The sequence below is a fragment of the Cherax quadricarinatus genome, chromosome 52, assembly GCF_038502225.1.
Source record: "Cherax quadricarinatus isolate ZL_2023a chromosome 52, ASM3850222v1, whole genome shotgun sequence".
NCBI lineage: Eukaryota > Metazoa > Arthropoda > Malacostraca > Decapoda > Parastacidae > Cherax > Cherax quadricarinatus.
The window spans coordinates 10,398,360-10,470,448 of NC_091343.1; positions in this window are offsets into that span (position 1 = coordinate 10,398,360).

Below are 72,089 nucleotides of genomic sequence, written 5' to 3' on the forward strand. Positions count from 1 at the left end.
TATCGTAAAGATAATTTCATGTTGAGAGAAAAAGCTGATGTGAGGATAGTCGGTGGATTTATGTGAGAACAGTCTTTGTGCATGCACATGCTCTTGCGCTACCGTCGAAGGTAAGGATATGAGATGCACAGTAAACTAACTGTTTCGACTGTAGAATCTCAGATGTAAACGGTAGCACTAGAGCTGATGAAGGGGAAAATGAGTATGGAGAACTGCCTCATGTGAGCGAATTAATGCGGAAAGATGGGAAAAAATAGCAATGTGTAGAGGAACAATCTGATTGTGTAAGAAAATATTAGGAATGTTCTGATTGAGAAAATCTGAGGAATAATTTGATTTCTTAAGAGGATTTAGGAGTGGTCAAGTGGGTAGAAAATTATAAGGCGTGATTGTAATGAAGAGGTATAGTAATGAAGAGGGATTATGATGAAGAGGATTTATTATGAAGAAGGCTTATTATGAAGAGGGCTCATAATGAAGGATTGCATTGAAGAGGGATTATAATGAAGAGGATTTATTATGAAGAAGGCTTATTATGAAGAGGGCTCATAATGAAGGATTGTATTGAAGAGGGATTATAATGAAGAGGTATGGTAATGATTATAATGAAGAGAGCTTTCTGTTTTTATATCCTTATCTCATACACATTGATAATACACGATAGTCTATAATAATTCTTACTCTTCATAGACGTAGATAGTTCCCAGCCTAAGTGTGGACTTACAAGTCCTTTCCTGTCTTTCCTATATATACTGTGATTAACTTAGAGAGAAAGAGAGAGGGAGAGAGAGAGAGAAGGAGAGAGTGAGTGAGTGAGTTACCAGTGATCTGATTGCTTGAGGGAATGCTAAGTTGCCATGAAGGTGGCAGAGTAATAATTCACTCTGATGTGACTGCCCACTTACCTCAATTGCAGATGATGATCCCTGAGACTACAGTCTGTCTCTGTTTCTGTTTCTCTGTTTCTCTTTCCGTTTCTCTGCTTCTCTTTTTGTCTCTGTCTGTCTGTCTGTCTGTCTGTCTGTCTGTCTGTCTGTCTCTCTCTCTCTCTCTCTCTCTCTCTCTCTCTCTCTCTCTCTCTCTCTCTCTCTGTTTCCTTTTCTTTCTCTCTCCCCCTTACACTTCGAAGGCAAAACTGTAATCATCAACGCAACAACGGAGATTATCAACGCCGATTATCAAAGCTGATTATCAAGAGCAAATTATACACACGGTGAAACTTGACTTCATTAGGATAGTGATTAGCGGTAATAATCCCGTAAGGGATTACTCGTGAAAAACACAAGGGAGATTAATGACCAGAGGTTGTGATAAGGACGACGCAGTTATCCCTCGCCTGTGATAAATGGTTCTAAAAGTTACTTAAGATAATATATGGCGTCTCGAAGGGCGCTTTACGGCTATCAGATTTTGATAACGTTTGAATACAAATTGCATCTTCCGACGATAGTGAAGAAAGGACAATCATTGTAAAACAACATTTTATTCCGGCAACTTTCTTGCTCTTGTGTTGAGGTTCATCACTAATGATGAAGTTCTACACTGAGAGAACTGTTCTCCCAAGATCTTGTTCGGTGATGCGTGTCTTCTCTTCACTTTTGTAACGTTTGTGTCAGGCAAGACTCGTCAGGAAACAGGCCAAAAGCCCCTTGGCGCGGATCTTGGTCATTTGATGGAGTTTTTGGCCGTCTGACCGAGGCCTTCAGGTGGCCTATAGCTGAATGATTCAAGGGTTTCCGGTGGCTTCCAAACACTCCCGGGCTTTTAATTTCCATAGAAGGTTTACCAGACGTTTTTAAGATACAAAATATCACAATTTATTGTACAGTGTTTTTCGGCTTAAGGCGTTCTTAAGAACTCTATTATTTTGCCGTCGATGCGGCTACTTAACTGTTCACTCAATATCCATCTTGTAGACGGAAGAACAAAGATACATGGATATATGAAGGTTGAGGAACTAGGTCCGGAGAGCTTAACAAGGAAACACTTTAGAAAATATTTTCATAAGTTAGTTATTCAATACAGTTTTATTTGCTGCACGTAGATTCTGAATAAATACTTAGAATTACTTGTATTTTAATTTGATAACTAAGATACATTAATATATGTTGTGGGTTTATGTTTTAATCCTACAAATCAGTAAATGAAGAATCAACCACATTATTCTAGAAGGGTTTATAAGACTGACTTCGCTCTTCATATTTAGTTTCATCTTCGTATATATGCGAATTTGTCAAATGTGGATTAATTAGGTTCAACTTCTTTTTCAATAACTGTTAAAATTCCAACTAGTTATTTGCAAGTTAGCTTGGAAGTGAAGACTCCTAAATATCTAATGTAGAGAGAGACATTAAGAGCAAGATGGGGATGCTAGTCAGGCAAGGCCATCCAATTTGCAGCAAGATAACCAGTTTGAAATTTAATTATGTTAATGTTGTAGAGTCCTTACGAATGGTTAATTAAGGGTTGTCATTAATGAGTCTAATTGTATCTTGACCACTGTGTCCTACAGATGAGAAGGATTTTGATCGGAGCCAGAGTGACGGCATGGTGCTGGTCGACACTGACACACCGAGTTTCGGAGTGGTGCTGGTCGACACTGACACACCGAGTTTCGGAGTGGTGCTGGTCGACACTGACACACCGAGTTTCGGAGTGGTGCTGGTCGACACTGACACACCGAGTTTCGGAGTGGTGCTGGTCGACACTGACACACCGAGTTTCGGAGTGGTGCTGGTCGACACTGACACACCGAGTTTCGGAGTGGTGCTGGTCGACACTGACACTCGAGAAACATGGCCAGGATGAGGGGAATGCAGGACTATCAGACTTCGACGTTCGAAAGTGGTGCAGAGAACTTTCATTGACGCGTCTGTTTAAAACCTCTAAATTAATAAGAAGTCTTAAAATCTTTCACCTGTGCCTTCTGGATCATACTATGACAAGAAATATACCAAGTATTATAATTTACTGGTGGGAAAGGGTTTAAATATTTGCACTGAAATGAATAACCAGACACTTCAAAGTATTCCCAGTGAAAAGGTGCAATAAGTAGAAAACAGAGGTAATTCGGTAATTAAGGTAATTTAAGATTATTTAACACGCTCTTATGTAATATACGGGAAAGTTATCAACAGACTTCTAACTGTCTTTAAGAGGAAACTTGTTATTTTTCTCTTCAGTGCATCTTATGAACAGGTCCGTGACACTCACGATGGACTGTGATCTTCATAAGAGTTTGGCTGATCAAGCAATCGACCAGGAGGCCTGGTCAGAGACTGGACTGTGAGGCTTTTGAGCCTAGGAAGTACATTGAGGTGGATATACCACCTTGGTGAATCAATCACACATGCAACTCTTAGGTATTTTTTGTGGAAATGTTTCAGCAACTAGTGGATTTATCAGTCTAATACAGAGAAAAATGGTGGAAGATGTGAAGAGGGAGAGGGAATGTTGGAAAATCAGTCCCTTAACAAGATGATGATGTTCATTCTATCAGCTTTGATAGAATACAAAGCTAATGCAAAATTATATACTCCTGCATGAAATACATCATTGTGTGAACAAGTGTATTGATGTAATGGAACTATTCAGTTGAAGCCTCATTCTAACAATGTACTGGGACTCAGAGATGATGGGTCCAATTTATTTGATGTTGCTGACAAAATTGTGAAATCTTCAGATATAAGAGGATAGTTCTTCAAATGACAGAGATCCCTGACTGTAGAGTTAAATTGGTTTAGATAAGGGTTAGGCCAATACTGACCACTCTACCGATATGCTCTGAGATGAGGCGATGAAAGTTAAGTGAAGTACTCTCCATATGACCTCAGGTGACGAGGTCATATGGAGGATAATAAATTAATATGTTTGCCAGGAATTTGGTATTTCTGTTTTCGTCTGAAGACTCTGGAAGTGCATCTTGTACATACCTTGCACACTGTAAGATATAACTTGTAGGCATGATCCCACTTCATCTGCTTTTTCTCTTATTCACAATTACGAGTCTTTCCATTTCTGTGATATAAGAACATAAGAACATAAGAACGAAGGAACACTGCAGAAGGCCTACTGGCCCATGCAAGGCAGGTCCAAGTCTCCTACCGGCTTAAGCCAATGCACCCAACCTAGTCAGGTCAGGTCACATTGACTTAAGGGAGGAACACGGCAACCGACCTGGTAGCACAAGCTATCAGGTCTAACTCACACCCACCCACATCCACTCATGTATTTATCCAACCTATTTTTAAAGCTACACAACGTTCTTGCCTCTATAACGGTACTTGGGAGTTTGTTCCACTCATCCACAACTCTATTACCAAACCAGTACTTTCCTATATCCTTCCTGAATCTGAATTTTTCCAACTTAAAACCATTGCTGCGAGTCCTGTGTAGGCTAGATATTTTCAGCACACTATTTACATCCCCTTTATTTATTCCTGTCTTCCATTTATACACCTCAATCATATCCCCCCTAATTCTACGTCTTTCTAGAGAGTGCAGTTTCAGGGCCCTTAGTCTATCCTCATAGGGAAGGTTTCTGATACATGGGATCAACTTTGTCATCCTCCTTTGTACATTTTCCAGAGAATTTATATCCATTCTGTAATACGGTGACCAAAACTGTGCAGCATAATCTAAATGAGGCCTAACCAAGGATGTATAGAGTTGAAGAACAACCTGAGGACTCCTATTATTTATGCTTCTTGATATGAAGCCAAGGATTCTATTAGCTTTATTGCGAACACTTATGCACTGTTGTCTTGGTTTCAGATTACTGCTAGCCAGAACTCCTAAATCTTTTTCGCAATCCGTAATATTAAGATCTACATTATTTAGTTTATATGTGGCATGGTTATTGTCCTGTCCAACATTTAGAACTTTGCATTTGTCTATATTAAACTGCATCTGCCACTTCTCCGACCACTGCATCAGTCTATTCAAATCTTCCTGGAGTACTCGAATGTCCTCGTCAGAATGAATTCGACGGCCTATTTTGGTGTCATCGGCAAACTTGCCGATGTCGCTCTTTATGCCCTCATCTATGTCGTTTATGTAGATTGTGAACAGCAGGGGGCCCAACACTGACCCCTGTGGAACACCGCTCGTGACGCTTCCCCACTCTGATTTCTCCCCATTTATGCAAACTCTCTGCTGCCTATTTGTCAACCATGCCTCTATCCAGGAAAAAATTTCTCCTCCTATTCCATGTGCTTTAATTTTCCTCAATAGTCTCTGATGTGGGACCCTGTCAAAAGCCTTACTGAAGTCCATATACACAATATCATATTCATTACCATGATCTACCTCAAATACCTTAGTGAAAAAAGTTAATAAATTCGTAAGGCAGGAACGCCCCTTTGTAAAACCATGCTGAGATTCGTTGATTAATTTATGCTTTTCAAGGTGGCTACGAACTGCCTCGGCAATTATTGATTCCATAAATTTTCCCACTATGGAGGTTAGGCTTATTGGTCTATAGTTCGAAGCTAAGGACCTGTCACCTGTTTTGAAAATAGGTATCACATTTGCCATTTTCCACTTATCTGGCACCATGCCAGTTTGTAGTGATATGTTGAAAAGATTAGCCAAAGATGTGCTAAGCTCCTCTTTACATTCCTTTAGAACCCTTGCATACAGTTCATCAGGGCCTGGGGATTTGTTAGGTTTTAATTTATCTATTTGCCTAAGGACCATGTCACTTGTGACCCTAATAGTGCACAGTTTATTATCGTCCTGTTCTACATAATTTATCATTACTGGAATATCGCTGGTATCCTCCTGTGTAAAAACTGAGAGGAAGTATGTGTTAAAAATTCTACACATTTCCTTATCACTGTCAGTGAGCTGACCCGAGGAACTTTTGAGTGGGCCTATCTTGTCCCTGATCTTACTTCTGTATACCTGAAAGAATCCTTTTGGGTTAGTCTTCGATTCTCTTGCAACTTTAACCTCATAATCTCTTTTTGCTTTTCTAATTCCCTTTATTTCTCTCTTTAACTGAATATATCGATTTCTTAATTGCCCCTCTCCTCTTTTGATTTGCCTATATATGCCTCTCTTTTGACCAATCAGATATTTTAATCTATTGTTCATCCATTTAGGATCATTTTTGTTTGATCTGATTTCCCTATTTGGAACATAATTTGACTGAGCAGCTAGAACTATGCCCTGGAAAGCATCATATCGCCAACCATCATCACCTACCTGACCCTTAGTCAGGTCATTCCAGTTCAGCCCACCTAAGTAATTTTTCAGTCCTATGAAATCAGCCAAGCGAAAGTCAGGGACGGAGACTTGATTGCCGTTATTAGGGGAATTCCATGATATATTAAAACTGAGTGATTTGTGATCACTTTCCCCAAGCTCATCATTAACCTCAAGATTATTAATTAGTGTTTCCCTACTGGCAAGAACCAAGTCAAGGAGGTTATTTCCCCTAGTTGGCTCTGTCACAAACTGTTTTAAAAAACAATCCTGGATCGTATCAAGAAAGTCACCTGACTCTAAATTTCCTGTCAAATTGCTCCAGTCAATCTGTCTATAGTTGAAATCTCCCATTAGCACAACATTTTCGTATGTAGATGCCTTACGAATTTCGTCCCATAGAAGTTTACTGCACTCCCTATCAAGATTTGGGACCCTGTAAATCACACCCAAAATTAGTTTTTCTCGGCCCTCGAGAAGCTGTAACCAAACAGATTCAGTGGCTGACGCTTCTAATTTAATATCTTGTCTAACACAACAATTTAAATTGTCTCTGACATACATCGCTACTCCACCACCTTTCCTGTTGACCCTATCAGTGTGGAATAATTTATAGCCTTGTATGTGGCATTCAGAGGGCATCTCTCTATCTTTCAGATTGAGCCAGGTCTCTGTTATAGCAATAATATCTATGTTTCCTGCACTTGCAATTAATCTTAGCTCATCTATCTTATTTCTTACACTCCTGCTATTAGTATAGTAAACCTTAAGGGAGCTAGTCCCTTGCTGCCCTCTGCTGTCCCCCTTTGTTTGCTGACCTGATCTATTGTCTTTATTTAAAACTTCATGCTGAATGCCTTTTATACATTTACTGTTTCCAACCCAAGTGTTGCAACCTGCTTGTTTCCCACACACACCCATACCTCTATCTTCCATCGGTTTAAAATCATAGGCATTTCACCAATGGCCTTCTCAATCGAGTCTGCAAGTGCTACCACCCCAGCCCCAGAGAGATGTACCCCATCCCTTGCATACATATCATGTTTGCCATAAAAGTTGTTCCAGTTGTCAATGAATGGGATTGCAAGTTCCTTGCAGTATCTGTCTAGCCAGCAATTTACACCAATTGCCCTAGACAACCATTCATTTCCTACTCCCCTTCTTGGCAAGATGCTACATATGATTGGGATCCCTCCCTTAGACTTAATGAAATCTATAGCTGACCTGTACTTATCTAGCAGCTCTTCTCTCCTACTCTTCCCAATATCATTTCCACCAGCACTGAGACAGATAATGGGCTTGTTCCCATTACCTGACATGATATTATCCAGCCTGTTGACAATGTCCCCAACACCAGCTCCAGGGAAGCACACACTATCTCTCATCTTCTTATTCCTATTACAAAAAGCATGGTCAATATATCTTACCTGAGAGTCACCAACCACAAGAATGCGCTTACCTCCATTAGCAGGGGCAGTAGTACCCTTACCTTCACTGGCCACTGAAGTACATTCATCCTGAAGAACAGAGAAGCGATTTCCTACCTTCAGATCTTCACTCTTAACTTTCCTTACTCTGATGCGCCTTCCATTACTGTGAACCACTCGCCACTTGTAGCAGGTGCTGGACTGCACCTCACTGCTGGTAGCCGTTGCTACCTCCCCAACTACAGCCTCCTCACAGCGAGAGACATACTGCACCTCACTGCTAGAAGCCTCATTCCCCACAACTTCAGCCACCTCACACTCTCTCCCAGACCCATTGAGGTGGACCTTCAGCCTCCTAATCTCCTCCTGGAGAAGCAAGACCTCCTCCTTCAACTCTCCAACCTCAATTTTTAAAACACTGCAGAAGCAAGCAAGCCGTGAATACGGATAAGATGCACGTCTGTCTTGCGCTCAGACGGAGGATCAAGCCTCCACCACGTCTTGCACGGGTTTAGCGCTTAAAAATAATTATTTGCTTTTGCTCACTAGCTTAGATTCGTAAGCCACTTTAATATTCTTTATCATTTCTTTTTACTTGATAACAGCAGAGATGGTTGAATGTAGAAAATCATACTCATGGACCAATTCACTAGTTGTTGTTTGATCTTCAGTGAGGTGGCCGTGATGACTTGTGAATGCGAAAGATAATTATAACACAGATGCAGTTATGAAGGGTAAATAATCCAAAATTAGTTCGTGAACACTATTAATACCTTCAAACTGTGAAGAGAGAATAAACTGCAGTGTTATTGGCTTAGATGGATGTTACCTTGGAGATGTCGTGCCGAATAGGTAGAACTGGTCACATAGCAAGAACTCGTTTAAAATTAAGTCCTTTCTAAAATTTTCTCTTATAAGTTTAAAGATATATGTTTTTCATTTATGTTAATGTAAAATTTAATAATTTTGTACCAAAAGAATCTTAGAAAATTTGCCTAACCTTATTATAATAGCAATTTAATTTAGCCTAATCCAATTAAATATGTTTTATAAAAGTTTACAATAATTTAATAATAAACAAATACAATGAAATATATATTTTTCGTTACGTTCAGAATAATTTTTGCGATATTATTGCATACACAAATTTTTGCTTGCCTTGTTCGGCAAGAAGAGCGTTGCTACTCAAGCCAAAATATATATATATATATATATATATATATATATATATATATATATATATATATATATATATATATATATATATATATATATATATATATATATATATATATATATATATAATGCGTGAGGCATTACGTAGAATGAAAGGGGGTAAAGCAGCTGGAACTAACGGGATCATGACAGGAATGTTAAAAGCAGGGGGAGATATAGTGTTGGAGTGGTTGGTATTTTTATTTAATAAATGTATGAAAGAGGGGAAGGTACCTAGGGATTGGCGGAGAGCATGTATAGCCCCTTTATATAAAGGGAAGGGGACAAAAGAGATTGTAAAAATTATAGAGGAATAAGGTTACTCTAGGCTAAATTAGCCTAGAGTCATCCACACCATCGTGTGTCCTTGGGTAGGGAGTACAACATCCAGTTCCGCTGGATGCCCTACTTGTAAGGATCGTATGGTCCAGTGGATTAGGGCGTCATGCGTTTTCGCCCACCATGAGGCAGGCCAAAGCAACATAGGTTAGAGTCCTTGGCTAGTGCAGTGTTGTTATTGATCAATACCACTCGTTCGTGGTCACAATAATATAATATAATTATATATATATATATATGCCGTGCCGAATAGGCAGAACTTGCGATCTTGGCTTAAATAGCAACGCTCATCTTGCCATATAGGACAAGTGAAAATTTGTGTATGCAATAATTTCGCCAAAATCATTCTGAACCTAACGAAAAAAATATATTTCACTGTGTTTGCTTAGTATTAAATTATTGTAAACAAATCTAAAATATATTTAGCTAGGTTAGGCTAAAATAAATTGTTGTTATTATAATAAGGTTAAGTAAGTTTTCTAAGATTCTTTTGGTGCAAAATTAAAAATTTTTACATTAACATTAATGAAAAAAATATATCTTTAAATGTATAAGAGAAAATTTTATAAAGGACTTAATTTTAAATGAGTTCTTGCTAATTGACCAGTTTTACATATTCGGCACGACATTTATATATATATATATATATATATATATATATATATATATATATATATATATATATATATATATATATATATATATATATATATATATATATATATATATATATATATATATATATACACACACACACACACACTGCAGAAGATTCATTTTAAGTTATATTATCAGTCCCATGCGTAAGATAATTATAAAGAAAAATTACTAAATGAAAGGCTATTAGTTTTTTTGGTAGTTGTATGAAAATAACTGTGAACCTGAATATCTGCAATTTGCAAGTAATTCATTTTTATAATTGTATCTTTGCAGGTAAGTACCAGCCAGGGCCTGGCGTCATGACCTGAACCTGCCGAGATCTTCAGAGGTAAATATAAAAAGGAGAAAGCAGTTGACATGAGCGAATTATTATGCTTCATTTCCGTTACCTTCTCCAATCATCATCACTGAGGTTAGCCAATCGCAGTGTCTTTTTCTGTCATCTTCACTCGTCATCGTTGAAGTGAGTCAGTACTTCATACACTCTAGGCTATCTTCGTGGTGAGAGTGGACAGTCTCATCGTTGTGTACAATTAACTTAATCACAGTGCTTCATTACAATGACTTCTCATAGTGCTCCAGTACCTGTTATGTACCTGCTGATGATCCTAGGGATTATAGCTCCAGGCTTCAGCGGCCCGAACTTAGACTTGACCTCATAGTTGACGGGATGGTTAATCGGTTGATCACATCTGATTTAAGGACCAGCATTACTGCCTGCTCGTAATTGTAACCAGTATCACGTAATTCTTTCGAGGGTTGCTGGAGGGTTGAGGCTGTCTCCGATTCGGGTTTACTCGTCTTTATTGAGAACGACGAAAGACACACGTTGCAGAATAAGCATTTAAATTTAAATCTGTCCCAATAAGAGTTTTTCCAACATTACTTTTGATTCACTAATTTCGGCAGTACACATTCTGAACGAAGTCTTTGGAAATGCCATGGTAGTAGATGTGGACCGCTAGCGAGACCTAACCGTTTGAAAGCAGTGTTAGGCTGTATCCGTGAGTGGAGAGGCCGTACTGTTGGCTTATCCCAGGTTAAATCTACACAGTTGTTTACGTTAAGTATAGCCATAAGATCTTTATGCACCAAGAACCATATAAATTTACAGTTCGGTGTGCAAAACTATTTGTAGATTTTCGTAAACAACTCTCAACCGAGAAGCCATCAGCCTCGGGTGTTGCAGGGTAGATGTGACCTTATTGGAGTAGATTGATTGGAAGAGCATAAGAAATAAGTGAACTTTGATTTCTGTTAAAACATCATGCGTACATCACATTCATTGTAAACCCGACACTTTCAGTTAATACAAAAATCCAATCATATAGCGCCTGTCAAAGTATGCCATATAACCAACTTGAAACTTGAGACCAGAATGCATTTAACACTCATTGCTCACTGAAGATGTGCTGTTCGCAATTGAACCCTGGATGCACACCAGATAAATACTTGAAAACTTAGTGTAACTCCTCGTTAGTGAGTGATGCTAGAAAGTTACACTTGTAGTTGTAGTAAAAATCAGTAGGCCTGTTGCAGTGTTCCTTTATGTTCTTATTAAAATAGTGTCCTGGCGTCACAAGACAGGTGTGTAGCAGAAATCACTGACCGTAGAGCACATGTCACGAGGTATATGGAAGACTAGTGCAGTTATACCGTCATTTCCAGCATCCTCCCACCGTTCACACTGTGACATCCGCTACAACTTTTGAGATCTGCTGGAGGACTGAAACTTTTATTACAAGACGTTTTCTTAGGTATAAAAGCCCATCGAGAAAAACAATGTGCATATACCCTGTCTCTCTCCAAAGTTGGTTTATTTGCCTTTATTGATGACAGTGCAGCCAAATCAGACCGCCTTTACCACAGCTATCATTTCACTGTTGTCAAGAGTTGGACAGCGGAAAATATATCCATGACCAGTGTAACTACTTAATTACCGTACATACATAGCCGACTAATATATCACGATAACAGTAGTCTACTACTGTGCTAAATACAGTTGTTGTGGCCAAATTATTGCTGTCATTGTAGTAATAACTCATCGTTGCTTCTCCATCAAAGAAACTAGACGACGCCAGTGAGAGGTGAGGTTAGCTTAGCCCTTGGGCGGTTTAGTCATGCTGAGTGAAGACAATCTTTCTGGCTAACCTTCATCAGCAGCTTACCATCACAGTGATACAGTCGTCTCGGGTAATCATTTCAGGAGGATGTAAAACGGTGCTGTAAGCCAGTGATACTTTTAGCGTGCTTTCTGAATGTAAACTAAGCAGGTGTTCACTCCACCGAACACGTACTGCAGGCGTTCGCTCCACCGAACACGTACCGCAGGCGTTCACTCCACCGAACACGTACCGCAGGTGTTCACTCCACCGAACACGTACCGCAGGTGTTCACTCCACCGAACACGTACCGCAGGTGTTCACTCCGAACACGTACCGCAGGTGTTCACTCCGAACACGTACCGCAGGTGTTCACTCCGAACACGTACCGCAGGTGTTCACTCCGAACACGTACCGCAGGTGTTCACTCCACCGAACACGTACCGCAGGTGTTCACTCCACCGAACACGTACTGCAGGTGTTTACTTCTCTGAGCACCTAATGCAGGTGTTTACTTCTCTGAGCACCTAATGCAGGTGTTTACTTCATGGAGCATCTAGTGCAGGTGTTGCCGTTTGACGGCTTTATGCACACAAAATAATACATTTACTGCGTCAGTGGTTAAGGGTTTCTGTTGTAAAATGTCTTTGTTCTCCCCTCACGCTCTTTCCCTGCCCACGCTCTTTCCCTGCCCACGCTCTTTCCCTGCCCACGCTCTTTCTCTGCCCACGCTCTTTCCCTGCCCACGCTCTTTCTCTGCCCACGCTCTTTCCCTGCCCACGCTCTTTCCCTGCCCACGCTCTTTCCCTGCCCACGCTCTTTCCCTGCCCACGCTCTTTCCCTGCCCACGCTCTTTCTCTTCCCACGCTCTTTCTCTGCCCACGCTCTTTCTCTGCCCACGCTCTTTCCCTGCCCACGCTCTTTCTCTGCCCACGCTCTTTCCCTGCCCACGCTCTTTCTCTGCCCACGCTCTTTCTCTGCCCACGCTCTTTCTCTGCCCACGCTCTTTCCCTGCCCACGCTCTTTCTCTGCCCACGCTCTTTCTCTGCCCACGCTCTTTCGCTGCCCACGCTCTTTCTCTGCCCACGCTCTTTCTCTGCCCACGCTCTTTCCCTGCCCACGCTCTTTCCCTGCCCACGCTCTTTCCCTGCCCACGCTCTTTCTCTGCCCACGCTCTTTCTCTGCCCACGCTCTTTCTCTGCCCACGCTCTTTCTCTGCCCACGCTCTTTCTCTGCCCACGCTCTTTCTCTGCCCACGCTCTTTCTCTGCCCACGCTCTTTCCCTGCCCACGCTCTTTCTCTGCCCACGCTCTTTCCCTGCCCACGCTCTTTCCCTGCCCACGCTCTTTCCTTGCCCACGCTCTTTCCCTGCCCACGCTCTTTCCCTGCCCACGCTCTTTCCCTGCCCACGCTCTTTCCCTGCTCACGCTCTTTCCCTGCCCACGCTCTTTCCCTGCCCACGCTCTTTCTCTGCCCACGCTCTTTCCCTGCCCACGCTCTTTCCCTGCCCACGCTCTTTCCCTGCCCACGCTCTTTCCCTGCCCACGCTCTTTCCCTGCCCACGCTCTTTCCCTGCCCACGCTCTTTCCCTGCCCACGCTCTGTCCCGGCCCACGCTTTCTCTGCCCACGCTCTTTCCCTGCCCACGCTCTTTCCCTGCCCACGCTCTTTCCCTGCCCACGCTCTTTCCCTGCCCACGCTCTTTCCCTGCCCACGCTCTTTCCCTGCCCACGCTCTTTCCCTGCCCACGGTCTTTCCCTGCCCACGCTCTTTCCCTGCCCACGCTCTTTCCCTGCCCACGCTCTTTCTCTGCCCACGCTCTTTCTCTGCCCACGCTCTTTCCCTGCCCACGCTCTTTCCCTGCCCACGCTCTTTCCCTGCCCACGCTCTTTCCCTGCCCACGCTCTTTCCCTGCCCACGCTCTTTCCCTGCCCACGCTCTTTCTCTGCCCACGCTCTTTCCCTGCCCACGCTCTTTCCCTGCCCACGCTCTTTCCCTGCCCACGCTCTTTCCCTGTCCACGCTCTTTCCCTGTCCACGCTCTTTCTCTGCCCACGCTCTTTCCCTGCCCAAGCTCTTTCCCTGCCCACGCTCTTTCCTTGCCCACGCTCTTTCCCTGTCCACGCTCTTTCTCTGCCCACGCTCTTTCTCTGCCCACGCTCTTTCCCTGCCCACGCTCTTTCCCTGTCCACGCTCTTTCCCTGTCCACGCTCTTTCACTGCCCACGCTCTTTCCCTGCCCACGCTCTTTCCCTGCCCACGCTCTTTCCCTGCCCACGCTCTTTCCCTGTCCACGCTCTTTCCCTGTCCACGCTCTTTCCCTGCCCACGCTCTTTCCCTGCCCACGCTCTTTCCCTGCCCACGCTCTTTCCCTGCCCACGCTCTTTCCCTGTCCACGCTCTTTCTCTGCCCACGCTCTTTCCCTGCCCACGCTCTTTCCCTGCCCACGCTCTTTCCCTGTCCACGCTCTTTCCCTGTCCACGCTCTTTCTCTGCCCACGCTCTTTCTCTGCCCACGCTCTTTCCCTGCCCACGCTCTTTCCCTGCCCACGCTCTTTCCCTGCCCACGCTCTTTCCCTGCCCACGCTCTTTCCCTGCCCACACGCCTCTGCGTTCGAGGCGAGGGAGAAAGAGCGAAGACTCGTTTGCATTTGAGTATAATCATCTAATTAACTCTTGTAAGGGTGTTCATATGTTGATGTTGGACGGCTCTTGATCCAAGAAATGCGAACCATCCTCGCTTTCCTTGGATCAAACCTAATTATACCTCGCCACGAATACAATAATTATCTTCACGATGAAGCCCAAGATAGTCGTCGTGATGAAGGATTGTCATTTAATAAAAGAATGGACGGGGACTCGAACCTTGTTGGAGTCTCCGTTCTTTCTGTTTATTCATATTCATTTATGTATATTTGAAAGTGATGGTTCACAAATAGCCTGGTTGACCAGACGGTTAACAAGGCCGGGATGAGAGGGTAAAAGTGCCCTCGAAACTTGTCTCGGGTGCGTCACAGGTAATGAGTGAACACTGTACTGTAAGTCTCGTTCACATATTTACCAACGGTTCAGCGTTTACTGTATTTTGAAACTAAAAGTTTGTTTTATATGTGAAAAGACTCGGGTATCTTCAACCCAGAGCGAATTAATTGCCTTTAAAGTGGCCATAGAAGTTGTATAAAACAAAAAGACTATTTTTTTCGGACTCAATATGAGTGTTGTTCACCTCTTGTTCTCCCCTACAGTCCTCGGCTTTGCTTGCTCGACTGGTAGGGCCTCACCGTAAGTCTTGTCTCCTTTTCCGTTGGGCTCTTCGTTTAATAGGGAGGAACTTGCGTCAGATGTCAGGTCTCCTCTGTGTGTGTGTACTTACCTATTTGTGGTTGCAGGGATCGAGTCACAGCTCCTGGCCCCGCCTCTTCGCTGATTGCTACTAGGTCCTCTCTCTCCCTGCCCCATGAGCTCTATCATACCTCGCCTTAAAACTATGTATGGTTCCCGCCTCCACTACGTCACTTTCTAGGCTATTCCACGGCCTGACTACTCTATGACTGAAGAAATACTTCCTAACATCCCTTTGATTCATCTGAGTCTTCATCTTCCAATTGTGACCTCTTGTGTCTGTGTCCCTTCTCTGGAACATCCTGTCTCTGTCCACCTTGTCTATTCCGCGCAGTATTGTATATGTCGTTATCATGTCTCCCCTGACCCTCCTGTCCTCCAGTGTCGTCAGGCCGATTTCCCTCAACCTTTCTTCGTAGGACAATCCCCGTAGCTCTGGGACTAGTCTTGTTGCAAACCTTTGCACTTTCTCTAATTTCTTGACGTGCTTGACTAGGTGTGGATTCCAAACTGGTGCTGCATACTCCAGTATGGGCCTGACGTAAATGGTATACAGAGTCTTAAACGAATCCTTACTGAGGTATCGGAACGCTATCCCTAGGTTTGCCAGGCGCCCGTATGCTGCAGCAGTTATCTGATTGATGTGTGCCTCAGGAGATATGCTCGGTGTTATACTCACCCCCAGATCTTTTTCCTTGAGTGAGGTTTGCAGTCTTTGGCCATCTAAACTATATTGTGTCTGCGGTCTTCTTTGCCCTTCCCCAATCTTTATGACTTTGCATTTGGCAGGGTTAAATTCAAGGAGCAAGTTGCTGGACCAGGCTTGTAGCCTGTCCAGGTCTCTTTGTAGTCCTGCCTGATCCTCATCCGATTTGATTCTTCTCATTAACTTCGCATCATCTGCAAACAAGGACACTTCTGAGTCTATCCCTTCCGTTATGTCGTTCACATATACCAAGAATAGCACAGGTCCTAGGACTGACCCCTGTGGAACCCCACTTGTCACAGGCACCCACTCTGACACCTCGTCGCGTACCATGACTCGTTGTTGCCTCCCTGTCAGATATTCTCTGATCCATTGCAGTGCTTTTCCTGTTATGTGTGCCTGGTCCTCTAGCTTTTGCAGTAACCTCTTGTGAGGAACTGTGTCGAAGGCCCTCTTGCAGTCCAAAAATATGCAGTCGATCCACCCCTCTCTCTCTCGTCTTACTTCTGTCACCTTGTCATAAAACTCTAGAAGGTTTGTGACACAGGATTTTCCTTCCCTGAAACCGTGCTGGTTGTCAATTATACACTTGTTTCTTTCCAGGTGCCCCACCACTCTCCTCCTGATGATCTTTTCCATGACCTTGCATACTATACACGTTAGTGATACAGGTCTGTGTGTGTGTGTGTGTGTGTGTGTGGTGGGAGGGAGGGAGAGAGAGGAGGGAGGGAAAAAGGGATAGAGGGAGAGGAGAGAGATAGGAATAGAGGGATAGAGAGATAGAGAGAGAGAGAGAGAGAGAGGAGGCCGTGGGGAGTTTGGCGGAAGATGGCAGACCGTGTGAATAATCTGCAGCAACTAGTGCTCGTAGCATTTGCATGTCGAGGGCCGTAAAGCTTCTTGCTCGGAGAAATGTCGCCTGCGTCGTATTCCTGCGTAAGGGTGCAAATGGCTTGCATCCGTAACTTACTACCCTGCAAGTCTCATCGACTCGCTAGAGAATCCTCAATGAAATTCTAACAGCGCTTAACGCAAGTCATTGTCGCTGAATGTACAAGTAAGATGATGGCGAAGAAGGTCTCGTAATGTATTCGTATACACTGCCGAGGCCGGAGATAGCACAGTGCACGTGCCAGCTATTCTAATGTGTGAGGCAGCGAGCCGATCATGACCTTAGAACAAGTCCCTGACACCCCGAACTTTAATACAGTCTCAGATATGGGCTAGTAGTGCTGATGTGTAATAGTGGCTGAAGAGGCATTTCCTTTTCTAAATAGCTTCATTAAAAAAAAACATTTTCTCGGGAAGCGCTGAGCAAGAGCTCAGTGTCAGGAATATTCATAGATACGCATATTCGAGATTACATGGTCAATTAAATTTGGGCCATATTACATAATTTGCATATATGAACTAGACTAAATGTGTTACATTGAGGAATACGTCTGAATGTTAGACTCGTTTATTTACACGAGAGTTTATTTCCTCAAATATGGTAGAGGTACTAAGCCTGAAAGTTGAAAATAAAACCTAAACTTTTATCCTCGTGTTCAAACCATCTTGGGACTGCGTGTTGCTAGCACCAAGAGTCAGAATGTTAGATAAAAGGATATATGTGCAACCAATGAGGCATTTTATTGTGGCAGTGTTTCGCTGTCCAGGAGCTTTGTCAAAGCTTTGACAAAGCTCCTAGAGAGTGACACATCTCATTAGTTGCATATGTGTTCTTTTATCTAACATATTCTCGGTAATATTACCAACATTAATACACGAGTCAGAGTGATGGTAGGTCTGAGGACGGGGCCGCAGGGACGATGACACCAGGTAGGCAGATAGAAAACAATTGCTAGGGAATTCACTAAACTCTTGAGGAATATTGAAAACTACCTGGAGCGGTGGAAATCCTAACCCATTCTCTTCCATGGAGATTTCAACCTACTAGAGAAATATTTGATTGCATAGTCACCAGAACACGCTCGTCTTGGTGCTTAATCATATACTTTTTGAATTACATTCCTTAAACATTCTTATAAATTGAAATACTTTGCCCAATCATAGGAAAATGATAGTTGGAATAAACCTTTATCTATTCTGATTAGAGCCTTCTGGATATACCTTGAAACATTTTGTTGGTTTAGCCGGAGATCAAGGTTAAAGGGGTCAAAGTTCATTCTGCCAGAGTTCAGCTCTTGCTCTTAAACTTGCGGTTAAGGTTGTGGTTTTACGTTGAAGTCTTTTGCCTGGAAACAGCCTTTAATTTTTATTGATCTTACACGTCTCTTGTATACCTTAGCTAAGAGAAACATCTTAATGTTGCTCCTAGTGTTTGTCTCAATTATGTCCCAAGTACGTGAAGGGTATGCCCTGGAGCTAACATTTTTCTCCTGTTTGTCTGTCGCATGCCTCAGGTAAAGTCTTTGTCTCAGTCATGCCTCACATTGGGAGAGGAATGTCTCGCCCACTGGCGGTAGCAGTTCTTCACCTGCTGCCGAAGGTAAACGTCGTCTCATTCACAAGGGTAATGACACACTGTTCTGAGGAACCCAATGAGGTACAGTGAATCAGCGACTATGGTATTGCCTGCAGGCGGGCTTGAGGCTTATCGTAGAGGAGAGGGCGGATTTGCAGCCAACTCTTGCTGATTAGAGGAGGATGTCGTGTTTCCTGGTGGAGACATTAATGCAGAAGGCACGCAGGCCAGGTCTTGTCCATAATACATTGTTTTTATTAAAGAATTCCTGACTTGGGTGAAGATTATTTGAAGACGATTCCGGGGGGTCACCACTTTTGCAGCCTGGTCTTAGACCAGGCCTTCTGGCTGATGGTGTGATCGACCAGGAGGCCAACTGAATCAGAAACTAGTTTCAGAAACCTCAAAGTAAAGTGGGATTAGGGTTCTTCAAAGTAAAGTGGGGATACAGTTATTTTGGAAACTTGAGAGAGTGCCGCATTTTGGGTCTCATTCACGAAAATTTCATTTGAACTCGGTCTTTAATCTGATTAAGAGCTCACTGAACATAGTTATATTGAGACTTCAGTAGTTCGTTCTTTAAGAAAGGATTAATTTCGTTAATCTTTTTGCTCTTGTCTCTCCTTGACACTGGTGCATTTCAGTTATTTTGTAACTAGCATCTTTTCTATTTTTCTTTAGGTTATGAGTTAAGTGCCTTTGAGCTCATCATCATTGTTCTGATTGCAAATGTAATAGAAGGTACACGAATTTCAGGGAAAGACGTATCTGCAAGGTGTAAAGCTAAAATGTAATTAATAGTTATCATTAATATAAGGAGAGTAATATAAATTTGCGCTTTGGGATGGTTTAGGGAGAATTGAAGTACAAGTTTCTTTGCCTCAAGGGTGATTCGTTTAGTATGGAGAGATTATCTCCTGTCTTGTTGGCGTTGCCCTCTACTGCTCCAGAGAAGGAAAGTCTATTTCGACATAATGCGGCAACTTCCTCTTGCCTCCCTGTATGTTTATGTACAATAGGTTGGTAGAGAGGTAGTGCAATATTTAACAATCCACGCCGTGTGTTGACTCCTTCACGACTCTTACACAGCAACGGACCACACTGTGTGCAGTACCTCCTTCACAACACTCTTACACAACAACAGTCCATATCATGTGTTGTGATTTTCCTTCACGACTATGGACTTAGCATAACACCACACACAGCACCAAGAGGTAGTTCTGTACACTGTGTGGAACTTTTGCCACCAGACAAGAATGCTCAGGGCCGGGCTGCAAGAGTAGAATTCTCGAAATCTTTCAAAGGTATATCAAACGTATACCTGGAGCATTGCTGTTGTCAGAACAAATTAATAACAGAAATTAGAACATAATTGAGAAACACTGCAGCAGGCCAACTAGTCCATACAAGGCACGTCTTTCTTAAAACCAACTATTCCCACCCACCTATTTGCTTAACCTTTTCCCAAAGCTACCCAGGAATTTGCTTCAGTACCTCAAACTTATTTATTTACCTGGTAAAATGTCATGTGCAATGCCAGTCTTGATATACAGGTAATATGTCAACTACAGCGACACTGACAGTAATTTATCAGGGAAAAAGTCACTAGAGTACATTACCACACTGGCAGACCTGATAATGTATCTAGTGTAGCGCCCCTCTGACACCTCACATTATGTAAGGTAGAGTGGCAGCAGGACAGGAAGACACAGTGAAGTCCGACCTCACTAGTCCGTGGTGATTACTGTGGTCACCAGTGTGTGAGAGTGGTGGTAATGGCGCGGGACTAGAGGCCAGGTAATTGCTTGCCTTCAACAGGTGCCTCGTGCTGGGATAATAGTTAGTATGTGTCTCCTTGGACACGACCTCGATTACTGACCCTGGAGGTAGATAGCGGAGGCACCCTGGGTACGATTCACGTCTCACCTATTTGTACGCGCCTATTTGTGGGAATAGAGGATGAGTCTCAGGTCCTGGCTCTGCCTCTGAAACTGACCGCTATTTGGTTCACCTTTTCTTGCTTCAAATATCAATGGTAGAATATAAGAAATATGTTATTAAGACACAATGTAAGGTTTATGATACATTATTGAGACGACGTTTCGCCCATCAGGGACTTTATAATTCTCACGATGAGAATTGATTAAGACCCGTTGGACGTAGCATCTTTTCAGAAAGATGTCATAAACCACATATTGTGTCATTAATATTTCCTGGTTTTGTAAGCTCTATCATGCCTGTTCTTGAAATTGTGTACAGATCCTGCCTTTACCACTACGTTGCCTTTCATTCTACTTCCTGACCATATGAGGCTGAAGAAATTTTTTCCCGACTCCCTGCAGCGTTTTGCGCCTCGTTTATAGAGAACTCATTTGGGTTACCAGTCTGTAAACTGAATAATTGTTCACTGAACACTAAATTGTATTGGGATTTGAGTATTTGGCTTATTTCTCTGTTGTCGTCGTGTATGTTCCATCTCTTTCAATCAAAGGTTCTAGATTAGAGGTTATTTTTGCCCTGCATTTTGTATATGAGAAGTATTTTGAATATCTTTCAATTTTATTTAGTGTTTTTTGCTCCCTCTGGTTCTCCTAGACTCAGTATGACATTTGACATACATATAATACCGTGAATGACTCTCGAGATTATTGAAAGCTAATTTTAGATCTGTCATGCGTGCATATGATACAGAAGTCATCCAATTGATGAGTGCCTCAGGCGATATACTATACCTTTCAAAGAATATGGCTGGTACTATACTTTCTTCTAGGTTATCCCTGAGTGAGGTTTATACCCTTTGTCCTAGAGTTGTACTTCGTTTCTGGTCTTCTTGCCCTTCTATGATTTTCATAGCCTTGCACTTACTTGGGTGTAATTCCAATAATCATTTGTCAGATCAATCTTTCAGCTTGTCTAGGCCATTTTATACCCTTTTATTATTCCCTCCTGACTTTTATATTCTCATCATTAAATTAGCATCCCCTGCAAACAGGTTTGGAAAGGATAAATACAGACAGTGAGGAAGGAAAGATGGTTGTGTTAGTGAATTTGTTTATAATTTTTCTTGCAGATGTTTTGGTAAAACTATTGTGTTTCTTCTGACATATTTACCTCCTCAGAATTTTATATCCATCTACTTCTGTGTGGTATGATTTCATTGCGTAATTTGTCAGTGATGACTACGTGGGTCAGTGGGCCGCCAGCAGCAACAGCCTCGTTGAGCAGACAATGTCTGGAAAAATTCAGGCCCCAAGCGTAGAAAAACCTCTTGAAACCAGTAACAGGTATGTCACTGGTATTAAAGGCTTCCTTTACTAAGTCCTTATTTTACCCTAACTAGGCTAGCATAATCTATTGTCATATACAAGATCAGTATTCTATGACAACCTCTTTGACCCGAGAAACAAGATCAGTAGTCTATGACAACCTCTTTGACCCGAGAAACAAGATCAGTAGTCTATGACAACCTCTTTGACCCGAGAAACAAGATCAGTAGTCTATGACAACCTCTTTGACCCGAGAAACAAGATCAGTAGTCTATGACAACCTCTTTGACCCGAGAAACAAGATCAGTAGTCTATGACAACCTCTTTGACCCGAGAAACAAGATCAGTAGTCTATGACAACCTCTTTGACCCGAGAAACAAGATCAGTAGTCTATGACAACCTCTTTGACCCGAGAAACAAGATCAGTAGTCTATGACAACCTCTTTGACCCGAGAAAAATTGTACGAAAATTCATATACATTACTGGACTCAAATGGACTCTAATCCTTAACTGGCTTCATTCAATAGTAAAACTAATTAAAATTCCACATTTAATTACGTACGTATCATGTTAAGCCACCAATCTTATCTACAATGACAAGGATACAAATGTGAAACGTTATATCATTGACAGCCGCCTTCACTCGTCTCTCACCCCAGGCTAACAGATTTCATCACTTGATGTATACATCCCATCCTGTGTAATGGAATATGACAGTGAACACTTAGCTAGTGTTTGTTCCCACTGTGTAACTATCATACACCAAAACTGGTAGCACACTGCAAATGTATTCAACTTTAATAAAAACAAAAAAACTATCTACCCAAAGATGACCCACTGACACTCGCCCTCCTCACTCGCTCTCCTCACTCGCCTTCCTCAGTCGCTCTCCTCACTCGCCTTCCTCACTCGCTCTCCTCACTCGCCTTCCTCACTCGCTCTCCTCACACGCCTTCCTCAGTCGCTCTCCTCACTCGCCTTCCTCACTCGCTCTCCTCACTCGCTCTCCTCACTCGCTCTCCTCACTCGCCCTCCTCACTCGCCCTCCTCACTCGCTCTCCTCACTCGCCCTCCTCACTCGCCCTCCTCACTCGCCTTCCTCACTCGCTCTCCTCACTCGCCCTTCTCACTCGCCCTTCTCACTCGCCCTTCTCACTCGCCCTTCTCACTCGCCCTTCTCACTCGCCCTTCTCACTCGCCCTTCTCACTCGCCCTTCTCACTCGCCCTCCTCACTCGCTCTCCTCACTCGCCCTCCTCACTCGCCCTCCTCACTCGCTCTCCTCACTCGCCCTCCTCACTCGCCCTTCTCACTCGCTCTCCTCACTCGCCCTCCTCACTCGCCCTCCTCACTCGCCCTCCTCACTCGCCCTTCTCACTCGCCCTTCTCACTCGCCCTCCTCACTCGCTCTCCTCACTCGCCCTCCTCACTCGCTCTCCTCACTCGCCCTCCTCACTCGCCCTTCTCACTCGCTCTCCTCACTCGCCCTCCTCACTCGCCCTCCTCACTCGCCCTCCTCACTCGCCCTCCTCACCCACAGACGAGAGTAAAACCATTTCATCATCTCCTCGGGCTTTTATAATTGCTATACAAACATCACATTTATTACGCACCAGCTACGTGACAAACATATATAAAAAATGCAGTTCAAGGAATGGTTATGCCTAGCTAACCGGCACATTTTCGTGAGCCAGCTCTATGTTCGTGAGCTGGTGCTATGTTCGTGAGCCGGTTCTGTGTTCGTGAGCTGGCTGTATATGTAGTTTAATTGATCCTCCCAATTATCCGCTATCCATTGGACTCGCGTGAGAGTAATTACATCCTCCTTTCTTCGTCGTGATGGTAAGGAGAATTCAAGTGTTATTTAATTAAGAAGCGCTAAACCCGTAGAGAGGCAACCAGGGTTGATCCAAGGAAAGGGAAGCTGCAGTTTATTGGTTTAGGAGCCCTTCAGCATCAAAGCACATCTTCTTAAGGTAGGAGGCCGTTGTTCTGAGGGTTGACTCTCGGACTTCATCCTGATGGGGGGAGTGACCGGCTGACTGGGTCATTACCTGTGACCTGTGACCCAGGGAGCTGGTGTCTCAGCGAAGCTGTGTACTGTTGTGGTCACCTTAGAGGTTATATCATTGTTTTGGTCACGGCTTGTTGTATGTTTTGTGTCCGACAGGTGTTTGGTTCCTGGCAGGTGTAAGACGAGGTAAGAGGGAAAGGGTGACACTTTAAATGGTATTTAATCTTTGGTATTGGTACTGTAACAGCTGTTGTTACTGCGAGTGCTGTTTTTGTTGTTGGTACTACCTTTGATGCAATTTCTGCTATTGGTAATTCTGCTTGCTGTCATTGTTACTGCTGTTGCTGCTACTGCTGTTGCTGCACTAATGCTGCTTCTGATGTTGGTGTTAGTTATTGCTGAGGATGTTACTTGTGTTGCGGCTTGTGGCGCTGTCGGTGCTGCTGCTGTTCCTTTTTTGTTGCGAATGCTGCTGCTGCAGTCAATTCTGCAGCTGCTGCCGCTGCTGCTGCAGCAACATCAGCAGCGGCAGCTGCATCTTTCGCCGCAAAGTCACTGGAAAAAACAAAAACACATGATAAAAGTTGCTTCCTTACCGTGTCCCAGTAAAAAAACATTGAGTGTAGAATTGTTTACAACAAACATGTTAGGTATGTGATTACTGACTCTGCTCACGTCCCTAGCATCTTAAAGGTTGGTGGCGGGTTTGGTGGTGGTGGTTGTAGTCACGCGTACAGGTTGTTGGTGGTTTTTATGGTGGTAGTGACGCGGGCAAGCTGCTGGAGAGTGGTAGGGGTGGGGGGGGGGGGTAAGGTTTCCAGGCTGCCTGGGCAGGCGCCTTTTTTCTTTTCACGAGTCCTAGGGTCATCCCACTTCCAGGTTCTCCCTACACCCAGGGTCTCCCTACACCCAGGTTTTCCCAACCCCAAATTGTCCCAATCCCAAATTCTCCCCATCCCTAGGTTCTCCCAACCCCCAGGTTCTTCCCATCCCAAGTGCTCCCCACCCTAGGTTACCGCTTGGACAATTTGCTAAACGTGAACTGACAGGCATACTAATGCTAACACTTCTCTGGCTTCAGCTCGAAGCTTAATTTGCTACTCTTTACAAATGACTCTGCCAGTTATGGTAGACATTTTTTTTCTTTGCAAATATAAGATCAACTAATCAGCTTTAATATTAAAGAAGTATATATTAGACAAAATAATATACATTATAAATTGCATTGAAAAGGAAGAGAGATTTAAAGGCTTGAACTATTAGGTAATGTTTGTAGGTGTGTAGCAAAGACTACGTATGTGTCTGCTCAGATATTATTCATGCTTATATTGTCCCCCGAAATCTAAAGTAATATCCTTAGAGATCGGATCATAATGACAACGTTTCTAAAGAATATCCATGGATTACCCTGGCCAAATTTCTGGGTAAACGGGACCACGCTGCTCAATGTAGGTACTGAGATGTTAAGCTAATCATTACACAAAAGTTTTATTATGGACGAGACCCCGAACTCCTATTAAGATGTCACACGAACTCCACTGTATTTAATAGAAGGCATTTGCAAGATGTACGTGCACTATACCCCTGGTCTGAACCTCTGGACTTTTTTCCTCATAAAAAATGCTCAAAACACTAGCCTAGTATCTGAGAAACTGTGAATTAATGTCCTCACTATAATATATCAAGTATTTAAATGCGTGCCAAGAATTAAGCTCGTAAAATGAACATAATTCTAACATTTACATATCCCTGTGCAACGAGAAAGTAGAGCAGGATGTTCGGGCCTCTCGCAGCTGCTGGATAACCCCTTTCAAGGATAGTGCCTTGATGTCGGTAATGCAAAGAATTGTAAGTATCTTCCACTTGCTTAGACCAGATCTTATTGCCTCCCATTTCCCATGCACTGTTTGACCCAAGCGGGTGAAGAATTTCTCTGATATAATTATACTATACTAATGTAATGTGGTTTGGTATTTAGTAGATAAAAGACCAGAAACATGTCAGAGTAATGTGTAGTACACAGACTTTACAAATGCTTATGACAAATGCTACCACGAAGATCGCGGGTTCTAATCCCACCCATGGTATAGTTTGTTTGCAATCGTGTCATTACGATTTCGTGAGTCGAGTTAAGAGAACAATGAATGCTAACAAAAGTCATTATTAGAAAAGCAGGAGAAGTATCAAAACCTTGTTACTGAAGCCTAATAATATAAGAGTAACTAAATAAAATCAGACTCCTACACAGTGGCAGGAGCCTCCCCAGGCGCAGTAATCACCCTGGTACTCTCTCTCTCTCTCTCTCTCTCTCTCTCTCTCTCTCTCTCTCTCTCTCTCTCTCTCTCTCTCTCTCTCTCTCTCTCTCTCTCTCTCTCTCTCTCTCCCTCATCAAAACTGCAGCATCTGATATAGTTAAAAAGTAATTAATTGCTCAGCATCCTTCGCGGACGACACTAGACAATATGAAAGTAATATTCTCGATGACACAGTAAACCTCCAAGCCGATGTAAACCAACTTTTTCAGTTGCCTGCAAAAAAAATGTTGCTGTTCAGTTAAGGAAAATGCAGCTCTTTCATTATGAAAAATAACTAAATATAAAATTTGGAACAATGCAAAATAGAGTAAAGCTACATTATATAGTGACATTTTACTGTGAACATAATAATGAGGAGTAATACATGCTTGAACCATCGACCCTCTGGACGAGGGGCATACACGGAAATATATTATAACAGAGTGAGCACTTACTGTATCCTGTAGACCACTGGTACCCAAACTGATGCCCAAGGGCCGCATGTGCCTCTTCTAGGAAATGGATGGGGCCCTCATATGAAATTATGAATTCACTTTTATATAGGTTCCACACTACAGTGTCAACAAAAGCGTGCGGCTCTCGTCACACATTTGACCATCAAATGTGTGAGACTTGTGTAGGAAGATTGACGACCTCTGCGAGTAGACTGAGAGAGAACCCACTGGTCTAGCCACACCTCACATTCACGTATTATGTATAGTCTCAGTGAACTTATAGAAGATAAATAAAAACACAGTAACCTTACTTTTGGTAAGTTCCAAGAGTTGTCCTACTCCTGGAGCCCGGCCATGGGCCAGGCTCGTTTGGTGTTTACCTGGTCAATCAGGCTGTTGCTGCTGGTGGCCCGCTGCCCCATGTATCCATCACAGCATGGTTGATCTGGTAAACAGCTCGTAAGAGTGATTTTTCAATCTATTGTATACTGCTCGATTGTTCGTACTTATTCTACAAAATGTTTATCATAAATTAACTAAGAAAACCTAGCCTAAACTAAATGTATTTCGGTCATTGTGTGATCGGAGAAAAATGTCAGTATTGTAAACCCAAAGTCCCATGTATATCAGTGCACGGGGCAATAACATTGCAAACTGCGGCATAAGTTTCTAATGAGGTTAAATATTAGCATTGAAGGCTTGCAACATATCAGAAATAGCATTCATAAGTTATGTGGACACTAATAACAAGTTTCTTAAAAAAATGACAAATTAGGACATGCACATCTGAAAACTAATTCAAAGATGGTTCAGTTGTGAAGCTAAACTGAGGAGGTATATTATTATCTCAGAGAGACCAAAGAGAGACGAATATTCTGAAATACACCAGAACATTAAGTTGGAAACCACTGAGAAGTAATAGTATCAATTTATCAGCGTCGAAGTGTTAAAGACAATTGGACGAGGCACTACCTGGAGGGTATTCCGGGGATCAACGCCACCGTGGCCTGGTCAACGACCAGGCCTCCCAGTGGACCAGGGCCTGATCAATCAGGCTGTTACTGCTGGCCGCACGTACTCCAACGTACGAACCACAGCCCGGCTGATCCGGCACCGACTTGAAGTATCTCTTCAGCTCCCTCTTGAAGACAGCCAGGGGCCTATCGGTAATTTCCCTTATGCTTGGGCCCCGGACACTTATGGCGTTTTCTTTTGGTGTACCAATGGCGCCCGTACTTTTCATTGGGGGTATTTTGCACCGCCTGCCCAGTCTTTTACTTTCTTAGGGAATGATTTCTGTGTACAGATTCGGGACCATTCCTTCTAGGATTTTCCGAGTGTAAATTAAGATACATCTCTCTTGCCTGCGTTCCAGCGAGTACAAGTCAAATGCTTCCAAGCGTTCCCAGTAGTTGAGGTGTTGGATGGAACTTGTATGTGCAGGAAAGGTTTTCTGTACACTCTAGATCGGCAATTTCACCTGCTTTGAGCAGAGATGTTAATGTACAGCAGTATTCCAGCCTAGAGAGAGAAAGTGATTTGAAAATGATCATCATTGACTTGACATATCTTGTTTTAAACGTTCTCGTTATCCATCCTATCATTTTCTTTGCAGTTGGGATCGAGGCACTGTTGCGATTAGGGTTACGATATCCTTCTTAGGGTTACGATATCCTTCTTAGGGTTACGATATCCTTCTTAGGGGTACGATATTCTTTGGGTTACGATATTCCGAGAGTTACGATAGGATTACTATATTCCGAGAGTTACGATATCCTTCTTAGGGTTACGATATCCTTCCTAGAGTTACGATATCCTTCCTAAGATTACGATATCCTTCTTAGGATCACATCCTTCTTAGGATCACATCCTTCTTAGGATCACATCCTTCTTAGGATCACATCCTTCTTAGGATCACGACATCCTTCTTAGAATTAAGACATTCTTAGGATTAAGACATTCTTAGGATTACGAGATTTTCTCAACTATCGTTTTCAAGGCTGAGAGACTGAACACCTCAAAATATAAACTTCTACGAGCTCCAGTGTATTAGTCACCTCTGTATTCGACTGAGGAAGCCTGCTGGAGCAAACGTCTCGTCTTTAAATATACCTAAATGTTGCTCATGAGTCGGTATTGTTGCTCGACTTGTCGGTATACAATACCGACAAGTCGATGAATAAAAGAATGAATATAAGGATACTATGATGATTGCGTAGAAGAGGCTTCGTCAGTCGAGTATAGGCAAGTGCAACTCTGGAGACTGATGAAGAATTAGACGCATGTAAACCATACTAGACCCGCGGTCAGAGAGCTTCGCGTTAGCCACTCTAGCTTCAATAAGATTCGTCCAACTAGGTGTATTTCTACACCATAGGAAGGTTAGCATACACCACTGTGTCCACTGCACGTTTTTACAGACGAACTAGCATGACGAACTCTAGCTCAAGTTAGACGCATCGTAATGACACGATTGCAAACAAACCATACCACGGGCGGGATTTGAACCCGCAGTCAGAGAGTCTCAAAACTCCAGACAGTCGCGTTAGCCACTGTACACAACCCGCACATAGAGAGAACCTGACGACGACGTTTCGATCCGACTTGGACCATTTACAAAGCCACACTAAATGGTCCAAATCGGACCGAAACGTCGTCATAAACAGTTATCTGTATATTGTTCCAGTCAGGGTATTGTGCCTTTTTGATGTTTTTTGAAACATGTTGCACGAGTGTCTAATTCTTTATTATATACCATTGATGTTGTTATACTGGAGACAGTATTGGTTTACAAAACCCGCAAGATGAATAATAAGACATTTGCAACACTTGGGTATCTTTATGGAGACGTTTCGTCAAACAGTGGCGAAACGTCTACATATTGAAGATACCCAAGTACTGCAAATGTATCTTATTATTCTACTGGACACAACAGTAGAAAGGCCTTCACTTTCTCTACCGTCTCCAGTGTTTTTCTCGCCTTTATTCGACTGAAGAAGCCTGCTGCGCAGGCGAAGCTTCTCGGCAATAATGATGCCTAGGTGTTTCTCATGAGTAAGATCTCTTTACAGTTTATAATATGACGTAGTGTGGTGCATTTGCTAGTGCCGATGGTGGTTCCGCTGGCAGTACTTACTGTATAATCGCAGTGCAGATGTGAGGGAAAATGGGAAGATGGTGAATCAGACGGCGGCGGATAGGTAGCGGCGACTGTAGATTTAGGTTTTGCCGGGGAAGTGACTAGTTTATTGTGCACCCTATATCCATCATGTAGACGGCAGCGGCTAGTCCCTTGTGCACCACGTATATGTCATGTGGATGGTAACCTCTAGTTAGTGCATCCCCATATCCATCATAGAGACGGTAGTGGCTAATTTATTGTGAAGACCATAACTCTCCTATGGATGGTAGCACAAGAGCAAATGGATACAGAGTCGACATAGGAAGTAGGCCGCTAAGGATTATCTTTAGCACATTTGGATATATATTTACATTTTATATTCCAGCTGCTACCATTTAGGATAGTTGCTCAGAATGTATGGTATCTTATTTATTACTGAAAAAACACCTTGATGTATTACATAGGTTATTGTACTGTATTGCAGTCCTCAATAAGTGGCCAGTCAAGCATATAGTGGAAGATTGAGACGCTTTTGCAACATATGGGAATCTTTATTAAGGAAATGTTTCGCCACACAGTGGTTTCATCAGTCCAATACAAACTTGTCGGTTTTCAAAACCATTCATCACATCTGTCAGACAGTGCAACATCATGGGATCTTGATTCAAGAAATTCTTTAACACTTGTCCAACCTTAGGACGAAGACCTACTTAATTAGTGAATGGTACCACTATGACCCCGAGTCCTGCTTCGCCTCACCTGACTACAGTATATACGCCAATTCTACGGCCCTGTGCTGTACATTCTACAAGATTGATGTACTGAACACATCGACTCCAGGCTGAGGGACTGATTGCCTCAAACTCCTCCTCTCCTTACACCCTTATTATTTGTATTGGACTGATGAAGCCACTGTGTGGCGAAACGTTTCCTTAATAAAGATTCTTATATGTTGCATAAGTGTCTCATTCTTCAACATGTCGGTTTTCAATACCATTCATCACACAAGCATATAGTGTTCAAAAAAAGTAGCCATTAGCTTAACTGCGTACTTTCATTTACTTTCAGCATCATCATTCGTCAGGTTCATTATATTCATTATTTTTTTTCAGGTGCTTGCCATGGCTACTTAATAATGAAAGAGCAGTTCAGTGTCAGATGAAGTCCACAAGAATTGTACATTAATTCCACTCACTTTTTTTTTTTATCTACACCAGACGAACCTGGTGCAAGGCCAAGCTCCGGGAATATGAAAAAAACCTCGAAACTCATCAATGGTGCATCAAAAGTATATATACACTTGGCTTCATTAATGAGCAGGTTGTGAGAGTAACTACGCGAGTCCACTGCATTCATTGTTGACACAGAATCAGTGATTATCAAGTTATAGGGCTCATTGTAAACGCTGAAAGGCTGCTTAACCAACTGCTGAGAGGCAGTTTAGCTAACTGTTGGTAAGTACTTTTGCTAATAAAACAGCAACTGAAGGTTGCATTATTATTGCATAGTAGAAAGGATCAGTAGAGAGGTGCATTTTATGTTTACAGTAGTTAATGTAGCACTTGATCCTGAGCACATGCTCCAAACACCCTCGTTTGTGGTATACCTTTTATATACCCGTAACAGGTTTCCAGAGTTCTGTCAGATATGGTCAACCAAGTTGTGGGTGTGTGGGGCTGGTGTGTTGCATGTGGTGGGAGGAAGGTGTTGGCGTGGATGTGTGGGGCGAGCGTGTAGTTGCTGGGCAGGTAATAAGCAATAAATATGTGAGGATTGTCCAAAGTACCTGCCTCTCGCCACCACTATCTGGAGGTCGTTCATGTATGACTCTTACCTTCTGGTAGGTAAGGTGAGAAGACCTCGGGCGCCATCGAAATAGACGGAAGGGAGCTGATTCGAACATCACTGCCATCACCGCCACCACTCAAGAACACAGAAGTGACTCTTTATCCCATGCCATCGCCTCAGCTTACCTAAAACGAAACAAGCACAAGGCGCTATTGGTAGTCGAAGGTAAAACATGTCACCTAAACAGTGCTCAGGCGAGACTAACAATCACACAATATCGTAATCAAGCCACGAAGACTAGCGACCAGGTGGCACCGTAGTTGTCATGGGACCTTCGCTTTTATGTGATCGGAAGAGTCCTGCCTCACCTTCTCTGGAATACTTGGGAGACGTACAATAGGTATACTTTTGACTAGTATTAAGGATAAATAATGCAACAGAAAGAAACAAACACATACACCACCGCCCTTGTGAAATTCACACAAGTTTAGTTAAATGGAAGAAAAAGCAGGTTAGTCTTATGGATGTTAAGAAATGCCCTTTCGGTATTATGATGTTGGAGAAGTGGATGTGGAAGTTCTAGAGACATATTCCATGCACAACTTTAAGAGGAGGTATAATAGGACTCAAATCAGAAATGCTGACAATGAAGCTTAGAGGTGGGGCCAGGTGCCAAGTCTCGACCAACGCAAACACAGATCGGAGGTTGGACTGAGGCTGGCGACATGCTTGTGAGCACGGACGTGGTAGGAAGTCTGTATAAAATACAGATCAGCCACTGAGACTCTCTGGCAGCATACAACATAAGATGATTTTGTTGAATTGAGCGTGTTGTGGCTCCATGCTGGCGCATTTTAACCCCCGTCTGGATCATGACCACCTGCAACATCCTTTATCCTACCCTTCTGATAGTCATGTTCTCCTTTCCTGCGACCTTGGTACGTGTGTTATGATCCTTCTGGTGTTAGAGGTTGTACAAGTGTAATGATCCCGGTGTTAGAGGTTATATTGTTGCAATGATCCTGGTGTTGTAGGTTATACTGGTGTAATGATCTTGGTATAGGTCATACTGGTATAATGATCCGGGTATAGATTATACTGGTGTAATGATCCTGGTATAGGTTATACTGGTATAATGATCCTGGAATGGAGGTTATACAGGTGTAATAATCCTGGTATAGGTTATACAGGTATAATGATCATTATGTAGGTTACACTGGTGTAATGATCCTGGTATAAGTTATACAGGTGTAATAATACTGGTGTAAGTTACACTGGTGTAGTGATGCTGGTGTAGGTTACATTGGTGTAATGATCCTGGTGTAGGTTATACAGGTGTAATGATCCTGGTATAGAGGTTATACTGGTGTAATAATCCTAGTGTTGATTATACAGGCGTGATGATCCTGGTGTAGGAGTTTATACTAGTATAATATCCTGGTGGTGGAGGTTAATATCCTGGTGTTGGAGATTTTTAATGTGTAATAAAGGCAGTAGCGACCTTTAATGTCGCCCATGACCTACTGGGGAAGGACTTGGAAGACAGTGAGGTTATAGTGTTGTGGCAGGTTGTGAGGAAGAGAGGGGTTGTTAAGTGTAGCAGCACGGGTGTGGGGAGGAACTGCAAGTTGTGGTGGGTATGGGAGAAGTTAAATAATTTTTTACAAGAAATGTAGACTGCACTGACTACTCTCCAGTAACAAGCGATGAGGACTTCACATTGCTGCTGCTACTGTAGCAACAGTTGTTACTGCTGCTACTGCAGTTGCTGTTGCAATATCGTCTGCTGCAGTTGCTGATACAGTAGTGTCTTAAATAGTGTCTGCTGCTGTTGCAGCACTAATTACTATTATAGCCGCAGTTATTGCTGCTTCTACTGACATTAATGCTGTAGCTCCGGTTTTTGCTGCTGTCATTTCTGACTGCAAATTATAATCCTCACCAAGAGGTGTACAACTGGTCTCACTGAGAACTCAGAGACTACCAGTCAATCTTTACTAAAAATTTTAAATTGCGTCGCATCTCTAATAAACACTAATGCAAAGTTTATTTTGCTAGTGGATTTTTTTGAAGTTTTGCCCCGATAGGAGAGTTTAAGGAGTTTCAGATTTTATCCCGAGGAAGGAGATTATTGGTTTTTAGCTTGTTTTGAAGTCTCGAAGTTTATTGGGCAGGTATACTCACTGCCGGTGACAACTTCATCCTTGGCTGGTTCGGTATACAGGTATCACCACCTTTAAAAATACATTATCCTTAATGCACATATCAGTGGCTTTACTTATTGTTATCTATGAAAAAATACCACAGTGAAAATAGGAAATTAAATCTAAGCGCTTTAATGTGCTTACAAGATGTGTGTATAAGCAAATGAAAGCGCTCAGGTTTTATTTCCTATTTTGACTGTGGTATTTTTTTTTATATTTGCAATCACGCGTGTTATTGTGATTTCTTCCATTATGTTATATAAATGCAGCAATCCCTGCGATGCAGAATATATTTTTATTAACGACAACGTTTAGCCAACATTATAGTCTCAGTGTGTGGGTGAAACATCGTTAATAAAGGTATGTACTGCATCAATATACCATGTACTCCACCGTGATGGAGTTTACATACCCGTCCAGTTCCAGCTTAAACTGTCCATACGTTCTTGTTATAAATGGTATAAAGTACCAACAAGTTGAAGAGAAGAGAAAGATACATGTGCAAAACCTAGACACAAAGATAACTGTCGCACATTGTCTTACTCATACATTCTATCGGATAAAATTGATTCTAAACAAATAATTGTTGCAAGGAGAAGTAAGAGAGGCTGGGAGGTCGACACGCGCCTTCACCTCTCTAGGTCTAGAGAGCCAGTAGACTCCCCGCAGTGTATCGTGGTGGATGGCATGTCAGATTATAGGGAGATAGGTCAGTGGACGTGTTGAGCTCTGATCATTGAGAGAAGGTGCGTAATTTGGTTTTGCGTTGTGCGGTGATTGTCGTCATTGAGGGAGACTTTCTTGTCCACAAGTGTACCTTGTGTTTTCTTGATACACTCCTGTCTATATATATATGTCGTGCCGAATAGGCAGAACTTGCGATCTTGGCTTAAATAGCAACGTTCATCTTGCCATATAGGACAAGCGAAAATTTGTGTATGCAATAATTTCGCCAAAATCATTCTGAACCTAACGAAAAAAATATAGTTCACTGTGTTTGTTTAGTATTAAATTATTGTAAACTAATCTAAAATATACTTAGTTGGGTTAGGCTAAAATAAATTGTTCTTGTTATAATAAGGTTAGGTAAGTTTTCTAAGTTCCTTTTGGTGCAAAATTATAAATTTTTACATCAACATTAATGAAAAAAATATATCTTTAAACGTATAAGAGAAAATTTTGAAAAGGACTTAGTTTTAAATGAGTTCTTGCTAATTGACCAGTTTTACATATTCGGCACGACATATATATATATATATATATCTCTCTCTCTCTCTCTCTCTCTATATATATATATATATATATATATATATATATATATATATATATATATATATAGGGAGGTGCCACCTCTAGAACTTTACTGGGGACCCTCATCCTCAGAGAAGACAATAAACATGCCTCAGTGAAAACTCAAGGTTCTCCCCGGAGCTCTTAGAATATTTTCTTCTCCTACCACCCCCTATAATTTATATGTTATATATGTACTTTATTAATAGACAGAATACACTGATAGAAAACACAAACATGGATACATTGGTACAATATATCAAAGGTTATAAATCTCCTCCAGCTCCTCCGAAGCCGGACGCGAGCCCAGTATGCAGCATGCATTTCCCATCTGGATGGCCACGCTGAGGCGCTGGAACATGAAAGTTGCTGCCTTTGGGTCCCTGGTGGTGTCGATGTGTCTGGAACCCAGTTCTTTAAGGAAACGTGTGGCATGTTTTCCCCATGAACCCAAGGTCTCTGATCCCACTGGGACAAATTGATATTGATGGCTGATGTCCCTGTACTTGCTGATCTTGTACTCCTCCCTGTCGCCAGATACTGATGGATATAGGTGTCAGCCAGTGTGGGCACACAGGTATAGTCCCATGATATAGGTGTCAGCCAGTGTGGGCACACAGGTATAGTCCCATGCTAAGAGCTTGCCATTCTTCCAAGGATAGATGGTGATCCCATCGGGGCGGTTTGCTTGATTGTGGGTATTGATGGCTGCTAGAGATCGGGGCTCCTTCTCGGCTGGGCATCCAGCTGTAGCTGGATATATATATATATATATATATATATATATATATATATATATATATATATATATATATATATATATATATATATATATATATATATATATATATATATATATATGCAAAACAACCACTCTGAAAGAATAGAGAAATTCCAAGCGCTTTCGTGACTACTCACATTATCACTATAGTTCCTTGATAATGTGAGTAGTGGGAATTTCTCTATTCTTTCAGAGCATATTTTGAAATCACCTGTTTACTGTGATCTTATTGCATATATATATATATATATATATATATATATATATATATATATATATATATATATATATATATATATATATATATGTGTGTGTGTGTGTGTGTGTGCCGAATAGGTAAAACTGGTCAATTGGCAAGAACTCATTTAAGATTAAGTCCTTTCTAAAATTTTCTCTTGTACTTTTAAATATATACTTTTTTCTTTTATGGTAATATAAAAATCAATAATTTTGTACCAAAAGAACCTTATTATAATAAGCGCAATTTAATTGAGCCTAATCCAACTAAATATATTTTAGATAAGTTTACAATAATTTAATAAACACAATGAAATATAATTTTTTCGTTAGGTTCAGAATGGTTTTTTGCGAAATTATTGCAAACACAAATTATTGCATACACAAATTATACCGTATACGAATGCTATTCTTATACAAATAGTGGAAAAGAGACACATTCAGCAAAGAAACGCAGCAGCAGCAGCAGTAGCAGCATCAGCAGTAGCAGCAGCAGCATCAGCAGCAGTAAAGCAGCAGTAGTGGTCACTGGAGACTTGTCTAACCTTTACAGTTGATGAAGGCGGCAGGAACCAGCGTGGGTCCCTGTATTATGCATGTGAGAAGTTACCACCACCAAAGAACAGTGTGTTTGTGTGTGTGTGTGTGTGTGTTTGTGTGTGTTTGTGTGTGTGTGTTTGTGTGTGTGTTTGTGTGTTTGTGTGTGTTTGTGTGTGTGTTTGTGTGTGTGTTTGTGTGTGTGTGTTTGTGTGTGTGTGTTTGTGTGTTTGTGTGTGTGTGTTTGTGTGTGTGTGTTTGTGTGTGTTTGTGTGTGTGTTCGTGTGTGTGTGTGTTCGTGTGTGTGTGTTCGTGTGTGTGTGTTTGTGTGTGTTTGTGTGTGTGTGTTTGTGTGTGTTTGTGTGTGTGTTTGTGTGTGTTTGTGTGTGTGTGTGTTCGTGTGTGTGTGTTCGTGTGTGTGTGTTCGTGTGTGAGTGTTTGTGTTCGTGTGTGTTTGTGTTCGTGTGTTTGTGTTCGTGCGTTTGTGTTCGTGTGTGTGTGTTCGTGTGTGTGTGTTAGTGTGTGTGTGTGTTCGTGTGTGTGTGTTAGTGTGTGTGTGTGTGTTCGTGTGTGTGTGTTCGTGTGTGTGTGTGTTTGTGTGTGTGTGTGTGTGTTTTCGTGTGTGTGTGTTCGTGTGTGTGTGTTCGTGTGTACTCACCTAATTGTGGTTGCAGGGGTCGAAACTCAGCTCCTGGCCCCGCCTCTTCACCGACCTCTACTAGGTTCTCTCTCCCCCTGCTCCATGAGCTTTATCATACCTCGTCTTAAAACTATGTATAGTTCCTGCCTCCACTACATCAATTGCCAGACTATTCCATTTCCTAACTACTTTATGACTGAAGAAATACTTCCTAACATCTCTTTGACTCATCTGAGTCTTCAGCTTCCAATTGTGACCCCTTGTTTCTGTGTCCCATCTTTGGAACATCCTGTCTCTGTCCACCCTGTCTATTCCACGCAGTATTTTGTATGTCGTCATCATGTCTCCCCTGACCCTCCTGTCCTCCAGTGTTGTTAGACCGATTTCCCTTAACCTTTCTTCATATGACATTCCCCTTAGTTCTGGAACTAGCCTTTTGCAAACCTTTGCACTTTCTCTAATTTCTTGACGTGTTTGACCAGATGTGGGTTCCAAACTGGTGCTGCATACTCCAGTATGGGCCTGACGTACACGGTGTATAAATTCTTGAACGATTCCTTACTGAGGTACCGGAACGTTATTCTCAGGTTTGCCAAGCGCCCATATGCCGCAGCAGTTATCTGATTAATGTGTGCTTCTGGCGATGTACTCGGTATTATACTCACTCCTAGGTCTTTCTCCTTGAGTGAGGTTTGCAGCCTTTGGCCTCCTAGCCTATAGTCTGTCTGCGGTCTTCTTTGCCCTCCTCCGATCTTCATGACTTTGCATTTGGCGGGGTTAAATTCTAGGAGCCAGTTTCCGGACCACACATCCAGCCTGTCCAGGTCTCATTGTAGACCTGTCTGGTCCGCATCTGATTTAATTCTCCTCATTAACTTCGTCATCTGCAAACAGGGACGCTTCTGAGTCTATCCCTTCCGTCATTTCCTTCACATATACCAAGAATAGCACTGGTCCCAGGACTGACCCCTGTGGGACCCCGCTCGTCACTGGCGCCCACTGTGATACCTCATCACGGACCATGACTCGCTGTTGCCTCCCTGTTAGGTATTCTCTGATCCATTGCAGTGCCCTTCATGTTATACGTGCCTGTTCCTCTAGCTTTTGTACTAATCTCTTCTGAGGAACTGTGTCGAAGGCCTTCTTGCAGTCCAAGAATATGCAATCAACCCACCCCTCCCTCTCATTTCTTACTTCAGTTACCTTGTCATAAAACTCTAGTAGGTTTGTGACACAGGATTTGCCTTCCATGAATCCGTGCTGGCTGTCGTTTATAATCTTGTTCTGCTCCAGATGCTCCATCACTCTCCTCCTGATAATCTTTCCAAAACTTTGCATACTATACACGTCAGTGACACTGGTCTATAATTTAGTGCTTCATTTCTGTCTCCCTTCTTAAAGATGGGGACTACATTTGCCTTCTTCCAATCTTCAGGTAGTTGCCCAGTTTCAAGGGAAGTGTTGAAGATTTTGGTTAGTGGTACACATAGTGTCCCTGCTCCCTCTGTAAGGACCCACGGAGAGATGTCCGGTCCCACCGCCTTTGAGGTATCAAGGTCACTTAGGAGCTTCTCCGTCTCCTCCTCAGTTGTGTGTAATTCATCCAACCCTTGTTGGTATATCCTTTGTTGCTGTACCCCACTGTTTTGTCTTCCCATTGTCCCTTCAGCCTCCACTGTAAATACTTCGTGAAGTCTCATGTTGAGCTCCTCACGTACCTCCTGGTCATTTCTTGTGAGCTCCCCACCTTCCTTCCTCAGCCTGATTACCTGGTCCTTGACCCTTGTCTTCCTGATGTGGCTGTAGAGTAGTTTCGGATCAGACTTGACTTTCGATACTATGTCATTTTCATACTACCGCTGCGCCTCCCTCCTTATCTGTGCACACTTGTTTCTGGCTCGTCGACTAATCTCTTTATTCTCCTGAGTCCTTTGCCTTCTGTACTTGTTCCATTCTCTAGAGCACTTAGTTTTTGCCTCCCTGCACCTTCGGGTAAACCAAGGGCTTGTTCTGTCCTTCCCATTATTTCTGTTACCCTTGGGAACAAACCTTTCCTCTGCCTCCTTGCATTTTGTTGTTACAAAGTCCATCATTTCGTTTACTGATTTTCCTACCAACTCCTGTTCCCACTGAACCTCCTGCATGAAGATCCTCATTCCTGTGTAGTCCCCCCTTTTATAGTTTAGCTTTTCCCTTTCTACTCCTGTTACCCCCTCTACTTTTAGCTCTACGATGTATTCAAAGCTCATAACTACGTGGTCACTAGCTCCAAGGGGCCTTTCATATGTAATGTGCTCAATGTCTGAGCTACTCAGGGTGAACAGAAGGTCCAGTCTTGCTGGTTCATCCTCCCCTCTCTCTCTGGTAATATCCCTAACATGTTGGTGCATAAGATTTGCTAGCACCACATCCATCATCCTGGCTCTCCATGTTTCGGGACCCCCACATGGCTCCAGGTTTTCCCAATCTCCCTGTGATTGAAGTCGCCCATGACCAGTAACTTCGCTCTACTTGAGTGAGCCCTTATTGCCACCTCAGCTAGTGTGTCCACCATTGGTCTGTTGCACTCATCATATTCCTCTCTTGGCCTCCTGCAGTTCTGTGGTGGGTTATACATCACTGCAATGACTACCTTGTGTTCATCTGACTCAACTGTAGCTACTATGTAATCCATTTCTCCAATCTCGTCCATACCTTCCATTTCTTGATAACCCCACTGGCTTTTTATTAGTAGTGCAACCCCTCCCCCCCTGCTCCTTCTATCCTTCCTCAGGATCTGATATCAGGGTGGGAAGATTGCATCTGTTATTATCCCAGTGAGTTTTGTTTCTGTAACCGCTACGATGTCTGGGGACATCTCCTTGATTCTTTTATGCCACTCTTCACATTTATTCATTATTCCATCTGCGTTCGTGTGTGTGTGTGTGTGTGTGTATATATACTCACCTAGTTGTGGTTGCAGGGGTCGAGATTCAGCTCCTGGCCCCGCCTCTTCACTGACCGCTACTGGGTCTTCCCTCTCCCTGATCCATGAGCTTTATCATACCTCGTCTTAAAACTATGTATGGTTCCTGCCTCCACTACATCACTTGCAGGACTATTCCACTTTCTAACAAACTCTGTGGCTGAAGAAATACTAACATCCCTTTGACTCATCTGAGTCTTCAGTTTCCAGTTGTGACCCCTTGTTTCTGTGTCCCATCTCTGGAACATCCTGTCTTTGTCCACTTTATCTATTCCATGCGGTATTTTGTATGTCGTTATCATATCGCCCCCTGACCCTCCTATCCTCCAGTGTCGTATGACCGATTTCTCTTGACCTTTCTTCGTAGGACTTTTCCCTTAGCTCTGGAACCAGCCTTGTTGCAAACCTTTGCACTTTCTCTAATTTCTTGACGTGCTTGACCAGGTGTGGGTTCCAAACTGGTGCTGCATACTCCAGTATGGGCCTGACGTACACACACAGTCTTGAACGATTCCTTACTGAGGTAATGGAATGCTATTCTCAGGTTTGCCAGGTGCCCATATGCTGCAGCAGTTATCTGGTTAATGTGTGCTTCCGGTGATGTGCTCGGTATTATACTCACCCCTAGATCTTTCTCCTTGAGTGAGGTTTGCAGTCTTTGGCCACCTAGCCTATACTCTGTCTGCAGTCTTCTTTGCCCTTCCGTGATCTTCATGACTTTGCATGTGGGCGGGGTTAAATTCTAGGAGCCAGTTGCTGGACCACGCGTCCAGCCTGTCCAGGTCTGTTTGTAGACCTGTCTGATCTGCATCTGTCCTAATTCTCCTCATGAACTTCACATCATCTACAAACAGGGACACTTTTGAGTCTATCCTTCCGTCATGTCATTCACATATACCAAGAATAGCACTGGTCCCAGGACTGGCCTCTGTGGGACCCCGCTCGTTACAGGCGCCTACTGTGATACCTCATCATGTACCATTACTCGCTGTTGCCTCCCTGTCAGGTATTCTCTGAACCATTGCAGTGCCCTTCCTGTTATATGTGCCTGATCCTCTAGCTTCTGGACTAATCTCTTGTGAGGAACTGTGTCGAAGGCCTTCTTGAAGTCCAAAACAATGTAATCAACCCACCCGTCCCTCTCAAGTCATACTTGCTTTACCTTGTTATGAAACTCTAGTAGGTTTGTGACACAGGATTTGCCTTCCATGAATCCGTGTTGGCTTTCGTTTATAACCTTGTTCCGTACCAGGTGCTCCATCACTCTCCTCCTGATCATCTTCTCCATGACTTTGCATACTATACACGTCAGTGACACTGGTCTATAGTTTAGTGCCTTGTTTCTGTCTCCTTTCTTAAAGATGGGGACTACATTTGTCATCTTCCATACCTCAGGTAGTTTCCCAGTTTCAAGAGATGTGTTGAGGATTGTGGTTAGTGGCACACACTGTCTCTGCTCCCTCTCTAAGGACTCACAGAGAGATGTCCGGTCCCAGCGCCTTTGAGGTATCTAGGTCACTTAGAGCTTCTCCTCCTCAGTTGTGAGGTCACTTAGAGCTTCTTCTCCTCCTCGGTTGTGTGTATTTCGTTCAACACTTGGTATATCCTTTGTTGGTGTACCCCTCTGTTTTGTCTTTCCAGTGTCCCTTCTGCCTCCACAGTAAATGCTTCCTGAAATCTCGAGCTAAGCTCCTCAGATACTTCTTGGTTATTTCTTGTGAGCTCCCCACCTTCTTTCCTCAGCCTGATTACCTGGTCCTTGACTGTTGTCATTCTCCTGATGTGGCTATAAAGCTTGTTTTGGGTTAGACGTGACTTTCAATGCTATGTCGTTTTCATACTGCCTTTTGGCCTCCCTCATTTGTACATACTCGTTTCTGGCTCATCGACTAATCTCTATTTTCCTGGGTCCTTTACCTTCTGTGCATTTTCCATTCTCTGGTGCACTTAGTTTTTGCCTCCCTACACCTTCTGGTAAATCTAGGGCTCATTCTGGTCTTCCCATTATTTCTGTTACCCTTGGGAACAAACCTTTCCTCTGCTTCCTTGCATTTTGTTGTTACATAGTCCATCATTTCGTTTACTGACTTTCCTACCAACTCTCTCTCCACTGAACCTCCTGCAGGAAGGTCCTCATACCTGTGTAGTCCCCCCTTTTATAGTTTGGCTTTTCACTTTCTACTCTTGTTACCCTCTCCACTTGTAGCTTTACAATGTATTCAAAGCTCAGAACCACATGGTCACTAGCGCCAAGGGGCCTTTCATATGTGATGCCCTCAGTGTCTGAGCTACTCAAGACGAACACAAGGCCCAGTCTTACTGGTTCATCCTCCCCCTCTGGCAGTGTCCCTAACATGTTGGTGCATGAGGTTTTCCAGTACCAAATCCATCATCTTGGCTTTCCATGTTTTGGGACACCCATGTGGCTCCAGGTTTTCCCAATCAATCTCCCTGTGATTGAAGTCGCCCATAACCAGTAACTTTGCTCTATTCGAGTGAGCTCTTCTTGCCACCTCAGCTAGCGTGTCCACCATTGTTCTGTTGCTCTCATCATATTCCTCTCTTGGCCCCCTGCAGTTCTGTGGTGGGTTATACATCACTACAGTGACTACCTTATGTTCCCCAGACTGAATTGTACCTATTATGTAATCCCTTTCTCCAATCTCGTTCATTCCTTCCATTTCCTGATATCCCCATCGGTTTTTAATGAGCAGTGCAACCCCCTCCTCCCCCTCTGCTCCTTCTATCCTTCCTCAGGATCTGATATCTTGGTAGGAAGATTGCATCTTTTATTGTCCCAGTTAGTTTTGTTTCTGTGACTGCTTTGATGTCTGGGGAAATCTCCTTGATTCTTTTGTGCCACTCCTCACATTTATTCATTATTCCATCCTCGTTCGTGTACCAAACCTTCAACTTCTTTTCTATAAATGTGGTCCAGGGAGAATGGTTGGTTTGGGTGAGCAGGTGCCCTGGTGGGGGGCCAATAGAGGGGTTGCTGTGGGGGTAGGGGCAGATGGCCTATGGGGCAGAGGGGCAGAGGGTACAGTGTGTGGGTTACTGTGGGTGTTGAGCTTGTGGTGAGGGCAATGGAGGCAGAGGGTACAGTGTGTGGGTTTTGGATTAGGTTGTTTGGTTGCATTGGGGTTGCCATAGTTGGGTTCCTTCTGTGGGTGGTACTGGAGGAGGTTGTGTTTGCTCTTCCACCTGGGTCTGGTTTCTCCTGCTCCTCTCCTTCCTTGCCTCCCATTCCTCTTCACTATGTTGCACCCTCTCTTTCAGTATCATCCTTTCTTCTTGTGTTCATTCTTGGTTGAGGTACATGCTCCGGTGCTCCGGTTTGTCCCTTAGACGTACTTTCTCCTGCAGGATCCAATTTCAAGCTGACTCGGCCTTGAAAATCACTTTGACTGGATGCTTTTTTCCTTTCGCAAATCACCCAATTCTCCGAAAATTTGTCAGCTGGGTCATGTCATCTTCTCCTATTGCTTTCATGATGCTTTCAATATTTTTTCCTCCTGTTTTCTTGCTTCATAAGTTTCCCCTTCAACTTCTTGGAGCCCAGAGACAAAAACTGCCCTCTCCCTTTCGTCCTCCCACTGTACTTCCCTGAGCATCCTCTGAGACTAATTAGTTTGTGCCATTGAAGTGTTTCTTCCTTATGTCTCTTCCCAATCTGGTGTCCCTGTGCTTAGCTGTTCCTGGACATGGCAGTTGTCTGTTAGAGCCTCTGCGTATAGGTTAGCTCCTTCATTGTCTTTGGTCCCCTCATTTGTTCCTGTTGTTCTCCCTGTCTTTTCCCGGGCCCCACTTGGGTCTGATAGTCGTTGCAAACTGCACAACTGCTTTGCTCCCTTCAGTCCCCTCATCTGTGACTGATGTAGCAGTTCTTGATGTGGCTGTACTGTCCTTTGGTTCTTCAGGCTGTTTCATACTTTTTAGTTCTTTTACTAAGCTCTGTGTCTTAGCTTCTGTTGCTGTGGCTTGTAACTCCCATTCCTGCTCTCTGCAGCTATTTTCTCTTCCATTTTCTTGCAGAGCTCTTCCAGCTTCCTCCCCCACTCCTCCCTTCTTGTGAGCTCTGCCTCCCAATCTTCTCTCCCAGGCCCACCCCTCGCAGATTCATCCACCAGTCCCCTGGTTCTCTGTCCTGATTTTTGGTATCCCATTTTTCTTCCACAGAAGGAAGAGCCTATGTGTTTTTAAGTGTGTGTGTGTGTGTGAAGGGGTTGTTGTAGAGAGGGGGAGGGAGGCAGGGAGGTGGAGAGGATAAAGAGCAGGAAGGGGGACAGGGGCAGAAGGGAGAGAGATGGGGAAAGGCTAGGGAGTACAAGGGAAGAGGAGAAAGGGAAGAGCAGGAAAAGCAAGGGGGAGGGGAGTAAGAGTAGGGAGGAGGAGAAGGAAGATGAAGAGGGAGAGGAAATGGAATAGGAGAGAAAGAGAGCATTAGTGTGTGGGAGTGCAAGAGTGTGAGAGAGTATAAGAGAGAGAGTGTGAGAGAGAGCACAAGTGTGAGTGTGTGAAAGAATGTGAGTGTGCGAGAGAATGTGAGGGTGTGAGAGAGAGTAAGAGAGAGCATGAGTGAGAGTGAGAGTGTAAGAGAGTAAGAGTGTGTGTGAGAGAGTAGGTGAGTGTGTGTGAATGTGAGATGGATAGAATCAGCCTTTACAGTGTTTCTAGGCCTAGTAGGCTCTTCATCGGAGGAGAGGGAGAAGGAGAAGGAAGAGGAGGACGAGGAGGTGGGAGAGGAGGGGAAGAAAGAGGAGGAGGTATAGGAGGAGGAGAGGGGGAGGGAGGAATAGGGGTATATGTGCTAGGGTAGGGAACGTACAAGTTTGTGTGTGTGAATTTATGACCCTCTTGTATGTACGTGTGCATGTACCGGCTGTGTGCATTACAGTACTGTCACCCGAGTTTTCTTTCCTGATTCTACCTTAATTTTGCAGTAAAATAAATCACTGGCTTTTTGGGCTCTCCCACTTTCTCTACACTAGATTCTCTACAATTATGCTGCTATGTATGGCAATCTATGCACAGTATTTGTGTATGCCTGAATAAACTTGCTTGCAATATGGGTGTATTTTGCCTGACCTATGTGCCTTCATGCCTCGCTGGTGTGTGTGTGGCACCACTAAAGTCTCTTTCCAATTACTCTCCCTTACTAAGTGTTGAGTGCTCTATTATGATATTCAGCTCTCCAGAGCATGGTTTAAGACCCTCAGCTATCAGTATTGCATGACCAGATCCAAAATTCCTCATACAACCACAAAAAGGCTTAGTACTTTACGTCTGGCAGACCTGGGTTCCGTGCAGTTGCAGCTGCGCGATGCTGCTTCTCAATCGCGGTACTTGCTTCCCCTACCTTCCTGTTTCACTGTATGCACTGTAGTCACTAGTTCATCTGATTTTTTCACTGTACTTACTGACACATTTATACTTTTCTTTTATCTCTGCCTTGGGTTGCACCTATTCTTCAAATACGCCACTACGTACTATGTGGAAACAGTTTTAGGTCTAGTTCTCAACCACTTTCCTTCCCGTCTTGCCTCCTACACTTATCACTTGTATCTTATTTTTGTTTCCTGTGGTTTTGTTATTACTTTTCTTTACTTTTCTGCTCTTGGGAAATATTCTAGCCCCTAACTTTATCGATTCCGTGGGGTATCGGAACGCTATGCACAAGCCACTTTGTGTGGCACCAGCCAGTAACGGCCTTATTCTGGGCCGGCACTATCCACTTGCACTATTATCTATGTTTTCTCTTCTGTGATCACTTATATTTCCTTTTTGTGGGGTTTAAGTGATAATATGCACTATAATGTTTGCACACGCCTGTATCCCACGCTCTGTTCCCTATGGGACCGTCAGAAAAAAACGCGAATTCACGAGCTCAATCGCGCGGGACTTCTCCACTCCACGACCTTGTGTGTGTGTGTGTGTGTGTGTGTGTGTGTGTGTGTGTGTGTGTACTCACCTATTTGTGTGTGTGTGTGTGTGTGTGTGTGTGTGTGCGCGCGCTTGTTACCAGCTGTCTCTGTAGTTGTGTACTCCAACTCTCTTTTAAACGATATATTCTTTACAAGTTTACATTCAGCTTAGTGTTTGATGGCAAGAAGAGAGAGCCGTGGCAGAACAAGACGACTTGGGAACAAAATTTTGCTCTACAAAAAGCGAAACGTTGTCCCAACAGAAGCTTGTTCTGCAGAACTTGTCCTTCAAAACTGTCGCCAGTACATCATTGGAATGCAGTTTAATTCTTAGTTTCTATTTGTGTGAGGACGACAACAGTACCTAATTCTTTGTTGTCTCCAGCAACGATTTTATCCCCACAAGGTACTGTATGACCCCTCCGGGTTTAGCACTTCCCTCATGAATGTAATAATAATAATCGTATCTCTTTGCTAATTTAGTTAGAAAGAGAAGCATAATTTTAATTGTTTTTTTTAACAGGGTGTAGGTATATGCCAGGACAATGTAAATACATTAGAAATCCCGAGTGTAAATTCATTGTAAATTGTCGAAACTGAAACTTTGCTAACGGTTAAGAGGCACGTAAGTTCCTCCGTCTTCTAATAACATCTTCATTTTTCCACTATGATCTACTTTGTCCATAATTATTATCGTATTTGCAATTGTGTTGCAACACAAGTGTCCTCAAAGATTTGTTAAGTTATACTGTGAATTAAAGAAAGAACCTAGATTTTATCTTTACGAAATAGGCAACGCAAATGCGATAGTAATTATGGACAAGGTAGATTATAGTGGAAAAAATGAAGATGTTATTAGAAGAGGGGGGAACTTAGGTGCTTCTTAAGTATTTGGATCCATTTGGTGGCTTGACGTTGTGAGCGGTAGACTGAAAGTCGAGGTGAGAAGACAGCAAAAGCTTTGTCTGTCAGTCTTAGAAAAAGACACAAGATGCAAACACTAGTAGTGACTAGTAAAGAGGCGGGGCCAGAAGCTATGAATTGACCCCTGCAACCACAAGTAGGTGAGTACTAGTATGTTTTATTGGCAATGTTTCGGTCCTGGGACCTTTATCAACCTGTCGTTGTCACATGCCACCTTGGCTGTCATTGTCGGATGCGGTAAACCCATTTGGGCCATTTAGCGCAGTGAGAGGTGGAGGCTTGATCTTTCGTTAGTTATTCGCGAGACGCAGATGCTCCTAGCGTACGTGATGACTCATGTTGTAGTCGACAGAAGAAGTACGACATGAAAACTGAATTGGGAGATGGACAATAAAAAAAAGAAGTCAATAATCGTTATATTCATGGAATATGTAATAAACCCGCAAGGGTCATGCAGTGTCATGGAAACACGAGCCAGTCTGATTCAAAGAATGGGATAGTAGCTCCGACTCCTTGAATCAAGAGCCCTTCACCATCATCAAGACATGATGATAGACTAAGGAAGACTGAGACAGAGAAGCTATGAGATTTGAAGGGCATCTTCACCTGATACGTGGAGTATACTTGGAGGGGATTTCGGGGTCAACGCCCCCGCGGCCCGGTCCGTGACCAGGCCTCACTCAACACTTAGGAATAAAAACACAACTCGCAAAAAACCTAATGCAGACTAACAAAAAAGCACAACTAGCACGAACATGCTTGTGTGTGTGTGTGTGTGTGTGTGTGTGTGTGTGTGTACTAACCTAGTTACTCACCTAGTTGAGGTTGCGGGGGTCGAGTTCGAGCTCCTGGCCCCGCCTCTTCACTGATCGCTACTAGGTCACACTCTCTGAACCGTGAGCTTTATCATACCTCTGCTTAAAGCTATGTATGGATCCTGCCTCCACTACATCGCTTCCCAAACTATTCCACTTACTGACTACTCTGTGGCTGAAGGAATACTTCCTAACATCCCTGTGATTCATCTGTGTCTTCAACTTCCAACTGTGTCCAATCTCTAGAACATCCTGTCTTTGTCCACCTTGTCAATTCCTCTCAGTATTTTGTATGTCGTTATCATGTCCCCCCTATCTCTCCTGTCCTCCAGTGTCGTCAGGTTGATTTCCCTTAACCTCTCCTCGTAGGACATACCTCTTAGCTCTGGGACTAGTCTTGTTGCAAACCTTTGCACTTTCTCTAGTTTCTTTACGTGCTTGGCTAGGTGTGGGTTCCAAACTGGTGCCGCATACTCCAATATGGGACTAACGTACACGGTGTACAGGGTCCTGAACGATTCCTTATTAAGATGTCGGAATGCTGTTCTGAGGTTTGCTAGGCGCCCATATGCTGCAGCAGTTATTTGATTGATGTGCGCTTCAGGAGATGTGCCTGGTGTTATACTCACCCCAAGATCTTTTTCCTTGAGTGAGGTTTGTAGTCTCTGGCCCCCTAGACTGTACTCCGTCTGCGGTCTTCTTTGCCCTTCCCCAATCTTCATGACTTTGCACTTGGTGGGATTGAACTCCAGGAGCCAATTGCTGGACCAGGTCTGCAGCCTGTCCAGATCCCTTTGTAGTTCTGCCTGGTCTTCGATCGAGTGAATTATTCTCATCAACTTCACGTCATCTGCAAACAGGGACACCTCAGAGTCTATTCCTTCCGTCATGTCGTTCACAAATGCCAGAAACAGCACTGGCCCTAGGACTGACCCCTGTGGGACCCCGCTGGTCACAGGTGCCCACTCTGACACCTCGCCACGTACCATGACTCGCTGCTGTCTTCCTGACAAGTATTCCCTGATCCATTGTAGTGCCTTCCCTGTTATCCCTGCTTGGTCCTCCAGTTTTTGCACCAATCTCTTGTGTGGAACTGTGTCAAACGCCTTCTTGCAGTCCAAGAATATGCAATCCACCCACCCCTCTCTCTCTTGTCTTACTGCTGTCACCATGTCATAGAACTCCAGTAGGTTTGTGACACAGGATTTCCCGTCCCTGAAACCATGTTGGCTGCTGTTGATGAGATCATTCCTTTCTAGGTGTTTCACCACTCTTCCCCTGATAATCTTCTCCATGATTTTGCATACTATACATGTCAGTGACACTGGTCTGTAGTTTAATGCTTCATGTCTGTCTCCTTTTTTAAAGATTGGGACTACATTTGCTGTCTTCCATGCCTCAGGCAATCTCCCTGTTTCGATAGATGTATTGAATATTGTTGTTAGGGGTACACATAGTGCCTCTGCTCCCTCTCTCAATACCCATGGGGAGATGTTATCTGGCCCCATTGCCTTTGAGGTATCTAGCTCACTCAGAAGCCTCTTCACTTCTTCCTCGGTTGTGTGCACTGTGTCCAGCACTTGGTGGTGTGCCCCACCTCTCCGTCTTTCTGGAGCCCCTTCTGTCTCCTCTGTGAACATTTCTTTGAATCTCTTGTTGAGTTCCTCACATATTTCACGGTCATTTCTTGTTGTCTCTCTTCCTTCCTTCCTTAGCCTGATTACCTGGTCCTTGACTGTTGTTTTCCTCCTGATGTGGCTGTACATATATTTCTTCCATTCCCTAGCACATTTTGTGTGTGTGTGTGTGTGTGTGTGTGTGTGTGTGTATGTGTGTATGTGTGTGTGTGTGTGTGTGTGTGTGTGTGTGTGTGTGTGTGTGTGTTTGTTTTAACACACAGTGCCAGGAGCTGCAAATCGATCCCTGCAACCACAAATAGGTGAGTACACACACGTTTATGCGTTAGGTAAAAGGACACAAGTGCAACTAATGTGACATTTTATTGTGGCAACGTTTCTCTTGATAAAGCTCCTGGAGAGCTAAACGTTGCCACAATAAAATGTCACATTATTTAAACATGTCCTTTTACCTAACATATTGTCGGTAATTCTACCAACATTAATACGTTTATGCATGTTAGAAAAATGAGGATTAGCTTCATAATGCAATGCTTCCCTTGACTCTGACATAAACGTTGATAATTAAACTGACTAGTGGTTTAAAAAGACACATTAGTGAGCATGGTTATTAGAAAACGTTTCGGCTCTGAGATCTTCATAACGGTTCTAAAACCGAAACGTTGACTAATATTCCTAGTGTTCCCTTTCGTCGACTCTGAGTACCAACGTGAGATCTTTGTTATTGAGGCCCAGAAAGTTAAACAAAAGCGTGGCAGAGATAAACACCCACTAAAATAAATAGATGTGATTAAGATGATAAACCGTGTAAAGAATTAAGGCGAGATAATGTCATGTAGTCAAGAAAGCCTTGTTAGTATGGCCAGGTGGAAAGTACTGATGATGCGCAGTTTTAAGAAGATTTATGCCAGAGCAGCTGGACTTAAAAGGAAGTCTGGCCTGGCACACGAGGGATAGAGAGCTCCATGGAAGAGTAAGTGAGGGATGGACTAACCTGAATCATGCTGGCGTAGTAACTTCACTTCGGCTGAAGCCAGAGTAGCGACTTCACTTCGGCTGAAGCCAGAGTGGTAGCTTCACTTCGGCTGAAGCCAGAGTGGTAGCTTCACTTCGGCTGAAGCCAGAGTGGTAGCTTCACTTCGGCCGAAGCCAGAGTGGTAGCTTCACTTCGGCCGAAGCCAGAGTGGTAGCTTCACTTCGGCCGAAGCCAGAGTGGTAGCTTCACTTCGGCCGAAGCCAGAGTGGTAGCTTCACTTCGGCCGAAGCCAGAGTGGTAGCTTCACTTCGGCCGAAGCCAGAGTGGTAGCTTCACTTCGGCCGAAGCCAGAGTGGTAGCTTCACTTCGGCCGAAGCCAGAGTGGTAGCTTCACTTCGGCCGAAGCCAGAGTGGTAGCTTCACTTCGGCCGAAGCCAGAGTGGTAGCTTCACTTCGGCCGAAGCCAGAGTGGTAGCTTCACTTCGGCCGAAGCCAGAGTGGTAGCTTCACTTCGGCCGAAGCCAGAGTGGTAGCTTCACTTCGGCCGAAGCCAGAGTGGTAGCTTCACTTCGGCCGAAGCCAGAGTGGTAGCTTCACTTCGGCCGAAGCCAGAGTGGTAGCTTCACTTCGGCCGAAGCCAGAGTGGTAGCTTCACTTCGGCCGAAGCCAGAGTGGTAGCTTCACTTCGGCCGAAGCCAGAGTGGTAGCTTCACTTCGGCCGAAGCCAGAGTGGTAGCTTCAGCCAGAGTGGTAGCTTCACTTCGGCCGAAGCCAGAGTGGTAGCTTCACTTCGGCCGAAGCCAGAGTGGTAGCTTCACTTCGGCCGAAGCCAGAGTGGTAGCTTCACTTCGGCCGAAGCCAGAGTGGTAGCTTCACTTCGGCCGAAGCCAGAGTGGTAGCTTCACTTCGGCCGAAGCCAGAGTGGTAGCTTCACTTCGACTGTGACGAGGGTAGTGACCGCAACGCCCATAGCCAGAGTAGTGACTTCACTTTTCCCGTAGCTAGGGCTAATATGGTATTGAGGGTGGAGGAAGCTCAGGAGAGATTAATATGAGTGGATATATGAGGCAGCTTGTGAGAAGGAATACTTAGCATTCTCGTATTATCCCATCCCGAAGGTCATACGTATTATCCCATCTCTGAGGTCAAATGTTGAAGAGACGTATAGCTTGTTTTCCGAGGCTTGCTTTATGTTCTTGTAAATGTAAAATCTGTATAGAGCTATGAGAAGATAGTTTCAGGGTAGTGGGCGGTGGGTGGATTGTGGGAGATGGGAGAGGTAGGATTAGATGAGTGGGATATGCGCAGCGTCACTCTGGCCTAAGACGACATAGCTGTCTGATAGGAAGATGGCATCTGGGAGTGTTCTCCATACCTCCATGAGCCTAATTTAAAACCTCTAGTGGTGATTTACGCTCGTATAGAGGATGGGGACCTGGTGATTTACGAGCGTTTCAGGAAGGGTCTGGTTATTAACGAGAGTGGAGGCTAGTGATTTAAGAATGTGTGAGGGTTAGTGATTTACGTTCGTGTAAAATGTGATCTACAAGTGTTTGGAAGCTGGTGCTTTACAAGCGTTGGAGGCTAGTGATTTCAGGCCATGCAGTGGCTGGTGATTTAGGACTTTATTTTAGTGATTTAGGTGTGTGTTGGAGTGGTTTATGTTCGTACAGTAGTGACTTGCGTGTAGGGGTAATTTACGTGCGGGTAGGGTGATTTACCTGAGCATAACGATTGATTTACGAACTTGTGACCTATATATGCATGGTGGGGATAATAGCAGTATTTATTAACATAAAAATATGTGCAGTATAATCGCAGACAGACGAGCTTAACACTGCAAGACAAGCTACGGGGGATGGAAATCTTCAGCTCAAGTACTTTCACGTCTCCGTGCGTCATCAGGAGCTGTGTAATGTTGCAAGAGTAGCAACAGAAGAAATGAGGGGAAGTTTTGTCAGAGTAAGGTAATGTGGTGACACCAGCTGGTGTTACCACGTTGGTGGTCACACCAGTGTGTCACCCTGGTGATTTGAAGTGTAAGGCAGCTCTAGTTCCTTGGATCATGGCCCCCGTAGAGGCTCTGCCCTGCAGGTGTCATATTGAAAGTGTGGCGTAAATCTTGGTAATTGATGCCCATAAATTGGTCTAAAAAGACACGTGAGCAAACACTAGGACATATTATTTATTAGAAAATGTTTCGGTCCTGATACTCGGGACCGAAACGTTTTATAATATGTACTAGTGTTTACTCGCGTGTCTTCTTAAACTATTTTGAAAGTCTGCTGAGAGTTGTGTTGAAAATGAAGCTACACTCTTCTCCAGACTGAGGGACTGACCACCTCAAAATTGATTTCTCCAAGACTAATGAACTAATTAAATAATCTTTACCTCGCCACTATTCCTCCTACATCCATTTTTTACCTCATTTGTATTTGACTGAAGAAGCCTACTGCGTAGGCGAAAGGTTTCAAGTATAAAGATACTCAACTCTTGGGCATGTCTTAATTGTCTACTGAAGGCGCCGCCTCGGTAACCAACCTATAAATGGGACACCTTGATGCTGCTGAGCGGCTCTTGATCCAGAGAATTGTAGCTATCCCTCTCTTTCCTTGGATCAAACCTGGGTTTAGCTCTTTACCATGATTATAGCAACATAGTTGTGGGTTATGTATAAATAGGAATTGTGTGTTACGATATATTCTGATACCTGATCAGCGGGGCAGTGGTTATTACGTTGGACTTCATGCTGCTAGCACCAACAAGCTGAATGATCAAGCCATCAAGCAGGAGGCCAGGTTTGGGACCGAGCCCCTTTGACGATGAGCCTCAGCAGCAACGAGGTAAACCATAGGCAGTATTTTAAATAGCATTAGTCATACACTTCTCTGTTATTGTAGCGATAAATACTGAATGTACCACTGCGCTTTTGTATGTGTTAATAAAGGAATAAATGCTACAGGCTTTTTTTTATAGTTGATGAGTAAGAAACGTGCAGCAGTTGAGAATCTTTATTGTTAAAACGTTTTGCCTACACTGTAGGCTTCTTTAGTCAAATACAGAAGAATAAATTGGAGACAGTTTTGGATAAATAGTTTTTTTAGGTGGTCAGTTCCTCAGCCTGGAAAACAGTTCAGCTCCAAAGTTTGGAACAATGTGAAGCTGAAGCATGAGAACAGTCTTCTATACTGGCGAAGATGAATTGCAGAAAGCCTACTGGCCCATTGTTAGATGGACCAGTGCAAAGCAAGTCAGACACAGCGACACAACGGTATTTTGGTACAAAGGGAATTCCACAACTTCGTTGCTTAACCACTAGCCAGTCTGTCTGTCTCTGTCTCTCTCTGTCTCTCTGTCTCTGTCTGTCTCTGTCTGTCTGTCTGTCTCTCTCTCTCTCTCTCTCTCTCTCTCTCTCTCTCTCTCTCTCTCTCTCTCTCTCTCTCTCTCTCTCTCTCTCTCTCCACAAAATCGTAATAATACGATTGAAAACAAATCATAAGAGACCAGTGTGTTAACCACTCGGCTAGCTGGCTCTTAATAACATTAATCCAACAGGTATATTTCTCTACACCACAGGGATGTTAACTTGGGTCTCGCTGTGACCACAAATGCAGGATTTTACAGATAAATCGCACACCAGCATGGCTGGTGTTCGCCACTGCCATACTGATGTAAGATTCATCTGTAAAAACTTACATTTGTGATCACAGTGGTGGTTCATGCTAACTTCCCTATGGTGTATAGAAATATACCTAGTTGTATGAATCTTATTAGAGTCAGCCAGCCAAGTGGGTAACACACTGGCCTGTTACTTTTAGGATTCAATTGCAATGGGTTCAACCCCCACCCGTTCCGTGATATTTCTTTTTCATTCATCATATAGATAATGAGTAATACACACGTTCAACGAGACGTTTTCCAGGCTTGAAGGACTGATCGCCTAACATCTGTATCTCCACCATTTCTAGTCACCTCAGTATTTCAACTGAAGAAGCTGAGCAAGCATAACATCTCATTAGTAATGATATCAGATTGTTGTACATGTATCTTATTCATCTACTTGTTAGTACTGAATGACATTAACATAAGCATTCTTCTTGAACATCCTGGAAAGTAAATAAAACATAAGTTTTGTCACAGTTTTTTTCAACTATTTATAATTATTTTTTCGTATATTCATATTACTAAGATTAACATTGTTTATTCTATTATACCTTAGCTTGTAAGTATTAAATAATGCTGTCGTATGGAGACGAATGGGATAAAGCCGACAAGTAATGAAAAAGACATTCTTGAAGAGAGGAACTTTGAGATTTTATGCCTGTGGACAAGCTATTTCAGTCAGTACACAGGAAAGTACAACAAGCGTATTTATACAAGCGTACTCAGGTGATTGCCCAGGTCAGTGAGGTCAGTTGTGGGTGAATGGCGAGATGGGAGCGAGCACTGCAGGAGGCCTGCTGGTCTTTCCGATGACCTGCTTATGCAAGATGAGTTCTACTGTTGAGTTGGCTAAAATGAAAGCTCTATGAGTTTGTTGGAAAGTTTTTTTTTTCTACCATACGAATTTCTTAAAGCTTAACTTTTATATTGTGATTCTTGCCTTTTATTTCTTTAACTTAACACATTTTAGACACCAGTATTGTAACTCTTCTTTCTACTCTAGCATTCGTTGGCTAAAAGTGAAGACTCGTTTGATATTGTTTCTTCCAGTTTGGTCTCCGTTGATAAGACAGACTGTAGAGTTCTAGTGTTTATATTGTCCTAAAGTTGCAAGTTCTTTAATAGTACGTCATCTATATTTGTCTATGATATTTTTATAATCGTTTGATTTCCTGAAGTTTACATTATACATCTTGAATATTTTATCTTGCCTTATTCTAGTGTCTCATTTTTTGAAGAATCATCTGTATGCATGGCTGCTTGTACTTGGTGATTTGTATTTACAGGGGTCAAGTCTCGGCTCCTGACCTCGCCTCTTAAATCTCATTGGCTGGCATTTGTGGTTCCTGAGTTCATATGAGGGACCCTATCATGCATATTCTTTAAATAATTGTGCGCACACGTTGGGGATTGTTCATAATTATAATCTTGTATACATGCTTATATGAATAACAGACAGACGCATGGACATACAGTATACCGCAGGACTCGAACCTGCGAACTCTGTATCAGAGTAACCATTACTTTACCATCTGGGGGTCTAGTTCTGTGGTAAAGTACTGGTTACTATGATAGAGTTTGCAGGTCCAAGTCCTGCTGTGGATGTAGAGATAATGTTATATATATATATATATATATATATATATATATATATATATATATATATATATATATATATATATATGTCGTGCCTAATAGGTAAAACTGGGCAATTAGCAAAAACTCATTTAAAATTAAGTCTTTTCTAAAATATTCTCTTACACCTTTAAAGATATATTTTTTCATTAATGTTAATGTAAAAATTTATAATTTTGCACCAAAAGAATCTTTGAAAACTTACCTAATCTTATTATAACAGGCGCAATTTATTTTAGCCTAATCCAGCTAAATATATTTTAGATACGTTTACAGTAATTTAATACTAAACAAACACAATGAAATATATTTTTTTCGTTAGGTTCAGAATGAGCTTTTGCGAAATTATTGCATACACAAATTTTCGCTTGTCTTATATGGCAAGATGAGCGTTGCTATTTAAGCCAAGATCGCAAGTTTTACATATTCGGCACGACATATATATATATATATATATATATATATATATATATATATATATATATATATATATATATATATATATATATATATATATATACACAAATAATTGCAGATAGGCGATCTTAACTATGCAAGACAAGCCACAGGGGCTGAAAATCTTTAGCTTACGTACTTTCACACTTCTTAGTGCGTCATCAGGAGCTATGCAAGGTTGCAAGGCAACACCTGAAGGAGTGAGGGAAAGTTTTATCAGAGTAGCGCAGTGCGGGTTTATTACCTGCCGCAGCCGAGTGAGGCAAGTTATATTCTGTCCAGTATCTGACCACAGTAAAGTTATATCAGTATGATAAGAGGCTGTCATTCTGCACACTGAGAGTAGATTAAAGTTCTAGACTAGTTAGCCCTGGCTGACCCTGGAAACTTGTCCGTGGGGTAAATACACAAGTTCAAGGAAACGATCTCATTGCTCTCTCACTCTATCTTCATTTCTATATAGATAAAGGAAAGTGCATTGTAGCCAGACACTTTCTTCTACATGGCGATCTGGAGCCTTGTAAAGCAAATGTCATTGTTGTGGCAATGAAGAACTACGTGAATCAACATGTGTAGCAAAGAGCGATGTGTGATGAATTGAAAATAGGGTTGTTTGGACTACATAGTTAAAATATCACTAAATTATGTCGGAAAAGCAATAAAGAATAGGTTTTGGTTCGTTTAACTACTTAAATATGGATAAGAATGAGCCAGAGATGATTAATGGATGTCTCGCCAAACAGTGTCAGAGATTGTGGAGGATGGGGGAGGGAATGAAGTGGGAAACGAAAAATGGGTTATCTGTTAATAATCTGGAGAACCATATATATCAATTAATAAATAGTAAGCATTGTCAATAATGATCGTTTAATACTGCCCACAGTAAGAGAAAGTGAAAATCCACACTCACAGTTGTTAAATTATAATCAAAGCAAACTTTATAATATTTCAGTAGTTAATAGACTCACTGTAAGTTATCACAAAAGTTATATTCCCTCTTATTTCTTCTACATTATCCAGTAAGCCATAAATAAAACCAACCACTCAGAAAATAACACAACTCATACATAATCACATTTGTAATGTGTAACCATATTTACAATTTATGGTCACCCAGTGCAAGAATCACTATAACCCCCCCCCCCTTGCCTTACACCACTAAAATCATAGCTTACATATTTATCTCTTAACCTGAAGCTTCAAGAATGCTCCAGACTAGTATTGCAATCCCATGTTGACATAATGGTGCTAAACCTAAGAGAGGTGACCTACATCCTCCCCCAAGGATGGCTAGAGATGCATTGAGATCAAACAATCATCTCCTACACTCTTAACTCGCAACACGCATCACAGACCCACAGGCAGCAACTAACATCTTCAAACATATCTGGGAGAACATTTTCATCTTCAAACATATCTGGGAGAACATTTTCATCTTCAAACATATCTGGGAGAACATTTTCATCTTCAAACATATCTGGGAGAACATTTTCATCTTCAAACATATCTGGGAGAACATTTTTCACCCCCACCTTCCTCATCCAAACGCTATTCAACACACAGAACACTGGAACACTGCACGCACGCACGCGCGCGCGCACACAAACACACACACACACACACACACACACACAGTTCGAATCAGGATTCTGCAAGAGAAAGCAAGACTGAGAGACAAAGAGGGGTACCAGAGAGTATACCTCGACCGCGACAGAACACAAGAAGAAAGGACTACACTGAAAGAGAGGGTACAGAGACGCAAGGAGGAACGAGAAGCAATGAAAATGAGCAGGACCCAGACACAGGAGGAAGGGGAAACACACCCCACAGAATCTCCCACCAAAAGACCCCACCCGCGACATTCCCAACGCAACTGAGCAACCTATACTCCAACCCACTCAATGTTCCCTCTGCCACCAACCCCCATATCACAAACCTCACCCCAACAGCTGTCCCTTATGGGCATTCTGACCCCACCCCCATCAACACATACCCCACCTACACCACAGCCCCATATAGGCCCCCACCAAGGCTCTCGCTCCCCCAACCCCAATATACTTGCATGACCACAATGATAGAAAAGAAACTAAAGGTTTGGTACACAAACGCGGATGGAATAACGAATAAACATGAGGAGTGGAATGAAAGAATCAGTGAAAAATCCCCAGACATCATAGCAGTCACAGAAACAAAACTCGCTGAGACAATAACAGACACAATCTTCCCAACAGGATATCAGATCCTGAGGAAAGATAGAAGGAGTAGAGGGGGAGGAGGGGTTGCACTGCTCATAAAACACCAATGGGGATTTGAGGAAATGGAAGGCATGGACATGATTGGAGAAAGAGACTACATTGTAGGTACAATTCAGTCCGGAGAACATAAAGTAGTCATTGGAGTGATGTATAACCCACCACAGAACTGCAGGAGGCCAAGAGAGGAGTACGAAGAAAACAACAGGGTGATGGTGGACACACTGGCTGAGGTGGCAAGAAGAGCTCACTCGAGCAGAGCAAAGTTACTGGTAATGGGCGATTTCAACCACAGGGAGATCGACTGGGAAAACCTGGAGCCACATGGGGGTCCCGAAACATGGAGAGCAAAGATGATGGATGTGGTACTTGAAAACCTCATGCATCAACATGTCAGGGACACAACCAGAGAGAGAGGGGAGGATGAGCCAGCAAGACTGGATCTTGCGTTCACCCTGAGCAGTTCAGACATCGAGGACATCACTTACGAGAGGCCCCTTGGAGCTAGCGATCATGTGGTTCTGAGTTTTGACTATATAGTAGAGTTACAAGTGGAGAAGGTAACAGGAACTGAAGGGGACAGGCCAAACTATAAAAGGGGGGACTACACAGGTATGAGAAACTTCCTGCAGGAGGTTCAGTGGGACAGAGAAATGGTAGGAAAATCAGTAAACGAGATGATGGAATATGTGGCAACAAAGTGCAAGGAGGCAGAGGAAAGTTTTGTTCCCAAGGGAAACAGAAATAATAGGAAGACCAAGACGAGTCCTTGGTTTACCCGAAGGTGTAGGGAGGCAAAAGCTAAGTGCAACAGAGAATGGAAAAGGTACAGGAGGCATAGGACCCAGGAAAACAAGGAGATTAGTAGAAGAGCCAGAAACGAGTATGCGCAGATAAGGAGGGAGGCCCAGAGACAGTATGAAAACGACATAGCATCGAAAGTCAAATCTGACCCGAAACTGCTGTATAGCCACATTAGGAAGAAGACAACAGTCAAGGACCAGGTGATAAGGCTGAGGAAAGAAGGTGGGGAACTCACAAGAAACGATCAAGAGGTATGTGAGGAGCTCAACACGAGATTTAAGGAAGTATTTACAGTAGAGACAGGAAGGACTCTGGGGGGACAGACCAGATGGGGACACCAACAAGGAATACACCAACAAGTGTTGGACGACATACATACAGATGAGGAGGAGGTGAAGAAACTGCTAAGGGACATCGATACCTCAAAGGCAATGGGACCGGACAACATCTCTCCATGGGTCCTTAGAGAGGGAGCAGATATGTTGTGCGTACCACTTACCACAATCTTCAACACATCCCTGGAAACTGGGCAACTACCTGAGGTATGGAAGACAGCAAATGTAGTTCCCATTTTCAAAAAAGGAGACAGAAAAGAGGCACTAAACTATAGACCTGTGTCATTGACGTGTATAGTATGCAAAATTATGGAGAAGATTATCAGGAGGAGAGTGGTGGAGCACCTGGAACGGAACAGGAGTATAAATGCCAACCAGCACGGATTCACGGAAGGCAAATCCTGTGTCACAAACCTTCTGGAGTTTTATGATAAAATAACAGAAGTAAGACAAGAGAGAGAGGGGTGGGTTGATTGCATCTTCTTGGACTGCAAGAAGGCCTTTGACACAGTTCCTCACAAGAGATTAGTGCAGAAGCTAGAGCATCAGGCGCATATAACAGGAAGGGCACTGCAATGGATCAGAGAATACCTGACAGGGAGGCAACAACGAGTCATGGTACGTAATGATGTATCACAGTGGGCACCTGTGACGAGCGGGGTCCCACAGGGGTCGGTCCTAGGACCAGTGCTATTTTTGGTATATGTGAACGACATGACGGAAGGGTTAGACTCAGAAGTGTCCCTGTTTGCAGATGATGTGAAGTTAATGAGGAGAATTAAATCTGATGAGGACCAGGCAGGACTTCAAAGAGACCTGGACAGACTGGACACCTGGTCCAGCAAATGGCTTCTTGAATTTAATCCTGCCAAATGCAAAGTCATGAAGATAGGGGAAGGGCACAGAAGACCACAGACAGAGTATAGGCTAGGTGGCCAAAGACTGCAAACCTCACTCAAGGAGAAAGATCTTGGGGTGAGTATAACACCGAGCATGTCTCCGGAAGCACACATCAATCAGATAACTGCTGCAGCATATGGGCGCCTGGCAAACCTGAGAACAGCATTCCGACACCTTAGTAAGGAATCATTCAAGACACTGTACACCGTGTATGTCAGGCCCATACTGGAGTATGCAGCACCTGTTTGGAACCCGCACTTGATAAAGCACGTCAAGAAACTAGAGAAAGTACAAAGGTTTGCAACAAGGTTAGTTCCAGAGCTAAGGGGAATGTCCTATGAAGAAAGATTAAGGGAAATCGGCCTGACGACACTGGAGGACAGGAGGGTCAGGGGAGACATGATAACGACATATAAAATACTGCGTGGAATAGACAAGGTGGACAAGGACAGGATGTTCCAGGGAGGGGACACAGAAACAAGAGGCCACAATTGGAAGTTGAAGACACAAATGAGTCAGAGAGATAGTAGGAAGTATTGCTTCAGTCATAGAGTTGTAAGGCAGTGGAATAGCCTAGAAAATGACGTAGTGGAGGCAGGAACCATACACAGTTTTAAGACGAGGTTTGATAAAGCTCATGGAGCGGGGAGAGAGAGGGTCTAGTAGCAACCGGTGAAGAGGCGGGGCCAGGAGCTAGGACTCGACCCCTGCAACCACAAATAGGTGAGCACAAATAGGTGAGCACACACACACACACACAGACAAAACTTACAGGGATGATAACAGATGCAATTTTTCCACCTGGATATCAGATTATGAGGAAAGACAGAGAGAACAGAGGAGGGGGAGGAGTAGCATTGCTCATAAAAAACCAGTGGAGTTTTGAGGAGATAGGAATGGAAAGAAGGGAAACAGACGACTTCATTGTAGGAACACTGCAGACTGGGGGTCCAAAGGTGTTGATAGCAGTGATGTATAACCCACCACTTAACAGCAGGAGAACAAGAGAAGAGTATGATGTGCGCAATAGGGCAATGGTGGATACACTAGCTGAAGTGGCCAGGAGGGCTCATATGGGTAGGACAAAATTGCTTATAATGGGGGATTTCAATCATAAAGAGATTGACTGGGAAAACCTAGAGCCACATGGGGGACCAGAAACATGGAGGGCTAAGATGTTGGAGACAGTATTGGAGAACTTCATGCATCAACATGTTAGAGATACAACCAGAGAGAGAGGAGAGGATGTTGCAGCAAGGCTGGATCTCATATTCACCTTGAATAATTCAGACATAAATGATATCACCCACGAAAGACCCCTTGGCGCTAGTGATCATGATGTCCTGAGTTTTGAATGTCTTGTTGAGTTAAAAGTAGAGAATGCAGCAGCACGAGAACAAAGAGAGAAACCAAACTTCAAAAAAGGGGACTACGTAGGAATGAGAAGTTTCCTGCATGAAGTGCAGTGGGAAAGAGAACTAAATGGAAAGACAGTAAATGAAATGATGGAAATAGTAACCACTAAGTGCAGGGAGGCAGAGGAAAGGTTCATACCGAAGGGCAACAGAAAAAATGGTAAGACCAGAGTGAGCCCATGGTTTAATTGCAGGTGTAAAGAGGCCGAAGCCTAGTGTGCTAGAGCATGGAGAAGGTATAGAAGGGAAAGGACTCGAGAAAACAAGGAGCTGAGCAGAACCAGAAACGAATATGCAAGGATGAGGAGAGAGGCCCAGAGACAATACGAGAACGACATAGCATCAAAAGCCAAATCTGAACCAAAGTTGTTATACAGTCACATTAGGAGAAAAACAACAGTCAAGGACCAGGTAATCAGGCTGAGGAAAGGAGGAGGGGAGCTGACGAAGAATGACCAAGAAGTATGTGATGAACTAAACAAAAGATTTAGAGAAGTATTCACAATACAGTCACGAATGCTTCCAGCAAACTGTGGAGGTAGGTTGCACCAGCAGGTGCTGGACACTACACACAACCAAGGTAGAGGTGAAGAAACTGCTATACGAACTCGATACCTCAAAGGCGGTGGGCCCAGATAACATATCTCAATGGATACTGAGAGAGGGAGCAGAGGAACTGTGTGTGCCATTAGCAGCAATCTTCAGTAAATCTATCGAAACAGGGCAGTTGCCTGAGGCGTGGAAGACAGCACATGTAGTTCCAATTTTTAAGAAAGGAGACAGGCAGCATTAAACTACAGACCAGTGTCACTGACTTGTATAGTATGTAAAGTCATGGAAAAGATTATCAGGAGAAAAGTATTGGAACACATTGAAAAGATTGGACTCATACATGACAGCACGGCTTCAGAGATGGGAAATCCTGTGTCACAAATTTACTTGAGTTCTACGATAAGGTAACAGAAATAAGACAGGAGAGAGAGGGATGGGTAGATTGCATCTTTTTAGATTGCAAGAAGGCTTTTGACACAGTACCACACAAGAGACTGGTGCAAAAATTAGAGGAGCAGGCAGGAATAACTGGGAAAGTACTGCAATGGATCAGGGAATACCTGTCAGGAAGGAAACAACGTGTGTTGGTACGTGCTGAAGTGTCGGAGTGGGCGAATGTGACGAGTGAGGTTCCACAAGGTTCAGTCCTAGGCCCGGTGCTGTTTCTTGTATACGTGAATGACATGGTGGAAGGAATAGATTCAGAAGTGTCACTGTTCGCTGATGATGTGAAACTGATGAGGAGAATACAAGGATCAGTTAAGATTACAAGGGGATCTAGACAAACTACAAGTATGGTCCGACAAATGGCTCCTGGAGTTTAACCCAGTAAGTGTAAGGTCATGAAGATTGGGGAAGGACACAGAAGACCGCAGACGGAGTACAGGTTAGGAAACCAACAGCTGCAAACGTCAGTTAAAGAAAAGGATCTTGGGGTAAGCATTATAACGAACATGTCCCCTGAGGCACACATCAATCAAATAACTGCTGCAGCATATAAGAGATTGGCAAACCTGAGATTGACGTTTAGACATCTGAGTAAGGAGTCATTCACGACATTGTACACAGTGTACGTAAGGCCTATACTGGAATACGCAGCGCCAGTATGGAACCCTCACTTAGTCAAACACGTCACGAAATTGGAGAAAGTGCAAAAATTTGCAACACAGTTAGTCCCGGAACTGAGGGGTATGTCTTATAAGGAGAGGTTAAGGGAACTCAACCTGATGACACTAGAGGATAGGAGGGATAGAGGGGGCATGATAACAACATATAAAATACTAAGAGACATTGACAAAGTGAACAAGGATCGAATGTTTCAGAGATGGGATACAGAAACAAGGGGACACAATTGGAAACTGAGAACCCAGATGAGTCATAGGGATGTTAGGAAATATTTCTTTAGTTTTAGAGTTGTCAGGAACTGGAATAATCTGGAGAGTGAAGTAGTGGAAGCAAGTTCCATAAATAGCTTTAAGAAGAGGTATGACAAATATCATGGAGCAGGGAGAGAGTGAATTAATATCGACCAGTGAAGAGGCGGGGCTAGGAGTTATGACTCGACCCCTGCAACCACATACATATAGGTGAGTACGCACACGAAACAACACCAGACAGTCAAATACATCTCGACTCGCTCATCTCCACACAGAAACTAGATACATCTTTCACCAACACAGACATTAAGGGACTCCTCAAACACCTTCCTCCCAAGGCTCCTGGAGCTTGTGGCCTAAACCATGTCATCTTAAAACACCTTCCAGGCTCCATCACAGCCTACACTAACCTCCTCAATGCTTCACTCGCTTCTGGCTACTTTCCTCCCCTCTTCAAAGCTGCTACTGCTATCCTCATACCTAAACCTAATAAAGACCACTCCGATCCTAAGAGCTATCGCCCTGTTAGCCTGCTCGGAAACCCTAGGCTAACTCTTTGAAAAACTCAACCTTCGCCACCGCAGATACCTTGAACACAACTCTCTCCTCACTGACGGCCAATTTGGCTTCAGAACACGCTGTTCCATACAAGAGGCCTTAAACATCATCCTGAACTACATTCACATAAACACCAAACATTTTATACACTAACGACATCCCAACACCTGTATTCGACAACACTCTTGCATAGGCAGGCGACATTACACAACTCATTACCCACTCCAGAATAAATAACTATTACCCATCGAGCTTAGAACAGCTGACACCCGTACATACTTCCCAGTCACAAAATCTACCACTGTCCTTGGGGTCAATCTAGACTGCCTTCTTCGTATGCACAAACACACTAACTCAATACAAGCCATAGCAAGAAAAGCCCTTACAGGCCTCTACAAAATACGGCAAGCCTCACAACGCACCAAACTACACGTTTACAAAAAATTAATACGTCCTCTGATCACTTACTGCCCTCTAGTCCTCTCTCTTGCAACGAAGACCAAGAACCTCAAACTGCAGCGTATCCAGGACAAGGCTTTGCGATGGATGTTTGATGTCAGCTGGGATGACTTCATTACAAGCAAGTCACTCCGTGCCCAATCAAACATCCCGACACTGAACGTGTATTGGAAGACGCTCAGCGACAGGCAGATTGACAAACTAGAGACACTACATGACAATTGGGCTACTCTCCTTGAGGAAGACATACGCAGACCTGCCATCCTACACAATCTGTTCTACTCCCTGCCAGCTTCTGCTCCAAATCCTCTTTATAAATAAATTTGCTCGCAGTCTTAACAGGCGTGGACCTTAAAAGACGTGCCTTTTGAAACTCCCCTCCCTCACATATCCCATTACCCCACCCTAGATTTTCTCGCTTGCACAGGTGCGTATCGGCGTTCGCCTGACCGTATGCCTTATCAGTCCTCCTTGCCAAAACCAGTCTCCTAGGGTACTACTGTCGTTTTAGGTACTGGGTTAAGCCCTGGTACTATCCCTCTCACTCATAACTTTTCCTCTCGCCCGCTTATTCTTCCACTATCCTCACTTCCCCGCTTACCCACAAGGGTCGTACTCATACTCTGTTGATCTTGACTCGTAACTCGCTCCCACACATTCTGACCTACTCAGAAATTCATGATTAACACTTAACAGCTAATTACTAGTTTCTTAACCATTATTGACTAAATACAAGGGCTGTGTTTAGCACAGTAAAAAATATTTTCGTCCCAAAAAGTTTCAGTCCACATTTAAAAATTTCTAAATGTATTTGTAACCCTACTTTATAAATATTTAAATTTTATCGCAAACAGTTCTGTGAGACCCAGAGAATGATGGCAGTATACAATTATTCTTCAAAAAAAAAAAAATCGATAAAAAATATCAGTGTTACATTTCTATTGACACAGCCCATACATCCTTTATTTAAGTCTCATAATTGTTACTCTTCAATCACAACATACTCGTGTAAACGTCTTTGATCTTCATAGAACAGCCTAGTCTAAAATAATGTAATATGACGACTCCTACCTATTAACATTCTGTTTCTAAAATGTGAACAAACATCTGAGCAACAAAAACTTGACAGTCGCTAAAACTGAATATATACCTGATGCTCTAATTAAACATATAACTGCTTAAATCCTGTATATTTTATTAATAATTTAATAAATAAATCCTATACTCGTAAGCTATATTACAGGTGAACCAGCAAGACAGGACCTTGTTTTCGCATTGAGTGAGGCTGTTATTAAGAAAATATAATGTAGAGTGTCACTAGCAGTTGATGGACAGTAAGGCACATAAACTTTGCTTAAAAATGTACTAATTACAAGGAATTAAGCAGTTACCTGTAGTTAAGGCAACACATGATGTTAAACATGATGGATGTAAAGTGGAAACAGATGAGAGAGATCAGTCTCGAAAAATAGATGAAGCAGGAAAAAAAAATCATGGAAGAACTACAAAGCCAAGGGAAACAAGTGCAAGAGAATTAGAAGAGAAGCTGAGTGACAAATTAAAAATAATATTGTATCAAAGGCAAAAGCGACAGCAAATTTGCTAGTCACATACGAAGAAAAATAAATAAACGTTCAGGTGATAATACCGAGAAAATAATAAGAGGGAATACATACATGAAAGGGAAGTGTGATGAACTCAGCGGGATATTCAAAGAAGTTTGCGCAACAGAACAGTGGAAGGTACCCAGGTGAGTGGCGCCAGACCTCCAACAGCGAGACAGACCATCATTACAATAAAGGAAGAAGTGGAGAAGCGTATTCAAAGAGCCAGACACAACAGAAACAGTGTAACTTAACATGTATTCATGGGTACTGAAAGGAAGACTAGAAACTCGAAGGAGACCCATAGTGGGAACTAGCTAACTTCCAAAGTCATAGAAATGGTTAAAGCTATCTCCATACACCCAACTAACGCAAAAATTTTAAATGAAAAATGACGCCTCAATTGGTCTTGGCGAGACTCAGAAGTCAAGTCTAATCAAAGGTAAGTGAGAAGACACCCAAGGTAAGACTGCTCCTGTGAGGCCCCAAATTTGTGACCACCCACTCGTAAGTGTTTGTAAATGTAAATATCTAATGAGTTTCATTTCTTTTCTTCCAGGTAAGTTGATATCTTCCTGAAGAAAGTAGCACTAAATAGTAAGTGTAATAACCGCGTCTGTGCCAGTGTAACGACACCGTCTGTATGTCAGTGTAATTGCAACGTCTGTATGGATATATGCTTAAATGATGAATTGGTGGTTTTGTTTATACACTGATTTCCCTCGCACCTTCTCACAAGTCTCTCCCACCGACCCACAAGTCTCTCCCACTGACCCACATGTCTCTCCCACCGACCCACAAGTCTCCCCCCACCGGCCCACAAGTCTCCCCCACCGACCCACAAGTCTCCCCCAGTGATCCACAAGCCCCTTATACCTGCCAAGATGTCACTCTCCTACTCTGATACCAATCCCATCTAGCCTCATACCAGTCCCATCTTCCCAGCTCGCTTGCAGATGTCATTTGCATCGCATGCAACAGAGAGAGACTAACAGAAAGAGACTAACAGAGAGACACTAACAGAGAGCCACGCACACTTCACACTCGTGCATAAAGCAATTAACGACCTGCATTAATGCCAGAATCAGTAATTGAAATTTTAATTGCTGTGTAGCTGGTAACAACTCTACTGCCCTGCAACACTGACTGCGAAGGAATTTATAATAATAAGAGGGAGTGTTATCTGTAGAGTGTAGCAAGCAAAATTAAGTCCTGGGTTGAGGCCCTGCAGAGGTTGGATTAGGGAAGGCAATAAACTGGCGTCAACACTTAATATATAATGAACGGAGAATACTATGTTTAGGGTCGTGAAAGATTTCTTAAGGGGTCAGCCTCCCCCACCCCCCACGACCCTGTCCCAGGCCAATTTGGGCCTAATCTAGTTTGCCTCCAGACAGCCTTAGCACAGCTGAAGCATGATATCTTAATTTACAAAACACCAAAAAATTATTTTTTAGCATTTTATCAGCTAGTTTGCGACGGTATGTGCACCTATGCAGTAAGAGCCTGGTTGATCAGGTAATCAGCAAGGAAGCCAGGCTTCTGGCCGAGCTGAAATCGGTTACAGGTATGTGTCGGGTTTAATTAAATATTCCAGTGCTTGAGTTAAAGGACTTAATTTTTCAAGATTTACACCTAATGAGAACTTAATTCACAGGGCAAAATAAACTTTACACGGCGGCTTGTTAGGGTGGAAATATATTACAGCAGTTCAGGTGTATAAATGTTAGTTAAATCAAGAGAGGCAAATAAGCATTGAGGATGATGGGGATGTTTTGGTTGTACTCGGACTTCCCTCACCCTGAGTACATACGTGCGAACACTATTTATAACCCCAGTGTACCTTCCCCTGGTGAACATAACACTATCCTCAGCATTAGCTAACTTCTCTCCTCAAGCCACTCTTTCAGTAGTGAGCTAGCACTACCCTCAGTAGGTGTGATAACCAGTTAGAACTCGGGGGTAACTCTTTCATCCTCACTATCCCAAAAAAGGGTACATCCCTGGTTAAGGTATAACGACATTGACCACTTAAGACACTTGATCATGATACCACTTAATTAAACAATTATTAATAGCAAGCCAATCACGGGTTAAAGAAAAACACTCTACACTCATATTTACTTTACACATATAGATTTACTCTGTAATGACAACCTTTAGCACACTAATTAATGCAATATGGAAGCCAGTAATAGCTCCAGCTGTATATACAGAGGTCACACTTCCCAGCTCCACAGGAAGGTTCCACCAGACACAGCATTCCAACCTTCCATCACTGCTGTCACCTTACAGACCCCGCCTTAGCTACTCTCCCTGAGCTTATAAAGGTCTCTACCCTCCAATAGCTTCTGGCTAATGAAGATTGTTCTCACAGGTAACAGGCTGTGTACCCTCGCAAGGTGAATAGAATGCTGGCCAATAACCAGGACGGAAAGTTTAGCATTCTGGGACACTGCTCTCGTAAACAAGATAATGGAGAGAGCAGTCTCCAGCTCTCACAAGCACTAGCTAACTTTCCCTCTCAAAATAGTATGCCTTTCCCTGTTGAACATAACTGATCCCTTTCTTGCAGCAACTGTAAGCTCATCCAGATTGTGAAGGCTATATAGGCCATCAAGGTCACTATCAACAACAACCTGGTCAGTCAAGCAGTTAACGGGAAAGTCTAGCATCATGTTGGGCTCAAAGAATAGAATAACCTTCGAAACCGGTTACAGGTATGTCACACGTAAGAAATATAGTGGAATAAAATGCAATCATACTGTAAGGCAGATGAGGAAAGTAAGGGACCTAAGAGTAAGCATGGAGCACGATCTCTGGTTTAAAGAAAACAGCAGTGTTACTTTCCCAGCTCCAAGGAGAATGATGGACTGGATAGCAAGAACTTTCAAGATAATAGATATTAAGACAGTGAGGATACTTGTGAAGGCACTTGTACTTCCTAGACTAAAATCCCACTACATTTTAACATCCTAGTTTCAGGCGAACAAAATTGCAAGTCTAGAGAATGTATAGACCTGGTTGATGAGGCCCTGATCCATCGGGAGGCCGCCGGGGGGGGGACACCCTCCAAGGAGACCCTCCAGTTAGGCAGATAACGTTGTGCCAAGACGTATTAAACACCTAAGTTATCGGGAGCTGCTAAAACACCGCAGACTGTACTCCCTATGACACCAGGTACATGCTTTAACATTACATCTGGAAAATAATGGCGAAACTGGTTCCAAATTTTCACATTTAGCTGATTAGGGACAGCTTACAGAAACTTAAGGTTCCTTTTTCCTCTCTCAGACTATGGTGTCCGTTAGTAATTTTCTTTATACATGAAGGGTGCCACAAGCAGCAACAGCCTGATTACCCATGCCATCATTTAGGTCTGGTCTGCGGTCGGGTCTTTGGGGTCATATCCCTGAGTCAACTGTTAGGTAAATACTTCCTTTTCAACCACTCATTGTCCTTCTCCCCAGCTTTTCTTTTTCCTTTCTCTTTCCCTCTCAGAGTCCTTTTCTTGCTCCCCTCCTATCAAAAGTTTTTCACTGCTCCTCCCTGGTCTTGGACCTGGCCGCGGGGGCGTTGATCCCCGGAATACCCTTCAGGTACGTAGGTAATTCCCTCTCTCCCTTCTCTTTCTTCAAGCTTCCTAACACCCTCCCTCGCATTCTTCTCCCCACCCTTTTCCTTTCCTCTCACCTACCTCATCCTTACCCACTCCATTAACCCCCACCAGCCTTCAGAATAGTGTGGATGTGTCACATGTAATTGTGTTTGTTTCCTCTTGGCCTTTGTTGGCGCCACCTGGGGCTGTCACGCTGGGATTACCAGCCTCGACCAGCTAATGTCTTCAGACACCGTGTAGCTCCCCACCCTCCACCCCCATCGCTTTCCTCCCACCCTCTACCCCCATCGCTTCCCTCCCACCCTCCATCCCATTTCTACCCAGCTTATTTCGAGCCAAAATACCTAGCTAAAATAAGGACCTAGAGGACTTATTTCAATGGGAGGTACACTTAAGAAGAGACCTCTATAGGCTTTTCTGTATAACTTTTGTCGTTGTTAGAAATATACTTTGAGACGTACAAAATCTAAAGTGTAACATCCCAGCTGTTTATCTCTCATGTATGCGACACTTTTACTTACCACCGCAAAGTCTCTGAATTTAACATTAATATAACCAAATTAAACGTTAAATGCATCCGTTTAATATTGACTTGGTAGAAGCACTTTTATGAACCTTCCTTCATACAATCACATTAAATAATAATACCTGGCCCTCAAATGAGAATAAATCATATTTATTATTTATCTTAGATATTTATGGAAGGTGAATCATGAAATATAGTTCTGCTGACACCTTTGTAAATATTTAGACAATTCTTAAGAATATTTTTTGCAAGATTCTGGCACATTTTGGTAAAGATATCTTCGAATATTACGATAAAGATGTGCTCACAAGAATTGTATTGTGCTGCACAAACTGTATATTCTGCTACACAAATCTGTTTTGCTTCACCTTAGATGAGTTTCGAGAGAGTACCCCAGAAGCCCGGCCATAGGCCAGGCTCGTCTGGTGCTTGCTTGGTCAACCAGGCTGTTGCTCCTGGAGGCCCGCTATCCCACATATCCACCACACCCTGGTTGATCTGCCACCAGGTGAGAATATTTGTCAAGCGTTTTCTTGAACACTTCTACACTTGTCCCAGCAGTGTTTCTGATATCTTCTGGTAAGATGTTGAATAATTTGGGGCCACAGATGTTGATACAGTGTTCCCTTATTGTGTCCACTGCACCCCTGCTTTTCACTGGGTTTATTTTGCGTTTCCCTCCATATATCTAACTCCAGTATGTTTTTATGGTAGTGTGCAGATTTGGGACCAGGCCCTCGAGTACTTTCCAGGTATATATTTAAGGTACACATTTAAGAACTTAAAGCATCCTCAGTAATTGAAATGTTTTACTGGCTCTATGTGGGGCTTAAACGATTTCTGAATTTGCTTCAGCTCTGATATTTCTCCTGCCCTGAATGGGACCGCCAACACAGAAGAATATTCCAGATAAGGGAGCACCAGCGATTTGAAAAGCATCACCATTGGCATTATTTCCCTTGATTTGATTACCCACCCCATCATCCTTCTGGCTGTCATGACCTTTGTCTTATTGTGCGTTTTGAAAGAAAGGTCAGCTGACATAATTATTCCCAAGTCTTTCACGTGTTCCTTTCATTTTATTTGATGATCCTCTTGAGTTCTGTATAATGTTCCTTTTGAGTTCATCATTCTTTCCATACCTAAGCAGCTGGACCATATCACCATTAAACGTCACAAACTGTATGTTTTACTACACTAACTGGATGTTTTACTACACTAACTGGATGTTTTACTACACTAACTGGATGTTTTACTACACTAACTGGATGTTTTACTACACTAACTGGATGTTTTACTACACTAACTGGATGTTTTACTGCACACACTGTATTTTGCTGCACAAACTCGGTATTTTGCTGCACTAACTGGATAATTTGCTGTACAAAATGGATGTATTGCTTCACAAATTGGATGTTTTGCTGTACTAAATGGATATTCTGCGAAACAGTTCGTATGTTTCGCTGCAAAGTTGACCCGAGACAGTGAGCAGATAAGATCCCATCTTTCCCCAGGGACCGAACGCTAGAATTTCAGGGATTACGAGTCTTGATGTTAATACGTTTACCTGGAGGTTACCTGGAGGTTATTCCGGGGATCAACGCC